Consider the following 71,590-nt stretch of genomic DNA (forward strand, 5'->3'; position numbering starts at 1 on the left):
CCCAGTCTACTCAACCTCTCCTCATAATCCAACCCCTTCAGCTCTGGGATTAACCTAGTGAATCTCCTCTGCACACCCTCCAGCGCCAGTACGTCCTTTCTCAAGTAAGGAGACCAAAACTGAACACAATACTCCAGGTGTGGCCGCACTAACACCTTATACAATTGCAACATAACCTCCCTAGTCTTAAACTCCATCCCTCTAGCAATAAAGGACAAAATTCCATTTGCCTTCTTAATCACCTGTTGCACTTGTAAACCAACCTTCTGTGACTCATGCACTAGCACACCCAAGTCTCTCTGAACAGCGGCATGATTTAATATTTTATCGTTTAAATAATAATCCCGTTTGCTGTTATTCCTACCAAAATGGATAACCTCACATTTGTCAACTGTATTCCATCTGCCAGACCCGAGCCCATTCACTTAACCTATCCAAATCCCTCTGCAGACTTCCAGTATCCTCTGCACATTTCGCTTTACCACTCATTTTAATGTCATCTGCAAACTTGGACACATTGCCCTTGGTCCCCAACTCCAAATCATCTATGTAAATTGTGAACAATTGTGGGCCCAACACGGATCCCTGAGGGACACCACGAGCTACTGATTGCCAACCAGAGAAACACCCATTTATCCCAACTCTTTGCTTTCTATTAATTAACCTATCCTCTATCCATGCTACTACTTTACCCTTAATGCCATGCATCTTTATCTTATGCAGCAACCTTTTGTGTGGCACCTTGTCAAAGGCTTTCTGGAAATCCAGATATACCACATCCATCGGCTCCCCGTTATCTACTGCACTGGTAATGTCCTCAAAAAATTCCACTAAATTAGTTAGGCATGACCTGCCTTTAACGAACCCATGCTGCGTCTGCCCAATGGGACAATTTCTATCCAGATGCCTCGCAATTTCTTCCTTGATGATAGATTCCAGCATCTTCCCTATTACCGAAGTTAAACTCACTGGCCTATAATTTCCTGCTTTCTGCCTACCTCCTTTTTTAAACAGTGGCGTCACGTTTGCTAATTTCCAATCCACCGGGACCACCCCAGAGTCTAGTGAATTTCGGTAAATTATCACTAGTGCATCTGCAATTTCCCTAGCCATCTCTTTTAGCACGCTGGGATGCATTCCATCAGGGCCAGGAGACTTGTCTACCTTTAGCCCCATTAGCTTGCCCATCACTCCCTCCTTAGTGATAATAATCTTCTCAAGGTCCTCACCTGTCATAGCCTCATTTCTATCAGTCGCTGGCATGTTATTTGTGTCTTCCACTGTGAAGACCGACCCAAAAAACCTGTTCAGTTCCTCAGCCATTTCCTCATTTCCCATTATTAAAACTCCCTTCTCATCCTCTAAAGGACCAATATTTACCTTAGCCACTCTTTTTTGTCTTATATATTTGTAAAAACTTTTACTGTCTGTTTTTATATTCTGAGCAAGTTTACTCTCATACTCTATCTTACTCTTCTTTATAGCTTTTTTAGTAGCTTTCTGTTGCCCCCTAAAGATTTCCCAGTCCTCTAATCTCCCAGCAATCTTCACCACTTTATATGCTTTTTCCTTCAATTTGATACTCTCCCTTATTTCCTTAGATATCCACGGTCGATTTTCCCTCTTTCTTCCGTCCTTCCTTTTTGTTGGTATAAACCTTTGCTGAGCACTGTGAAAAATCGCTTGGAAGGTTCTCCACTGTTCCTCAACTGTTCCACCATAAAGTCTCAGCTCCCAGTCTACCTTAGCTAGTTCTTCTCTCATCCCCTTGTAATCTCCTTTGTTTAAACACAAAACACTAGTATTTGATTTTACTTTCTCACCCTCCATCTGTATTTTAAATTCCACCATATTGTGATCGCTCCTTCCGAGAGGATCCCTAACTAAGAGATCATGAATCAATCCTGTCTCATTACACAGGACAAGATCTAGGACCGCTTGTTCCCTCGTAGGTTCCATTACATACTGTTCTAGGAAACTATCGCGGATACATTCTATAAACTCCTCCTCACGGTTGCCTTGACCGACCTGGTTAAACCAATCGACATGTAGATTAAAATCCCCCATGATAACTGCTGTACCATTTCTACATGCATCAGTTATTTCTTTGTTTATTGCCTGCCCCACCATATCGTTACTATTTGGTGGCCGATAGACTACTCTATATTTACACCCTGTTTAAGTAATTATAGAATCCCTCCAGGGCAGAAGGAGACCATTCGGCCCATCCAGTCTGCACTGACCCTCGGAAAGCGCCCCCCCCCCCAACTCGGCGCAATCCCCTCCGAACCGTTTGGATTCATCATGTCGCAGTCTCCTCTGGAGAGCAGGGTTCGAATCCCACTCCTGACATTGACATTGATTCTCAGCTGCGATAAAACGCCAGGGTCCCGGGTTCAAATCCCGGACGAGCCCGGATGGTGTCATTGACTGAAATCGGGAAATTCAGGGAAGTTATTGCTGCGAATAAATCACTGCAGAACACGTGAAGAAACGGTCACGGTATTTAAAGGTCGTTTGATCATGGTGTGGGATTCTGAATGTATCCTCAAGTAAAAACAGACGCACGCTTGTGCATCCACGCCGCTGGCTGAATACAATGGTTACTTGGATCCGATAAACCTTTGATTTGAGTAACGCGCTTGCGGGATGAGGTGGCCGAGTGTTCAGGCGACGGACTGCTCATCCATTGTGCTGTGGGAGCGCATCCCATCATCATCGAATTTTCATCCTGTTTTCTGGTCTGGCAGCAGCTGTGGAGAGGGAAACAGAGAATGGGAAGCCGGGTCATACTGGACTGGAAACTGTCACTCTGTTTCTCTCTACACAGATGCTGCCAGACCAGCCGAGTTATCCAACGTTGTCTATTTCTGTTTCAGGATTTTGTGACGAATCTCCAGAGCGGCTTTGCCTTTGTGCTCGGCGTTTCTATTTACATATTTCTGTATAAATTTAGAGTACCCTACTTTTCCAATTAATGAAATGAAAATTGCTTATTATCACGAGTAGGCTTCAATGAAGTTACTGTAAAAAGCCCCTAGTCGCCACATTCCGGCGCCTGTCCAGGGAGGCTGATACGGGAATCGAACCGTGCTGCTGGCCTGCTTGGTCTGCTTTAAAAGCCAGCGATTTAGCCTGGTGAGCTAAATCAGCCCCTGGCTAAATTAAGGGCCAATTTAGCGTGGCTAATCCACATACCTTGCACATCTTTGGGTTGTGGGGGTGAAACCCACGCAGACATGGGAAGAATATGCAAACTTCACACGGGCAATGACCCAGGGCCGCAGTGAGGTTTCTATTTATAAAGACTGGTCCCGTATGGTAACTAAGGGCAATTTAGCATGGCCAATCCACCTAATCCACGTCTTCGCACTGTGGGGAGAAAACCGGAGCACCCGGAGGAAACCCACGCAGACACGGGCAGAAGGTGCAGACTCCGCACAGACAGTGAATCGAACCTGGAACCCTGGCGCTGTGAACCACTTGTGCTGCCGTGATTTGTGCCCAGAGATTTTATTGCAGCGAATATATTAGTGGAGAACACGTGAAGAAATGAGAACGACATTTTAAGACGGTTTCACCATTGTGTGGAACTGATAGATCAAATACAAAACTGCACGCTTGTGCACCCAGGTAACTGGCTGAATGCAATGTTTGCACGGAACCCCGATAAACCTTTGATTTATTTGCTGAACAAGAATTTCCCCATCTCTGCCTTGAAGGTCATCAATGATCCGCCTCCGCCGATTCCTGAGGCAGAGTTCCAAAGTCGCACAGCTCACTGAGAGTGAGAAATTTCCTCATCACCGTCCGAAAAGGGCGACATCCTTGTTTTTAACTGCCCACCACTTCTGGTCTCGCCCACGAGCAGTGAGATCTTTTTAACGTGACGCAAGCCGGTAATCGAAACTGGGGCCTTGGAGACGTGAAGAGGCTGTGCTAACCACTGTGCTACCGTGCTGCCCAAACAGTTGGTTCAATACTCTCAGATAGTAATTTGGAAACGCCCAACTTGGTGCTCGAACGCACGGCCCTGGGATGTAGAGTTTTACACTCCACCAACTAAGCTGGCCGAGTTTCCTAATGGATTGGATTGGAATGGATTTGCTTATTGTCACGTGTACCGAGGTACAGTGAAAAGTATTTTTCTGCAAGCAGCTCAACAGATCATTCAGTACATGGAAGAAAAGGGAATGAAACAAAATTCAAGAAAATTACAAGAAATCACATGAGAAGACAGAGAGTGGTAGTTGATGGGAAAAGTTCAGAATGGAGTTCAGTTACGAGTGGCGTACCACAAGGATCTGTTCTGGGGCCGTTGCTGTTTGTCATTTTTATAAATGACCTAGAGGAGGGCGCAGAAGGATGGGTGAGTAAATTTGCAGACGACACTAAAGTCGGTGGAGTTGTAGACAGTGCGGAAGGATGTTGCAGGTTACAGAGGGACATAGATAAGCTGCAGAGCTGGGCTGAGAGGTGGCAAATGGAGTTTTTGGTGGAGAAGTGTGAGGTGATTCACTTTGGAAAGAATAACAGGAATGCGGAATATTTGGCTAATGGTAAAATTCTTGGTAGTGTGGATGAGCAGAGGGATCTCGGTGTCCATGTACATAGATCCCTGAAAGTTGCCACCCAGGTTGATAGGGTTGTGAAGAAGGCCTATGGTGTGTTGGCCTTTATTGGTAGAGGGATTGAGTTCCGGAGCCATGAGGTCATGATGCAGCTGTACCAAACTCTGGTACGGCCGCATTTGGAGTATTGCGTACAGTTCTGGTCGCCTCATTATAGGAAGGACGTGGAAGCTTTGGAACGGGTGCAGAGGAGATTTACCAGGATGTTGCCTGGTATGGAGGGAAAATCTTATGAGGAAAGGCTGATGGACTTGAGGTTGTTTTCGTTAGAGAGAAGAAGGTTAAGAGGTGACTTAATAGAGGCATACAAAATGATCAGAGGGTTAGATAGGGTGGACAGCGAGAGCCTTCTCCCGCGGATGGAGGTGGCTAGCACGAGGGGACATAGCCTTAAATTGAGGGGTAATAGATATAGGACAGAGGTCAGAGGTGGGTTTTTTACGCAAAGAGTGGTGAGGCCGTGGAATGCCCTACCTGCAACAGTAGTGAACTCGCCAACATTGAGGGCATTTAAAAATTTATTGGATAAGCATATGGATGATAAGGGCATAGTGTAGGTTAGATGGCCTTTAGTTTTTTTTTTTTCCATGTCGGTGCAACATCGAGGGCCGAAGGGCCTGTACTGCGCTGTATCGTTCTATGGTGTACATGGATTTTAGTAAGGCATTTGATAAGGTTCCCCATGATAGGCTTATGCAGAAAGTAAGGAAGCATGGGATAGTGGGAAATTTGGCCATGTTGGATAACGAACTGGCTAACCAATAGAAGTCAGAGAGTGGTGGTGGATGGCAAATATTCAGCCTGGAGCCCAGTTACCAGTGGCGTACTGCAGGGATCAGTCCTGGGTCCTCTGCTGTTTGTGATTTTCATTAATGACTTGGATGAGGGAGTTGAAGGGTGGGCCAGTAAATTTGCAGATGATACGAAGATTAGTGGAGTTGTGGATAGTGAGGAGGGCTGCTGTCGGCTGCAAAGAGACATAGATAGGATGCAGAGCTGGGCTGAGAATTGACAGATGGAGTTTAACCCTGAAAAGTGTGAGGTTATCCATTTTGGAAGGACAAATATGAATGCGGAATACAGGGTTAACGGTAGGGTTCTTGGCAATGTGGAGGAGCAGAGAGATCTTGGGGTCTATGTTCATAGATCTTTGAAAGTTGCCACTCAAGTGGATAGAGCTGTGAAGAAGGCCCATAGTGTACTATCATTCATTAGCAGAGGGATTGATTTTAAGAGCCGTGAGGCTATGATGCAGCTGTCCAAAACCTTGGCAAGGCCACATTTGGAGTACTGTGTGCAGTTCTGGTTGCCTCATTTCGGGAAGGATGTGCAAGCTTTGGAAAAGGTGCAAAGGAGATTTACCAGGATGTTGCCTGGAATGGAGAGTAGGTCTTACGAGGAAAGGTTGAGGGTGCTCGGCCTTTTCTTATTAGAACGGAGAAGGATGAGGGGCGACTTGATAGAGGTTTATAAGATGATCAGGGGAATAGATAGAGTAGACAGTCAGAGACTTTTTCCCCGGGTGGAACAAACCATTACAGGGGGACATCAATTTAGGGTGAATGGTGGAAGATATTGTGGGGATGTCAGAGGTAGGTTCTTTACCCAGAGAGTAGTGGGGGCATGGAATGCACTGCCTGTGGAAGTAGTTGAGTCGGAAAACATTAGGGACCTTCAAGCGGCTGTTGGATACGTACATGGATTACGGTAGAATGATGGAGTGTAGATTAATTTGTTCTTAATCGAGGACAAATGTTCGGCACAACATCGTGGGCCGAAGGGCCTGTTCTGTGCTGTATTTTTCTATGTTCTATGTTCTATGTTCTAGAATACATAATTGGGCTACACAAGATATGCAATGTAATTACATAAGCATTGGCATCGGTTGAAGCATACAGGTGTAGTGTTAATGAGGTCAGTCAATAAGAGGATCATTTAGGAGTTTGGTGACAGTGGGGAAGAAGCTGTTTTTGAGTCTGTTCGTGCGTGTTCTCAGACTTCTGTATCTCCTGCCCGATGGAAGAAGTTGGAAAAGTGAGTAAGCCGGGTGGGAGGGATCCTTGATTATGCTGCCCACTTTCCCCCCAGCAGCGAGAGGTGTAGATGGAGTCCATGGATGGGAGGCAGGTTTATGTGATGGACTGGGTGGTATTTACGACTCTCTGAAGTTCCTTGCGGTCCTGGGCCAAGCAGTTGCCATACCAGGCTGTGATGCAGCCCGATAGGATGCTTTCTATAGTGCATCTGTAAAGGTTGGTAAGGGTTAATGTGGACATGCCGAATTTCCTTAGTTTCCTGAGGAAGTATAGGCGCTGTTGTGCTTTCTTGGTGATAGCATCGACGTGAGCGGACCAGGACAGATTTCTGGTGATGTGCACCGCTAGGAATTTGAAACTGCTATCCATCTCCATCTGGGCCCCGTTGATGCTGACAGGGGTGTGTACAGTACTTTGCTTTCTGAAGTCGATGACCAGCTCTTGAGTTTTGCTGGCATTGAGGGAGAGATTGTTGCCGCTACACCACTTCACTAGGTTCTCTATCTCCCTCCTGTATTTGAACTCGTCGTTATTCGAAATCCGGCCCACTATGGTCGTATCATCAGCAAACTTGTAGATAGATTTGGAACCAAGTTTTGCCACGCAGTCGTCTGTGTACAGGGAGTAGAGTAGGGGGCTAAGTACGCAGCCTAGCGGGGCAGCGGTATTGAGGACTATTGTGGAGGAGGTGTTGGTGTTCATTCTTACTGATGTTTGATGTTTGATAATGTTTGATGGAACTGCTCAAAAAATAAACTGAGCGGGTAAATCTGAAATATCCGGAAAAAATTACCGGCATTGTGATTTTGAACGGAGTCACTTGGGGAACATTCCCACACAGAGATAAATTCTTGAAACCAGCTGCAGAAAAGCGGTCGTGATTTGAACACGCAACCTTCTGATCTGGAGTCAGACGCGCTACTGTTGCGCCACAAGACCAACTGATAAGCAATTAGTGTTTCCCCTCATAGATTCAAGTTTTATTTACACCCAACGGCGAAAAAAACTCAAAGAAGTCAGATATTAAAGGGCCATGAAGGAAAGCAGCTGTACCCCGTGGTTAAGGTGATGCAAAATAACCCATTGTGCTCTGTACACGTGGCTTCAAATCCCATCCTCGTCTGTAACGTGCCTGTTGTGTTTCTGTTTGGTCCACTTCGTGAGCGCGAAGTAAAAATGCTGCGATTTTTAACTTTTGTTTGACGGTGGGTGGGTGGGTGGGGGTGGGGGTGGGGGTGGGGGTGGGGGTGGGGGCGGTCAATAGTCGAACACTGTCCATACTGAAACCCCGTTAAAAAATTGGGAAATTCTTATTTCATTCCCCGCCGGACTTGCGCTAAAATTCTGAGCGAAAAGTTGTTTATCTTACTCAGGAAGTGGGGCAGAAATTTCCAACTTGTTTTTGCGATGGCCGGGAATCGAACCCGGGTCAACTGCTTGGAAGGCAGCTATGCTCACCACTATACCACCATCGCTCACTGGTTGGGTGCTTGTCCTTTTGGTTTTTTAGATTAACTTGATAAATTTTTTCGTAACAAATACTTACTTTGCGTAAGTTATTTCACTCCAATTTAAAATGCTCCTGAATGAAAGTGTCCGTGTCGTCCGGCTCCCGTTCAGCCAGCAGATGGCACCAGTCCACAATAAATGTATTTATCTAATTATTTCTCATGTTCTATGTGTCATTACATAGGCCACTTACTCTGGTCTGCGACCTTAACTTGTCCTTCTGTCCTGATGCTGCCATTTTCATCCTGTTCAAATAATAATAGAAAGCCTCCAGTGCAGAAGGTGGCCAATCGGCCCATCGAGTCGGTACCGACCCTCGGAAAGAGCACCCGATTTCGTCCTAATCGCACCTAACCTTTCGAATATGTCAGGACAGCCGAGATCAGGGCGCAATTTCCTCTGGAGGTCAGGGTTCGAATTCCACTCCTGACATTGACTTTTCCTCCGCGAGGCACCATCCAAACCTGGAACCCCTCCCTAACAGCACTGAGTGTTTACATAAACCATATGGACTTGCAGCCGTTCCAGAATCACCCCACTGCCCCCCTCATTCTCAAGGACAATTAATGTTAGATTTTAAATGTTTGGCCGAATCAGCGACAGCCACAGCCAGAGAGATCTGCAATAACCCTGAGGGCAGGAAAGACAACTCATTGTCCTTTGACCCAAAAACAAAATACTGCGGATGCTGCAAATCTGAAACAAAGACAGAAAATGCTGGAAATATTCAGCTGATCCGGCAGCTTCTGTGGGGAGAGAAACAGGTCATTGCAATGAAAGGTCAGGGTGTGAAATGTTAACTATTTCTCTTTTCACAGATACCGAAAGCATTACCAGTGTTCATAGAATTATTCACTGGAATTTACAGCGCAGAAGGATGTCATTCGGCCCATCAAGTCTGCACCGGCTCTTGGAAAGAGGTCCGGCTCCTGGAAAGATCCACCCCAACCCCAAAAATTGGGCTCGTCTGGGATTTGAACAGGGGACCTCTTTCATTTTACCGCAAGTCTCTAAGCGAGAATCATACCCGTAGACCAACGAGCCGACCTGCTACTCCTTCTGATTAAGTGAACATCGTCACACTCTGTAACTTAGTGCGTGAAAGTGTCTGTTCCCCAAATAAAAATATGGATTAAAAACCCAGCCCAGCCATATTCCGTTTGACCATCTGTGCGATTGACAACTTCCATAACAGTGGGAAATGTGTTGGTTTCTAGTCGAAAAGTATGCCTTTTGCAGGTTTCAATTCACTGGAATATCTGTAGAGATTGTAACGCGAGGACTGATTTCAGCTGTCATCATCCAGTTGTTAAATCTTTCCACTAGAAATCCATTGGATTTTCCCCTTTGACTTGAGTGCTGCTCCCAGAGGATCTGTTCAGTGTTTTCAAAAATGTTTTATTTTGAATCCACTATGTCCAGAGAATTGTGACGCTGAAATTGCTCACACTTCTCTCCATTGTTATCTGTTCTGCAGGTATTGACCGAACCGTCAAATGGAGCCACGCTCACAGGGCTGTGAGAGAGGCTTTCTTTCAGGTTGTTGGCCTCCTTTGGTCCATCACCAGCAACCGGATGTCTGCAGTGAACCTCGGAATGTCGAGCCCCTCTTCCCAAGATGGAATTAATCAGGGACAAGGTGTTGGTTGAAGAGCAAATCAACGGTCTGAAGATTTGGTCTGAAATTCCTGGAGTTTTGTGAAGAGAACAAAATTGTGGAGCAATGAGACAATAGCAGGATAGGAGTTTGGGGATATTATCCAGTCTGTGCTGGGAGGGCTGCGGGAAGGAAGTTGTCATGTCTGCCTACCAAAGCTGAATGTTAGGATAGAGGTGGTGATCAGATTCCGAGAGGAGAGTGAAATTCTTTCACTGAGTATCAAGTTTACAGTGAGGTTGAGGGTCTTGAGTTACAGGAAGGGTAACTTCGTGAGGTGCAACAAATTATATCTTCATTGTCATTTCATTTGAAACTAAATGTGCCTTTCCTATTTTTGAACCCCAGCCAGAGTCCTGTATCAGAGTGCTAAACTTCTCCAAGCCGATGGGGGGTCAAGGAGCTTCTCATTGCTGCATTGATAAGTTTTCTGCGATCAAGAAAGACCGAACTGCCGCCTACCTGTTCCTCACACGAAGGTATTGAGAGACTAAGACCTGAGCGGCGTGATGGATCCAATTAGACAGTTGTATCGTGGCGACTGGAATCTCTTTCCACGCCTGCTTGTGGTGCTGCTTTCACAGAAAAGTAGCCGAATAACCCCTCTAGTGTGCAAACAGGAGGACTTTCCTCCAGGAAAGGAGGCAGAAAAGGATTCTGGGAGAGGTCAACTGAGTCACCTCGACAATCCAACCAGGCAGGCTATTTACGAGAAGGGAAGAGGCATTTTGCTCGGCGCCCTGGTATGAATATTAATTCATTAACCAGAGGAAGTGAGCAGATTAACCAGTCATGGACATGCCTTCTGCCTGTGGGGTCCTGGGTTGCGAATTTAACCAGGAATCTCATGTCCTGAGACCACCGCTTCGCCATTGAATGGGAGGTCTGGATCATCCTGGAGTTGAACATTATGCTGGAGAAACGTAACCACCTGGAGGAAAAGTTAATGTCAGGAGTGGGATTCGAACCCACGCTTCCAGAGGAGACTGCGACCTGAACACAGCGCCCGCGACCGCTCGGCCATCCTGACGCGGTATGGCAAAAGATATGCTCCGTGCACAAATCGATTTAATTTGTATCTTCATTGTCATTTCATTTCAAACTAGATGTACTTTTCCTATTTTTCAACCCCAGCCAGAGTCCTGTATCTGAGTGCCATCCTTTTCCAAGCCGCTGGGGGGTCCAGGAGCTTCTCATTGCTGCATTGATCAGTTTGCTCCAATCAACAAAAACCGAACTGCCGCCGACCTGTTCCTCACACGAAGATATTGAGAATCTGAGATCTGAGCGGCGGGAAGGATCCAATGAGACAGTTGCATCCTGGCGACTGGAATCTCTCTCCACAGCTGCTTCTGTGGCTGCTTTCACAGACAAGTAGCCAAAGAACCCGTTCAGTGTGCAAACTGGAGGAAGTTCATCCAGAAAAGGCGGCACAAGAGGATTCTGGGAGAGGTCTTCTGAGTCACCTCGACAATCCAATCAGCCAGACTATTTACAACAAAAGAAGATGAGTTTTACCCGGTGTCCTGGGATCAATACTAATTCCTCAACCAGAGTCACTGAACAGGACATTCAGTCTTGAACTGGGCTTCTGCCTGTGGGATCTTCCTGTGCGGATTCCAGCAGCAATCTCATGTCCTGAAGCCTCTGCTTCCCCATTCAATGAGAGGTGTTGGATCTCCCTGGAGTTGAGCGTTTTGCTGGAGAAACTTAACCTCGTTGAGGTATTGACCGAACCGTCTAATGGAGCCACGCTACAGGGCTGTGAGAGAGGCTTTCTTTCAGGTTGTTGGCCTCCTTTGGTCCATCACCAGCAACCGGATGTCTGCAGAGTACCTCGGAATGTCGAGCCCCTCTTCCCAAGATGGAATTAATCAGGGACAAGGTGTTGGTTGAAGAGCAAATCAACGGTCTGAAGATTTGGTCTGAAATTCCTGGAGTTTTGTGAAGAGAACAAAATTGTGGAGCAATGAGACAATAGCAGGATAGGAGTTTGGGGATATTATCCAGTCTGTGCTGGGGGGGCTGCGGGAAGGAAGTTGTCTTGTCTGCCCACCAAAGCTGAATGTTCGGATTGTGGTGGTGATCAGATTCCGAGAGGAGAGCGAAATCCTTTCACTGAGTTTCAAGTTTACAGTGAGGTTGAGGGTCTTGAGTTACAGGAAGATATAGACGGGATGGTCAAATGGGCAGAAAAATGGCTGATGGATTTTAACTCTGAATAATAAGGTCTGATGCCTTTGGTCGGGGATTTCGGCAGTAACTTCATTGCAGTGTTAAGATAAACCTATTTGTGACAATAAAGTATATTATTTTATTATAGGATTAATGTGAATGGCCTGACAGTGGGAAGCCCATAGGAACAAAGGGACCTTGGAGTGTTTGTCCATAAATCTCTGAAGGCAGAAGGGCTGGTTAATAGGCTGCTGGCAAAGGCATCTGAGATATTTGTCTTTATCAATCGGGGCATGGATTACAAAATCAGACAGGTCATGTTGGAGTTGTGTAGAATGTTGGTGAGGCCATAGTTGGAGTACCGTGTGCAATTCTGGTCACCATATGACAGGAAATATGTGACTGCACTGAATGGGGTGCAGATATGATTCAGCCGGATTTTACTGGGGATGGAAACTTTGAGATTTGAAGAGAGGTTGGATAGGCATGTTTTTTTCTCTCTTGCTTGAACAGAGATGACTGAGGGGTGATCTGTTCGAGGGGTGCTAGATTATGATAGGTATAGACAGGGCGGATAGGGAGCACCTGTTCCCCTCAGGAGAAGGGTCAGTCACGAGGGGACATTGCATTATTCTGTGATTTTGTTACAGATGAAATCTTGGAGGTATTGCTGCCGTATTCCCAGACGGCGGAGGTCCAATTCTTAGAGAAAAAGCTTCAATCGAGGCCGGGGTTCTCAATAGGAACAAACTGGATGTCTGGGACGTTAGAAATTGCTGAAAACTGATTCAATTTTATTCATTGTTGAGCCTAGAATATACACGTGGATTGTAGCTGTCCATTAAAACAAAAATAGAGTTCGGAAGTTTCTGGCCAGTAAGTTCACAATGTCCACCGTACATCACTCATGATCATCAGGTGCAACAAATTTTATCTTCATTGTCATTTCATTTGAAACTAAATGTGCCTTTCCTATTTTTGAACACCAGCCAGAGTCATGTATCAGAGTGCCAACCTTCTCCAAGCCGCTTGGGTGAAGGAGCTTCTCATTGCTGCATTGATCAGTGTTGTGCGATCAACAAAGGCCGAACTGCCGCATATCTGTTCCTCACACGAAGGTATTGAGAGACTAAGACCTGAGCGGCGTGATGGATCCAATTAGACAGTTGCATCGTGGTGACTGTCATCTCTCTCCACAGCTGCTTCTGGTGCTGCTTTCACAGACCAGTTGCCGAATAACCCCTCCAGTGTGCAAACAGGAGGACGTTCCTCCAGGAAAGGCGGCAGAAAAGGATTCTGGGAGAGGTCAACTGAGTCACCTCGACAATGCAACCAGACAGGCTATTTACGAGAAGAGAAGAGGAATATTGCTCGGCGCCCTGGTATGAATATTAATACCTTAACCGGAGACAGTGAGCAATCTGCAATCTGCAGTGAGCAACCAGTCATGGACAGGCCTTCTGCCTGTGGGGTCCTGGGTTGCGAATTTAACCAGGAATCTCATGTCCTGAGACCACCGCTTCCCCATTGAATGGGAGGTCTGTTTCATCCTGGAGTTGAACATTATGCTGGAGAAACGTAGCCACCTAGAGGAAAAGTAAATGTCAGGAGTGGGATTCGAAACCACGCCTCCAGAGGAGACTACGACCTTAACGCAGCGCCTTAGACCGCTCGGCCATCCTGACCCGCTACGGCAAAAGATATGCTCCGTGCACAAATCGATTTAAGTTGTATCTTCATCGTCATTTCATTTCAAACTAGATGTACTTTTCCTGTTTTTCAACCCCAGCCAGATTCCTGTATCTGAGTGCCATCCTTGTCCAAGCCGCTGGGGGGTCAAGGAGCTTCTCATTGGTGCATTGATCAGTTTTTTGCGATCAACAAAGACCGAACTGCCGCCGACCTGTTCCTCACACGAAGATATTGAGAGTCTGAGATCTGAGCATTGGCAAGGATCCAATGAGACATTTGCATCCTGGCGACTGGAATCTCTCTCCACAGCTGCTTCTGGGGCTGCTTTCACAGACAAGTAGCCAAAGAACCCGTTCAGTGTGCAAACTGGAGGAAGTTCATCCAGAAAAGGCGGCACAAGATGATTCTGGGAGAGGTCTTCTGAGTCACCTCGACAATCCAATCAGCCAGACTCTTTACATCAAAAGAAGAGAGTTTTACCCGGTGTCCTGGGATCAATATTAATTCCTCAACCATAGTCACTAAACAGGCCATTCAGTCTTGAACTGGGCTTCTGTTTGTGGGATCGTGGTGTGCGGATTCCAGCTGGAATCTCAGGGCCTGAAACCTCTGCTTCCACGTTGAATGAGAGGTGTTGGATCTCCTTGGAGTTGAGCATTTTGCAGGAGAAACTTAACCTCGTTGAGGAAAAGTGAATGACAGAATTGGGATTCGAACCCACGCCTCCAGAGAAAGCTGCGACCATAACGCTGCGCTTTCGACCGCTCGGCCATCCTGACGCGCTATGGCAAAGGATATGCTACGTGCACAAATCGATTCAAATTCCTTCTTCATCGCCATTTCATTTCAAACGAGATGTGCTTTTCCTGTTTGCTCCATTTAACAAAGACAGAACTGACGCCGACCTGTTCCTCATACGAAGGTATTGAGAGTCTGAGATCTGAGCGGCGTGATGGATCCAATTAGACAGTTGCATCCTGGCGACTGGAAACTCTCTCCACAGCTGCTTCTGGTGCTGCTTTCACAGACAAGTAGACAAATAACTCCTCCCGTGTCCAAACAGGAGGAAATTCATCCAGGACAGGAGACGGAAAATGATTCTGGGTGAATTCAACTTCGTCACCTCGCCAATCCAACCAGCCAGACTATTTCCAAGAAGAGAAGAGGAAATTTATCCGGAGTCCTTGGTGATTATTAATTCCTCATTGCAACTTCTTCATGCACACGTTTGAACAAGACTTCCTCGCCACACAGGACCTGCAACCGTTGTTGTACACCAGATACATCGATGACATTTTGTTCCCATGGACCCACAGCGATGAATCACTGAAACAACTACACGATGAGATCAATAAATTCCATCCCACCATCAGACTCACCATGGACTATTCTCCAAATTCTGTTGCATTCTTGGACACACTCATCTCCATCAAGGACCGTCACCTCAGCACTTTACTTTACCGCAAGCCCACAGACAACCTCACGATGCTCCACATCTCCAGCTTTCAAACGAAACACATTAAAGAAGCCATCCCCTATGGACAAGCCCTCCGTATACACAGGATCTGCTCAGACGAGGAGGAGCATAACAGACACCTACAGATGCTGAAAGATGCTCTCGTACGAACGGGAATTGGCGCTCGACTCATCGATCGACAGTTCCAACGCGCCACAGCAAAAAACCGCATCGACCTCCTCAGAAGACAAACACGGGACTCCACTGTCAGAGTACCCTTCGTCGTCCAGTACGTTCCTGGGGCAGAGAAACAATGACACATCATCAATGAAGATGAACATCTTGCCAAGGTCATCCCCACACCCCCACTACTGGCCTTCAAGCAACCGGCATCCTCAAACAAACCAATGTTTGCAGCAAATTACCCAGCCTTCAGAACAGCGACCACGACACCACACAGCCCTGCCAGGGCAATATCTGCAAGACATGCCAGATCATCGACTTGGATACCACCATTACACGTGGTAACACCACCCACCAGGTACACGGCACATACTCGTGCGACTCGACCAATGTAGTCTACCTCTTGCACTGCAGGAAAGGATGTCCTGAAGTGTGGTACATTGGCGAGACCATGCAGACACTGCGACAACGAATGAACGCGCATCGTGCGACAATCACCAGGCAGGAATGTTCCCTTCCAGTCGGGGAACACTTCAGCAGTCAAGGGCAGACAGCCTCTGATCTCTGGGTAAGCATTCTCCAAGGCGATCTTCAGGACACGCGACAACGCAGAATTGCCGTGCTAGAACCTATAGCTAAGTTCCGCACGCATGAGCGCGGCCTCAACAGGGATCTTGGATTCATGTCGCATTACATCCACCCCCCACCATCTGGCCTGGACTTGCAAAATCCCACCAACCGTTCTGGCTTGAGACAATTCACACCTCTTTAACCTGTGATTATCCCTCTCCCTGGATCTGTAATGATTCGATTACCTGCAAATGCTCACATTCCAAGCATTGTCCAGCATCTCTGACTTTGTCTATATAAATGTTTTTGGAACATACCTCGCCATTCACCTGAGGAAGGAGCTGTGCTCCGAAAATTCGAGTTTGAAACAAACCTGTTGGACTTTAACCTGGTGTTGTAAGACTTCTTACTGTGCTCACCCCAGTCCAACGCCGTCATCTCCACATCTAAATTCATCGTCATTTCTATTCAAACAAGATATGCTTTTCCTTCTTTTGAACCCCAGCCAGAGTCCTGTATCTGAGTGCCATCCTTGTCCAAGCCGCTGGGGGTTAAGGAGCTTTTCATTGCTGCATTGATCAGTTTCCCTCAATCAACAAGGACCGAATTCCCGCTCCACCTGTTCATCACCAGAAGATATTGAGAGTTTGAGATCTGAGCGACGTGAAGTATGCAATTGGAGAGTTGCATTCTGGCGACTGGAATCTCTCTCCATAGCTGCTTGCGGTGCTGCTTTCACAGACAAGTAGCCAAAGAACCCCTCCAGTGTCCAAACAGGAGAACGTTTTACCAGTAGAGGCGGCAAAAGAGAGTTCTGCGAGAAGTCAACTTCGTCACATCGACTGTACTGTGGGTAGCTGAAGAAGAGGTGTCAAAGAGCGGATCAGACAGAAAGCAAAAGTTTGATTATAATAAAGAAAAAGGCTGATGTGTTCTGGGTGATAGCGACGTGTTTGCTTTTGGTGTGAATGAGAAAATTAATAGCAGAGGATGGTTTCGATCCACCGACTTCTGGGTTAGGGGCCCAGCACGCTTCCGCGGCGCCACTCTGTTCGCGTTTGATTGTCCCCGGGTCGGACTTGAGGCAAAGTTTGAAGAAATCAGTAATAGGTTGATCAATGGTGCCAGAGAGGTGAAACTGCCGCCCCGAACTTCCTTCTCCGAAGGTGATTCCAGTCACTCCCCACTTTCCCATCAGAGCAACGTCACAAAAGAAATCACAGCACCTTCACAGAACAACCATTCAGCACGGAAGTAAAATATCTGAACTATGCTGACCAGAATCAGTCTGCTCAAACGTGTGTTCTTGCTGAAAGAACAAATGAGAAAGTGAATAGTTGTCTAACTACGGAAGGGCAGTAATGTCGTAGCTCCTGGTTAAGGCAGCAGAGTGCCGCAGCGGAAGCGTGCTGGGCCGTTACACCGAGGTCGAGGAAACGGGGCTAATCTCGGCTATTTACATACTCCCTCTCATCAAAAGTAATCAGAACGCCCGTTCCTGTTTGCTTTGCAGCAAATACCTATCAGAATCTTTCTTGCAGGCTCAGCCCGACATTAGTCCCGGGAATGAAGGAGACAGCATGACACATAACAACATTGTAAAGCTCACAAATAGGGAACCAGAGGGAAAATGCTTTAAAGTCTCAGAAGGTCTGACAACATGTGTCGGGAGAGAAAACAACTAACGTTTCGAGTCCAGGTGACCCTTTGTCAAATCTGGATTGTAAACGTTATCCAGTTGTACCCCACAAAGGAGCAATATTTATACATACTTATGTATGTGTTCTGGTGGTCAGGGGGGTTGTTGGGTTATGGGTATAGGGTGGATACGTGGGTTTGAGTAGGGTGATCATGGCTCGGCACAACATTGAGGGCCGAAGGGCCTGTTCTGTGCTGTACTGTTCTATGTTCTATGTTATGTCCCTGAATGTCTCACAATAAGGAAATAAAGCATTAACGAACAATAAATCACAATAGAAACCGAGTTTTCAACTTCCCCTCTCGGACGGATGTGAACAATCCAACCAGCCAGACTATTTACAACAAGAGAAGTCGAATTTCACCCGGAATCCTGGGATGAATATTAATTCCTCAACCAGAGTCCCTGAAGGAGAATATCGAGTCATTAACTGGGCTTTCGCCTGCCGGACTTGCTGTGCGTATTTAAGCAGTAATCTCCTGAGAACAAAGCTTTGCCTTTGAAAGCGATATTTTTTATCTTTCTGAGGTTGAAAATCTTGCCGGAGAAATCTAACCTCGTGGAAGAAAACTCAATATCAGGAGTGGGATTCGAACCCACGTCTCCAGAAGAGACTGCGACCTGAACGCAGCGCCTTAGACCGCTCGGCCATCCTGATGCGCTGCCATTTAAATTAAGATCCGTGCACAAATCGACTTAAATTCTATCCTCATCGTCAGTTCTATTCCAGCAACATCTGCTTTTCCTACTTTTGAACCCCAGCCAGAGTCCTGTATCTGAGTCCCATCCCTGTCCAAGCCGCTGGGGGTAAGGAGCTTCTCATTGCTGCATTGATCACGTTGCTCCAATCAACAAGGACCAAATTCCCGGTCTTTCTGATCCTCACAGGAAGATAATGAGAGTCGAAGATCTGAGCGACGTGAAGTATGCAATTGGAGAGTTGCATTCTGGCGACTGGAATCTCTCTCCACAGCTGCTTCCTGTGCTGCTTTCACAGACAAGCAGCCGAAGAACCCCACCAATACCCAAACAGGAGAACATTCATCCAGTGGAGGCGGCAAAAGAGTATTTGAGAGAAGTCACCTTAGTCACCTCCATTGTACTGTGGGGAGCTGAAGAACAGGTGTCAAAGAGCGGATCAGACTGAAAGCAAAAGTTTGATGCTAATAAAGAAGAAGGCGGATGTTCTGCTGGGTGCTCGTGACTTGTTTGCTTTTGGTGTGAGTGAGAAAATAAATAGCAGAGGATGGTTTTGATCCAGCGACTTCTAGGTTATGGGCTCACCAGGCTTGCGCAGCGCCACTCTGGTCGTGGTTGATGCCCTCCGTAGTCGTACTTGAGGCAAAGTTTGAAGAAATCAGTAACAGGTTGATCAATGTTCCCAGAGAGGTGAAGCTGCCGCCCCGACCTTCCTTCTGTGAAGGTGATTCCAGTCACTCCCCACTTTCCCATCAGAGCAACGTCACAGAAGAAATAACATCGCCTTCACAGAACAATCATTCAGCACGAAAGTAAAATATCTGAAATATGCTGACCAGAATCAGTCTGCTCAAACGTCTGTTCTTGTTGGAAGAACAAATGAGAAGGTGAATAGTTGTCTGGCTACCGAAGGGCAGTAATGTCGCAGCTCCTGGTTAAGGGAGCAGAGTGCCGCAGCGGAAGCATGCTGGGCCGTTACACCGAGGTCGAGGAAACGGGGCTAATCTCGGCTATTTACATTCTCCCTCTCATCAAAAGTGATCATTACGCACGTTCCTGTTTGCTTTGCAGCAAATACCTATCAGAATCTTTCTTGCAGGCTCATCCTGACATTAGTCCCAGGAATGAAGGAGACAGCATGACACGTTACATCATTGTAAAGGTCACAAATAGGGAACCACAGTGAAAATGCTTTAAAGTCTCAGCAGCTCTCACAGCATGTGTAGGGAGAGAAAACAACTAACGTTTCGAGTCCAGGTGACCCTTTGAGAAATCTGGATTGGAAACGTTACCCAGTAGTACCCCACAGAGGAGCAATATAGATACATACTGATGTCCGTGAATAGCTCACAATAAGGAAATAAAGCATTATCGAACAATAAATCACAACAGAAACCGAGTTCCCAACTTCCCCTCTCGGACGGATGTGAACAATCCAACCAGCCAGACTATTTACAACAAGAGAAGGCGAATTTTACCCGAAGTCCTGGGCTCAATATTAATTCCTCAACCAGAGTCACTGAAGGAGATTATCGAGTCATTAACTGGGCTGCCGCCTGTCGGGTCTTGCTGTGCGTATTTTAGCAGGAATCTCATGCCCTGAGACCAACGCTTTTCCATTGAATTGGAGGAATTGGATCTTCCTGAGGTTGAAAATCTTGCTGGAGAAATTTAACCTCTTGGAGGCAAATAAAACAATAGGAGTGGGATTCGAACCCTCGCTTCCAGAAACGACTGCGATCTGAACGCGGCACCTTTGACCGCGCGGCCATCCTGATGCATTGAATTCCGTACACAAAGATCCGCACACAAATCGACTTAAATTCTATCTTCATCGTCATTTCATTTCAAACAAGATATGCTTTTCCTACTTTTGACCGCGAGCTAGAGTCCTGTATCTGAGTGCCATCCCTGTCCGTGCACCTCGGGGTTAAGAAGCTTCGCATTGCTGCATTGATCAGTTTGCTCCAATCAACAAGGACCGAACTACCGCCGACCTGTTCCTCACCCGAAGATATTGAGAGTCCAAGATCTGAGCGACGTGCTGTATCTAATCGGAGTCGAGGAATCGAGGCTATTGACTGCTATTTACATTCTTCCTTTCCTTCCAAACATGGCCGGGATTTTCTCAGACCTTACTTTCTTGCTATTCTGTTCGTTCAATTATCTCTCATCTTGGTGCTTTGTTTAGATGCTTAGCTGTCCACAATATCTTTTTGATCTGGACAAATAATCGATGCTCCAATTAGAACAAAATGTTTTGTGTCAATCGGTTCAATCCAATCCTGAGGAGGGAATTCTAATCTCCTCAGGATGATGTTTAATGATTTGCTGAATGATCTGTTTTTTGTTGACGCCTTGAAAGGTTATGTCACTGGATTGGGAATCCAGGGGACAGCAATAATCTTTGGGACAGAGAATAACTCCCAGGACGGCAGCTGGTGAAATTTAAATTCACTGATTTCGTGAATCTGGAATTTAAAGGCATCGGAGCTGGTTACATTTGGTCAGGAGTAAGCTGGCACATTTTCTGATTGGTTGTTTAATTCTCCGCAGTAAATACACAACTTCTTCACCGACTATTCACAATGTTTTCAAAAACAGTTGAATTTCCAACATATTTCCAATGTAACTGATATTGTTGCACAAATAATGTAATCAGAGGAACAGTGCGTTTCGGAAGCTGAGATTTTCCAATAGTTCAAGTGTTGGTCTCCAAATCCAATGGCCTTTTTCGAAGGAGATTCTATCCCTTCTCACAGACAGATTGGGACTCCGGACATCGCATGAAAGCACTAACTTCCTGGAGTGATTTCAGGCTGGGTTTATAATGCTTTATATCTAACAAATTGTCAATGACTGTCCTGTTAAAAGCAGTTCAGTTAGCAGAGTGGCTGTGGCTTTGTACTTGCAATCAAATGTGGCAGCACAGTAGCACAGTGGTTAGCACAGTTGCTTCACAGGTCCAGCGAGCTGTCTGTGCGGAGCCTGCGCGTTCACCTTGTGTCCAAGAAGAGAGCCAAGAAAGTCATTAAGAAACCGGCAGTAAAGGGCGGCAAGAAGCGGCGAAGTTCGAGGAAGGAGACTTACTCCATCTACATCTACAAAGTGATGAAGCAGGTTCACCCCGACACCGACGTCTCCTCCAAGGCCATGAGCATCATGAACTCGTTTGTCAACGATATTTTCGAGCGTATCGCGGGTGAGGCTTCCCGCCTGGCCCATTACAACAAGCGCCACACCATCAGCTCCCGGGAGATCCAGACCGCCGTGCGCCTGCTGCTGCCCGGGGAACTGGCCAAGCACGCCGTGTCGGAAGGGACAAAGGCGGTCACCAAGTACACCAGCTCCAAGTAAAACTGCACAATGGACTGAAAACCACCCCAAACCCAACGGCTCTTTTAAGAGCCACCCACAATATCTGTGAAAAAGCTGCACCGTCTTTTCCCGCATTGACTTCATGAGAAATCTCTTTGTGGAGGATAGAGATTTGTTCCGTTCCAGAATGTTGTGAATGTGGCTTCATACCCGCCCGTCACAGACAGTTTCACACAGAAGAGACACTCAAACTGAAGTGAGAGCGGATTTTAAACCCAGTCTAGTATTTGTGACGGACAATGAGGAGAAACACAATTTCAGGAGGGAATTATTTAAATTTAATGATAAATATATTCATAGTTTAACAACAGGTGAGTTAATGGAAATTATTATTTTGTTTCTCTCGGGTGACCTGGTTCCCGCTCCCAGAACAGAGTAAAGGCGGGAATGAAGAGGGTATTTTTGGGCTGATGTGTTTATTCCGCAGTTTTCCCAGGGGGCGGAATCAGCGAGATTTGAGCACACACAGGACCTGTGTCCATTGCAGCGCTTTAAGATCTGCCTCTCCCCGGCCCTCCCTATTCTCCGGACACAAAGCTGCCTGTTCCACCGGCGGGATAGACTCGGGGATTCTCTCCACAGTTCCCAGTGTAACATTCCCGGCCGCTTTCAGGAGAGAGGCTCAGAAATCAGCCCTTTCTCTCTGTCCCTGTGTAGACTGTGTGAAGGAGTTGGTTGGTAATCTCTATGTTTCTGCTTTTGCAGTGAGCTGAGATTTGCTCCGTTTTAAATTGCTGAACGGGGTCTTATTACCGCCGGTTACAGATAAGAGACTGACAAATTCAAACTGTTCCTAAAATAGAGCCAGGATTCTGGGAGGGAAAACCCAATAAACAGATCACAAAGTGTGAGATTCAAATGGTTTCCTGAACATTGAGCCGTTCCGTTATTTGGGATTTTCTTGAACCGATATTGGCGGGAGTTTCGAATTTGAAAATGTCAGCCAATCAAAACCTCCAGATTCTTCTCTCTGGCCTGTGATTGGTTAATTGATGACTGCCCTAAAGTTTTTAAATATAATTTGTTTCCACAGACAAATACCAGAATATTCTGAACATGAATAAATGTAACGTCTGCTCCACACAGGTTACAGGGAAGAGTGTCGCCAGCTCCTCACACACAGTCCGGACATTGTCACTGACAGAGCACAGGGACACAGACAGGCCATCAGTTCCACAGTCTCAGGCAGCATAAATAGTTCCAGAGACACATTTTCAACTCATTAATCAAACAGCAGGAGAGACAGACGCTGTGTCCATGTCACCCTAACTCAGTACCACTGACAGGAGGCCCCATAAATCCCAGTGCAAATTCTCACCCTCTCTCGGTGCTATGTCTTTTCGTCCACGGCTTTTCGTCCAACGTCTTTTTGTCCGCCCGTCTTTTGGTCCAACGTCATTTTGTCCGGTGATTTATTTCGTCAAAGATTTTTTGTGACTTTTTACGTGTTTTTGCTGGATGGTTTTTTTTGTCAAAGACTTTTTGTAACTTGACTTTTAGTAACTTGCTTAGTAGCACTCCACTCCACTTTAACTTTTGTACATGGAAATCTTCTCTAATGCACATAATATACAATAAAGGATCTTTATTACCGGCCTCTTTCCTTTAACGAGCCTCGTTAAAGGATAGTTATTATCGTTCTCTCCCCTTTAACGAGCCTCGTTAAAGGATAGATATTATCTGTCTCTTTCCTAATCCCGAATTCGCCCATCCCGAAATGGCAAAGTTCATTGTGTCAACGAAGAGTAAACGGAAGGTGGCTGATGGAAATAACTATATCTACGATTTTCATTCGAGCAGTGCAAACCAAGGAAAAGAATACTGGAGATGTGAGAAAAGAAGGCTATGTTCTGTGCGGATTCACACGGTCACGGAAAACAATGAGCCTAAAATTATTTATTTCTCTAATGAGCACCTTCATCCAGCTGATGTCGATTCGTTAAATGCTAGAAAAGCAGTTGCAGAAATAAAGCATGAAGCAGTGGAAAACATAGCAGCAAGTTCGCGTAGCATACTAGCGGCCAAGTTTACGCAGCTATCAGAAAATACCTGCTCTCAACTCCCAAGGCTGCCCGTCGTCTCAAGGACTATTCAAAGGTGCCGACAAAAAAATTCTGGATTTCCCGCTAATCCAGCGGCTAGACACGGTTTTGAAATACCTGACAAATATTGCAAGCTTGACAATGGCGAGCAGTTTCTGAGATACGATTCGGGCGTCGAGGATCAACAGCGCTTACTAGTATTCGCATCAGAAAGTGCTCTTTAGGATTTAGCATCATATCGTCATTGGGCATGTGATGGAACATTCAAGATTGAACCACAACAGTGGTTTCAACTGTTCTGCATTCATGTACAAGTTAAAGGTAGCAGTCTACCACGGGTCTTTGCATTACTGCCGAATAAAAGGAAGCAGACATACGAATTATTCTTTGACCAATTGAAAATTATGCAACCTGATGCAGATCCGATTGATATCATGGCAGATTTCGAAGCTGCAGTTCACAAGGCAATTAATTCATCATTCCTTAATGCATCTGTCGTGGTATGTTTGTTTCATTTGAGCCAATCTGTGTTTCGAAAAATTACCGATTTAGGCCTCAAAGAAAAATACAACACAGACTCTGCATTCTGTCTTAAAATTCGATGTTTTTCAGCATTAGCTTTCCTCCCCGTTGAAGATGTCGAAGAGGCTTATGAAGATTTGATAGACGATGAAGAAATACCTGCTGAATTCATCGTTTACTTCGACTTGACTTACATAGGCATTGTGAGAGGACGTGGTGCCAGACGAAGGAGAGAAACACCTACGTTCCCGACAGCTGTATGGAATGTTAATCAGCGTGTTCTACAAGATCTACCGAGAACAAATAATGCTGCCGAGGGGTTTCATTCTGCGATTAAGCGTTCGGCGGGTGGAGCTCATTTGAATATCTGGAGGTTAATCAAAACTCTGAAGGAAGAGGAAGGGTTAATAATAGGCAAAAAGGCTCAAATTCTTCGGGGGATCAGGCGACTTCATGTACGCAATATAAGAAAATAACTGAACGCCTCAAAAGATTGGTCGTTGAATATGATCCTACAGCGAAAATTGATTTCTTGAGGAATGTTGCTCACAATTTACATCAATTTTAAGTAATTTGGGAATTCATCAGTAGTAAACTTTTAGATCTTTTTAACTGCATTTTTAGATTTTTTAACTTTTTAACTGCATTTTTAAGCTTGCATTTTACTTGAATTTCATCAATTACTTGCATTTTAGCAATTAAATTCACTTGCTGTATTATAGAATATAGAGAAATACAGCACAGAACAGGCCCTTCGGCCCACGATGTTGCGCCGAACTTTTGTCCTAGGTTAATCATAGAATTTTGGACAATTTGTCATGGCCAATCCACCCATTGTGCCTGCTTTCTATCAATTAAATGCTTTTATACGGAGTTGATTTGCAATTGGTTAATTGGACGAAGTGACGTTGGACAAAAAGACGGGTGGACAAAAAGACGTTGGACCAAAAGACGTGGACGAAGTGTCGTTGGACGAAAAGACGCGACACGCCTCTCTCATCCTCACTCTATCAGTTCCACGATGGAGCAGGCTTAGTGAAATAATCAATATCAGAGAAAACTGGTTTCCGGTTAAGAATTACACAATTAACCTTAATAATGTACTCTGAGATTCGAGTTAAATACGAGTCACATCACTCACATCAGGGATGGCTGTACTAATCCCCAGAGTGTGTCCTCACAAATACATTAGATGCAAACCCAAATATCAGCTCCATTCTCAGATTGAGATATGCTGAATGTGACAAAGATACAAATTCCGATTCTCATTTAAAACTCACCTAATTTATGAAAATAAAAGATACAATATAATTTCGATGACTAAGAACTGAGCTGTAACTTGCAAACTATTGCAAAATCCTCACTCACTCAGTTCCAGATGGAAGACACTGCAGCAATTCCAGACTGTGGTCCATTTTACATTCATGTCAGAATTCTGACTCAGAATCAGTCTGAGTATCACAGATCAAATCAATGTGAGCATCTTGAGTTAAACTTCCAGAACAATCCAGTATCAGATTGAAGGTTACATTATCTTTCACAATTGTGTTTGATATTAAATGCTGGTCCAAAGCTATCACACATTTTTTGCTTAAAACCTCCCACAGCAATGGTCTCTTTCTGTGCTGGAAATTTACGTGAAATGAATGCAAACTTATAAACTGTCCCTGAGATTGAAAGGTCACATCCTGAATCGCATCCGCACATTGAGCCACAGAGCCTGACAAGTACAGGATAATCCTCAAACAGTTGTTGAGAGTAAGATCCATCCTCACACTAGAAATGGTTAAAATACTCTCAGAGTGGAAACAATAATGACATGCAAATGAAATGAAAATCGCTTATTGTCACGAGTCGGCTTCAATGAAGTTACTGTGAAAAGCACCTCGTCGCCACATTCCTGCGCCTGTTTGGGGAGGCTGGTACGGGAACCGTGCTGCTGGCCTGCCTTGGTCTGCTTTAAAAGCCAGCGTTTTAACCCAGTGTGCTAAACCAGCCATTAAATGGAAAGATTGGAAGACTGATGGCAGACTGCTCGCACACACACAGGTATACACACACACAGATATACACACGTATACACTCAGATACACACAGTATACAGGCCCTCACACATTATACACACAGAGTTACACACTCACGTACACTCAAACATACACACACAGGTATACACACACACAGGTATATATATATACACGTGTACACACGGTATACAGAGCCACACACATTATACTCACACAGTTGTACACACCCGCACACAGGTATATACACACAGGCACATAAACATTCACACATATTCTCAAATACACATACATATATAGAAGCACATATGTGCACACACACAGATATACACAGAGACACTTACATTGCATCAGATTAATAATTTATCCAGCTACAGTGAAGTAACAGCGATATATTTCCAAAACAGGATGGTGACTGACTGGAGGAGAGCCTACAGGTCGTGGTGTCGCTATGTATCAGCCGCCCTTGTCCCTCTCTAGATGGTGGTGGATGTGGGTTTGGAAGGTGTTGCCAAAGGAGCCTTGGTGACTTCCTGCAGTGAATCCTGTAGCTGGTATACACGCTGCCAATCTGCATCAGTGGTGGAGCGAGTGAGGGTTTACAGATGGGATGCCGATCAAGCGGGATACCTTGTCCTAGATGGTGTCAAACTTATTCAGTGTTGTTGAAATTGCAACTATTAAGGAAATGGAAATTATTCCATTACATTCCTGATTTATGCCGTGTCGACAGGGTTTGGGCAGCCAGGGAGTGAGTGACTGGCCACAGGAGTCGGAGTCTTTGACCTGCCTTGCAGCTACAGTATTTATATGAACAGTTCAGTTCCTGGCCAATGGCAATCAGTAAAATGTTGGGAGTAGGGTTTCAGTGATGGTAATTGTGGTGAATGTCAAGGGGTGATGGTTCGATTCTCACTTATTATGAAATATGAAAATATGAAAATCGCTTATTGTCGCAAGTAGGCTCCAAAATAAGTTACTGTGAAAAGCCCCTAGTCGCCACATTCCGGCGCCTGTTCGGGGAGGCTGGTACGGGAATGCTCTTTTCTTGGAAATTTCAGGCCAAGCCTGGATAATGTCCAGGATTGCTGCATTTGTACATGGACTGTTTCATTAACAGACGAGTTGTGAATGGTGCTGAACATTGTGCAATCACGGAAAGCCTGAGATTGTGGGTGTTTGCAATATTTACAGAGTGTCCCTGTGTGAGTACATACCATTTCAGACATTGATTGCACATATTAAGTGTTTGCTGGAAGGGGGAAGCCGAGTTTAAAAAGAAACGTGTCCTGTAAAGAAATGTCAGATCAGACAGACTTGTGGCGAGCAGCTGAATATTTCTTTTTACTTTAACGGAAAGTGTTTCGTTTTACTGTACCGGATATTAAGAAAAGTAACTAGCAGAGAATGGTTTCGATCCATCGACCTCTGGGTTATGGGCCCAGCACGCTTCCGCTGCGCCACTCTGCTCCTTATTATTGTGCTGTAGCGACACAATTCTTCACTTTCGCAGTGTTGTTCATCGGGAGCACATGTGCTCGACAGCGCACCCTGGCGGCACAATTCCACTCTGTCACTTACCAACAATGGAACACACACAGCAGCAGGACACTGTCACCTTACACAAGATAACACACACGCAAAAGAGAATCGACTGTCTGATCATATATGGAAAGTGATCCTTCCTAAAATCTAGCCTCTTTCCTCTTGTGTAACTGTGTTCTCTGCATCTTCGCTCTGTTATTGAAAGGTTTTCCCTGATGTTAATTAAACTGCTTTCCGATATTTAAGTATATTCTCTCGCGCTGAACTGTGATTTCTACCGTGGAACCGAGATCTCTACTGTGTAACTGCTCTCTGTTGTGGAATATGATCTCTGCTGTGAACTGGGCACTCCGCTGGGAAACTGCGATCTCTCCTGTGGAAATGTGCTCTCTGCTGTGGGACTGTGTTCTCTGCTGTCAAACTGTGCTCTCTGCTGAGGAAATGTGGACCACATGTGATGCAGCTGAGGATGATGAGTGATCATTGTGGACATTGTGAACTTACTGGCCAGAAACGTCAGAATTCTATTTTTGTTTTTAATGGACAGCTACAATCCACGTATTTATTCTGAGACACAACAATGAAGAAAAGTGAATCAGTGCTCAGCAGATTCGAACATCCCACACCTCCGGTTTGTTCTTATTGAGAACCCCGTCCTCAATTGAAATTTTTGCTCTAAGGATTGGACCACCGCCTCCTGTGAATACGGCAGCAATACCTCCAAGATCTGATCTGTAACAGACTCACAGAATAATGCAATGTCCCCTCGTGACAGACCCTTCTAGTGAGGGGACCAGGTGATCCCTATCCGCCCTGTCTATACCTATCATAATCTTGTGCACCTCGATCAGATCACCCCTCAGTCATCTCTGTTCCTGGGAGAGAAGAAAAACGAAACTCTCTTCATATCTTAAAAGCAAGCAAGCAACATCCTGCTGATTCACCTCCGCACCCCATTCAGTGCAGTAACATATTTCATGTGACGCGTTGACCAGAATTGCACACGGTACTCCAGCTGTGGCCTCACCAACATTCTATACAACTCCAACATGACCTGTCTGCTTTTGTAATCCATGCCCCGATTGATAAAGACAAATATCTCAGATGCCTTTTCCAGCAGCCTATTAACCTGCCCTTCTGCCTGCAGAGATCTATGGACAAACACTCCAAGGTCCCCTTTTTCCTCAGGACTTCCCAGTGTCAGGCCATTCACATTAATCCTATAATAATATAATAGCCTTTATTGCCACAAATAGGCTTATATTAGCACTGGAATGAAGTTACTGCGAAAATGCCCTAACAAATGGATCACATCTCATTTTCAGCGTTAAATTCCATCAGCCACTTTTCTGCCCATTTGACCATCCCGTCTACATCTTCCTGCAACTCAAGACACTCAACCTCACTGTAAGCTTGAAACTCAGTGAAAGGATTTCACTCTCCTCTCGGAATCTGATCACCACCTCAATCCTAACATTCAGCTTTGGTGGGCAGACAAGACAACTTCCTTCCCGCAGCCCCCCAGCGCAGACTTGATAATATCCCAAACTCCGATCCTGCTATTGTCACATTGCTCCCCCACCTTGTTCTCTTCACAAAACACCAGGAATCTCAGACCAAATCTTCAGACCTTTGATTCTCTCTTCAAACGACATCTTGTCCCTGATTATGTCCATCCTGGGAAGAGGGGCTTGACATTACGAGTTTCTCTGCAGACATCCAGTTGCTGTTGATGGACCAAAAGAGGCCTCAAACCTGAAAGTGTTTCAGGCCTGTGAGCACGTCTCCATTAGACAGTGCATTCAGTACCTGCAGAGTAGACAACAATGGAGAGAAGGTTGAGCAATTTCAGCGTCACAATTCTCTGGACATAGAGGATTCAAAATAAAACTTATTGAAAATACTGAACAGATCCTCTGAGAGCAGGACTTAAGTCAAAGGGGAAAATCCAATGGATTTCTAGTGGAAAGATTTAACAACTGGATGATGGCAGCTGAAATTTGTCCTTGCGTTACAATCTCTGTAGATATTATACTGAATTGAAACCTGCAAAAGGCATACTTTTCGACTAGAAATCCAACACATTTCCCTCTGTTATGGAAGTTGTCAATCGCACAGATGGTCAAACGGAATAAGGCTCGGCTGGGATTTTAATCCATATTTTTCTTTAGGGAACAGACACTATAACGCACTAAGATACAGAGTGTGAGGATGTTCAGCTAATCACAACGGAATGCTGGAAATACTTTACTGATCTGTAGTATCTGTGAAAAGAGAAATAGTTAACATTTCACATCCTGACCTTTCATTGCAATGACCTGTTTCTCTCTCCACAGAAGCTGCCGGATCAGCTGAATATTTCCAGCATTTTCTGTCTTTGTTTCAGATTTGCAGCATCCGCAGTATTTTGTTTTTTGGGCCAAAGGACAATGAGTTGCCTTTCCTGCCCTCAGGGTTATTGCAGGTCTCTCTGTCTGTGGCTGTCGCTGATTCGGCCAAACATTTACATTCTATCATTAATTGTCCGTGAGAATGTGCGGTGGGGTGATTCTGGAACCGCTGCAAGTCCATCTGGTGTATGTACACACACAGTGCTGTTAGGGAGGGTTCCAGGTTTGGATGGTGCCTCGCGGAGGAAAAGTCAATGTCAGGAGTGGGATTCGAACTCTGACCTCCAGAGGAGACTGCGACCTTCACTCGGCTATCCTGAAGTATTCGAAAGGTTCGGTGCGATTGGGCCGAAATCGGGTGCTCTTTCCGAGGTTCGGTACCGACTCGATGGGCCGAATGGCCACCTTCTGCACTGGAGCCATTCTATGATTATTTAAACAGGGTGAAAATGGCAGCATCAGGGCACAAGGACAAGTTAAGGTCGCAGACCAGAGTAAGTGGCCTATGTAATGACACATAGAACATGAGAAATAATTAGATAAATAGATTTATTGTGGACTGATGCCATCTGCTGGCTGAACGGGAGCCGTTCGACACGGACACTTTCATTCAGAAGCGTTTTAAGTTGGAGTGAAATAACGTACGCAATGTAAGTATTTATTACGAAACAGTTTATAAAACTAATCTAAAGAACCAAATGGACACAGACCGGTTCAGTGAGCGATGGTGGTATAGTGGTGAGCATAGCTGCCTTCCAAGCAGTTGACCCGGGTTATTTCGATTCCCGGCCATCGCATTAACAAATTAGAAACTTTTGCGCCCCATCGTTAGTTTCAAACTGAGGAAGAGAAACAGTTTCTCACTCAGAATTTATGCCCAATTAGGGAGGGGAGTCAAATAAGTAACTTTCTCATCATTTTTAACGTGGTTTCAATATGGCCAGTGTTCCACTATTCACCCACAAGCCGTCAAACAACAGCTAAAAGTCACAGCTTTTTCACCAGCCTCATGATGTGGACGAAAGACACAACAGACACGTTACAGACGAGGATGGGATTTGAAGCCACGTGTACAGAGCACAATGGATTATTGTGCATCACCTTTACTGCATGGCCCTTTAATATCCCTCAATCTAACGACTTTGCGTTTCTTTCGCACGGTTGGGTGTAAATAAAACATGAATCTATGAGGAGAAACACTTACTGCTCAGCAGTTGGGCTTGTGGCGCAACGGTAGCGTGTCTGACTCCAGATCAGAAGGTTGCGTGTTCAAATCACGTCAGGCTCACGGTGTTCCCGAAATTTCTCTCTCTGTGGTGTTGTTCTGGAAATGACTCCGTTCAAAACTGCAATGCTGGCAATTTTTCCCGGCTATTTCAGATTTACCCGCTCAGTTTATATTTTTCAGCAGTTTCATTAAATATCAGGGGATTCGGCTAGTTCAGTTGGTACCCAGGGCCGAGGGTTCGAGCCGCACGTTGGGCGTTTCCATATTATTATCTGAGAATATTGAACCAACTGTTTGGGCAGCATGGTAACACAGTGGTTAGCACAGTTGCTTCACGGCCCCAGGTTCGATTCCCGCCTTGCTGCCCATGGGTGAGACCAGAACTACTGGTTAGAGAAAAACAAGGATGTTGCCCTTTTCGGACGGAGATGAGGAAATTTCTCACTGTCAGAGAGTTGTGCGTCTTTGGAACTCTGCCTCAGAAGGCGGCGGAAACGAGACATTGATTATTTTTAAGTGGGAGATGGGGAAATTCTTGTTCAGCAAATAAATCAAAGGTTTATCGGACTTACATACAACCATTCCATTCAGCCAGTTACCTGGGTGCACAAGCACTGGGTGCGGTTTTTTATTTGATATATCAGTTCCACACCATGGTGAAACGGTCTTAAAATATCGCTTTCATTTCTTCACGTGTTCTGCACTGAAATATTCGCTGCAATACCTTCACTGGAGCGCCACCTTCCTCCCGATTTCAGTCAATGACACCATCCGGGCTCCTCCGGATTTTTGAACCCGGGACCTCTCACATTTTATCACATTGAATCAATGTCAATGTCAATAGTGGGATTCTAACCCTCGACTCCAGAGGAGACTGCGACCTGATGTATCCAAACGGATCGGACGGGATCGCCGAGTTGGGGTGCGCTTACCGAGGGTCAGTGCAGACTGGATGGGCCGAATGGTCTCCTGCACTGGAGGGATTCTATGATTACTTAAACAGGGTGTAAACGGCAGCATCAGGACACAAGGACAAGGTGAGGTCTCAGGCCAGAGCAAGAGTCCTATAAAATGACACACAGAACATCAGAAATAAATACATTTATTGTGGACTGGTGCCATCTCCTGGCTGAACCGGAGCCGTCCGACACGGACACTTTCATTCAGGAACATTTTTAATTGGAGTGAAATAACATAAACATAGAAAGAAGTTTTTAACGAAACAATTTATCAAACTAATGCAAAGCATCAAAAGGACGTAACATTTGACAGTAAGTGATGGGGGAATACTTGTGAGCATCGCTGACTTCCAAGCAGTTGATGCGGGTTCGATACCCGGCCATCGCAATAATAATTTGATCCGAAGCGTTTGCGTGATTCCGTGGGTTTCGAACTGAGGAAGAAAGCCTGGAGAAAGTGAGGTGGCTGGAGGCAGGAATCTTCCCTTGTTGTAAATACAGTAGTCAGGTTGGATTGTTCACATCCGTCCGAGAGGGGAAACTGTGATATCGGCTTCTATTGTGGTTTATTATTGGATATTGTTATATATCCTTATTACCCCTCTGTGGGGCATTCCTGGAAGTTATTACATAAACATTTCCCCTTCTGGCTGTTAAATAATTTGAAAACACTGAAAAACTCCTGGTTCTATCTTTACCAAATGACATGACTGTGTTAATAAAACAGAACACATTCCAATCAGTGGAGATGTGATATTGGCATGAATAATACTCACACACCACAGCAGATGTTGTCTGTTTCCCTCAGAGATAGTCAATTGAAGAGATTCCCTATTTTGCTATTTTGAGCTTCACAACGTTGTAAAGCTGTCTGCTTCATTCCTGGGATAAATGCCCGGATCACACTGGAAGTCAGACTTTGATACTAATTTACTGAAAGGAAAAAGCGGATGTGCTGCAGGGTGATAGCGACATGTTTACTTTTGGTGTGAGTGAGAATATAAATAGCAGAAGATGGTTTCGATCCATCGACCTCTGGGTTATGGGCCCAGCACGCTTCCGCTGCGCCACTCTGCTCCTTAAAGCCGCTGTGTTCACAATTACTGCTCTGCGGTAGCCAGATAACTATTCACCTGCTCCATTGTTTTCTTAAACGAGAACCCACGTGTTATGAAGCTCACCTTTGCTGGGGAATAACACGAAACATCAGCACGGCTGTCACAGACAGAGAAAGAAACACAGAAAAGCAGGAAGAGACTATCAGGGCACACACACAATGACACACACTAAAAGGTGCCGAGCAAACCAGCAAGATTCTGAGATGGACAAACTGTTTATTTCGGAAAAAGGGACTGAAAGGGATTTCCTGCTGTGCAACTGTTCTGTCTGTTGTGGAAATATTATCCGTCTGAAGCAGATGCTTTCTCCGCCATTACTGAGACGCAGTTCCAGATTTACCATATCTTGACAGGAAAGATTAGTTCAGGCCTCTGGATTTCCAGTCCAGTTCGTTCACCTGAACATTCACAGATAAGAACATGGAAGCGCCCAACGTGGGGCTCGAACCCACGACCCTGTGATTAAGAGTCCCATGCTCTACCGACTGAGCTAGCCGGGCTGGTGCCAAAAACCCTCTTCCTGAGGAGTTAGAATTTGCTAAGCAGCGAAATTTGTATCAAACCGTTTACTAAAATTCCGATTCATTCTTCAGTCACAGTCGAAGGGAGCAGGGCTCGAACCTGCTGGGGAAAGTCCATAACCACTCGGTCATCGCAGCTATGTTCAGTAGGTCATTCATTAATAATATAGTGGATATTAAACATTATAAAACAAACCTGGAATCACTCCAGGAAGTTCTTGCATTCCTGCGATGAACGGTGCCCCGGTGTTTATGTGGGAAGCGGTTGAATCGGCCTTAAAATGACCATTGGATTTGGTGAGAAGCCTTGGGAGACTCGAAATTCCCGGCTCCCCAAACGCACAATTCCACTGATTCAATTGTTTGCGGAAGAAAATCAGTTACATTGGAAATATCCTAGAAGTTCATTTTTGCTTCACATGGAACAGCACCGAACTTCCCAGTCTAGATCCAAATTAAAGCAATTCAATCAGAGAAACTGACAGCACAGAAGGAGACATGTGCAGACGGAATGGTCACGTGATTACGTGATGACGCATCCACAATGATCAGCTGTTCTCCCCGGATCGCGCTCAGAGGACAAGCCTGGAGCAGCTGCTCAAACAGGAAATACATTATTTTTTGTTACAAGTCTTTGGTCGCCAGTCTTTGAGAGATCAGAATTTCTCCATGGTGTCAGGAGTGGGCAGTATGGCACAAGGGCTTCACCCCCTCAGCCCGCGACTGTCATAGAATCATAGAATCCATACAGTGCAAAACAAGACCATTCGGCACAACGAACATGTACTGACCCTCCGAAGGCTCACCCACCTGCCCTCCACTGGCATATTGGGTCCGATGGAGCAACTCTGCCCTCCAATTCCAACCCCTGATTTCCGCTCTCCCTCTCATGAGTGGGGTGCAGGATTGGAGGGTCAGCGGAGACTCGGTGGGCCGAATGGCCACCTTCTGCATTGCACTGGTGTCTATGGAAACAGATATAATCACAGTATTTATTCAATTGGGATAAATATTGTCTCGCAGCTCACAGGCTTGCAGGCCGCGTGGCCTAATGGACAAGCCGTCTGACTTCGGTGAATTGGATGATGATATCAGAAGATTGCAGGTTCGAGTCCTGCCGCGGTCATTTTATACAGAAATCCGGTGGAACTTGCTGACAGCCGAGTTTTTCCTCCTCAGCTGAAAGTTCCACCTTTCCATCCAAACACTGCAGGGCTTTTATTGGAATATAATTTCTTGTAACATTGTTCATTCAAGTCGCTTTCATCCTAGTATTTTGTTTAGCCCCTGATGAATCCACAGCATATGTTTGACTTGGATAAAGTGTAGAATAAAATATTGTGTATCAATCGGTTCAATAAAATTCTGTGGAGGAAATTCTAATATAGTCAGGAAGACAGACAGCCATAGAGCCATAGATGTTTGCAGCATGGAAACAGCCCTTCGGCCCAGCTTGTTAATGCCGCCCAGTTTCTATCACTAAGCTCGTCCCACTTTCCCGCATTTGGCCCATATCCATCTATACCCAATCTTCCCATGTAACTGTCTAACTGATTTTTAAAAGACAAAATGATACCCGCCCCTCCCACTGCCTCTGGCAGCCCTTTCCAGATGTTCCTCTCTACCTTATTTATGCTCCTCAGTATTTCATAGACCTCTATGACAACAGCCGAAACCTCCTACGCTCCAGGAAAAAAGTCCCAGCCTATCCAGCCTCCACTTTTCACTCAGACCATCAAGTCCTGGTAGCATCCTTGTAAATCATTTCCGCACTCTTTCTAGTTTAACAATATCCTTCCGGAAATAGGCTGACCAGAACTGAACACAATATTTCATGTGTGGTCTTACCAATGCCTTGTACCACTTGAACAAGACGTCCCAAATCTTGTATTCAATATTGTGACCTTAAAACCGAGCATGCTGAATGCCTTCTTCACCACCCTGTCCACCTGCGACACCACCTTCAAGGAGCTGTGCACCTGTACCACTAGATCTGTTTGTTCTGTAATTCTCCCCAACTCCCTTCCATTAACTGAGTAGGTCAATCCCTGATTTGATCGACCACAATGCATCACCTCACATTGATCCAAATTAAACTCCATCTGCCATTCATCGGCCCACTGGCCTAAGATGTTTAATAATCAGCTGAATCAACTGTTTTTTGTTCAGAGGGATGAAAGATTATATCACTGGATTGGGAATCCAGAGGCCTTAAATAATCTTTGGGACAGGGAATAAATCCCACCATTCACCTCCCCCACCCTCTGACATCAGCTCAGTAATATAAGCTGCTCCATTTCTTAAAGGTACATTGCTTAAACATTCGCTTCTTAAAGGTACTCTCACATGACACGTCTAACAGTGTAATTAGATCATGTGATGACCTTGTTTTCACGGCTGAGCGGCCGTTTCTGGAAAGACAAAATCTGCCAGCAGTGCCCCAGATGAAGCTGGCTGCTGTTTTGGAGCTTCTGAAGCCGCATGTTTTCATGGTGCCAAACTCATACCTAAAGCTGGTGTCGTGATTTAAATCAATTATCAGACAGAGGTTTAGTAATATCAGTATAGATATTTGTGCAAGACAATTCACTCCTCAGGCCAGTTGAACTCGGAATCTAAACTCCATCCTAGTTCCGGATACACTACACCAATCATCAGGTGACCCTCAATAAGTGGGCCAACACAGAGAGCAGGAAATGGATCAACAACGTGGATGGATTCAGACCCGCAGATGCAAAGCACAATGGATTAGCACCGCATCACCTTCACCTCTCGGCCAACTCGCCATGTAACCTGACTTCACCAAACCACCTCATGGACTTTTAGCATCCACAATAACTAACGGAAGAAGGTTGTCCTTATACATTGGTCCTGATGTGCAGCCAGATGTGAAATGTTGGAAATATCGTTTCTGCCACCAAATTACATTTCCATCATATCAGCTGAAGGATTGTTGTGAATGGACTGATGGGAAACACTTCAACACCATGTCCAACATGTTTCTACACATTGTAAACAAAACATTGCGGAAAGACTGAAAGATACAAACATTTGATCGCATCATAATGGACATCACTCAGACGCCTTCAACATCCGGTCAATGTCGGAGTTATTACGATTCTAATTTGTTATCCAGAGAATCCCTGCAGGGCATTCGGCCTCTTGAGTCTGCACCGAACTTCCGAAAGAGCACTCGCCCTGGGCCCACTCCTCCGTTTCTCCCCGGAACCCCGCACTTGCTCATGACGAAGCCACCGAACCTATACATCGTTAGACTGTGGGAGGAGACAGGAGGACTCAGAAAAAAACCCACGTAGACACGGGAACAACGTGCAAACTCCACACGGATAGTCACGGAAGCTGGAATCCAACTATTATGAAAGGCCAACTGACAGGATGAATTGTTCAATCTCCGAATGAGTTTGGTGAGTGGGAAAATCAATGACCGATGAATGTATAATTTATAGAAATGTGAGGTTATCCACTTTGGGAGCAAAACCAGGAAGGCAGATTATCATCTTAATATCCATGAATAGGAGAGGGGAATGTGCAACGAGACCTGAGTGTCCTCGTACACCTGTGGCTGAGGGTGAGCTTGAAGATGCAGCTGGTGGGAAAGGAGGCCAACAGTATGATTGCCTTCATCGCGGGAGAATTTCAGTGCAGGAGCAGAATGTCGTGGTGCAATTATACAGCGCCTTGGCGAGACCACGCCAGGAATATCGTGTGTACATTTGGTCTCCTTCTCTGAGAAAGGGTGTTCTTGCTGTGGAGAGAGTGCGGAGAAGGTAAAAAAAAAAATCGCTTATTGTCACGAGTAGGCTTCAAATGAAGTTACTGTGAAAAGCCCCTCGTCGCCACATTCCGGCGCCTGTTCGGGGAGGCTGTTACAGGAATTGAACCGTGCTTGACTTGGTCTGCCTTCAAAGCCAGCGATTAGCCCAGTGAGCTAAACAGCCCCAGGTACAGCAGAGGGATTCCTGGGATGAATGATTTGACGTATGAGGATAGATTGTGCGGTTGCGATCGCTTTCCCTGGCGTTCAGAAGAACTAGGGGGATCTCATGGAAAGCTATCGAATTCCAAAAGGACAGGATAGAGTAGATGCAGGAAGAATGTCCCTGATGGTGGGGTGCTCATAACCAGGGCTCACAGTCTGAGGATATGGGGTTGACCTTGTTGAACGGAGAAGTGTATAAATGTCTTTACCCAGACAGTGTCCAGCCTCTGGAATTTGCTCCCACAGGAAGTGGTTGAGGCAAAACCCTTGTATGTTTACAGGAAACGGTTCGATAAAGCACGTGGGGCGAAGGGGATCAGACGATATGGGAGGGTGAGGGTGGGGGATCAGCCTATTGAGTTGGATGATCAGCCATGATCATAATGAATGACAGAGCAGGTTTAGGGCCGAATAGCCTCCTCCTGCTCCTATTGTCGAAGTTTCTATATTTCTATGATTGGCAAATTCAAGGCTGCCGATGATCTTCACCAGAACAGACAGTAAGACGGGTCATTGGTCAGAAACAGACAGTGAGAGAATACAACAAAATAAACACAGGGAGCAACAATGGGAAATAACAAATCCATTCGCTTCGAATGTTCAATGTCGTTTGGAATTGAAAACACCCCGAATTAAAAGGAGATTAAATTGGAATTCCCGCCATTTTAGCACCTGGGAGAGAAAGGAGAAACGGAGAGAACGATGTAGGAGTGAAGAAAAGAAAGGATGGAACTGCTCCCTTGTACTTGGGTCACTGCTGGTCCACAGTTTGTAGCATCTCACCGATTAAAATCAAAAGGAAATAAAACTCTATCATTCGTGGATTCAATCAGATTCGGATTCATTTTGAACTCCAAAGGCAAAAGTGTTTCTCACTCACTCAATATATTGAGACATTTGAGAATAATTTGACCCCACAGGATAATGTTGTGTTTCTGCTCTCTAGTTATTTGTTTTTCCTGTTACTCTTCCATTCGATGTAAATCCACAGAAAGTAAAGAAGGAAAGGAGAGAGGGAGCGAATATTCTGTTTCCTTTCATGATTCTCTTCTGATCTTTACTTTAGAACATAATCAAGGTGTAAATGTGGAAATCTGTCAGTATTAAGAGTTAATCTTCGACAGGATGTCTTCTGGCGCACGATAGCGCGTCTGAATGCCGATCCGAAGGCTGCGTCAGGCTCACAGAGTTTCTCTGCTTGTTCCAGGATTTTATATCTGGATAAGTTCATTCTGTGGGGAAGTTCTGAAAATCACAGCAAAGATAGGGAGTGAAGTATGTTGTGAGGAGGACAGAAGCAGCTTACAGGCGGATACAGAGAGGTTGAGTGAGTGACAGAAACCTGGCAGCTCCAAAGCAATGTTTAAAAAGCGCAGGGTTTCGCTTTGGCAGGTAGAGTAAAAATAAACAGAGCTTTACTTCCATGTCCAACGGCTGCAGAATTACCAGGGATCCCGGTTTCCTCGTGCATCAGGCACGTAAACTGAGTGTGTCAGTACAACAAGTAATTAAGAAGGTGAGTAGAATTCTAACATTTATTACGAGAGGAATTGAAAATAAAAGTAATGGCGTTATTCTTGAGCTATGCAGTGAATTGTTGAAACCGCATGACAGGATCAGAGAATTGTTACGGCGCAGAAAGAGGTCATTTGGACAATCGTGTTTGCACCTTTTCGGCAAACAAGCATTACGAGTTAGTGCCATTCCCCTGCACTTTCCCCGCATCTCTACACATTGTATCTATTCAAGTAATCACCTGATGCTCTCTTGAAAGCTTCAGTTGAACCTGCCTGCACCACACTTCCAGTCAGTGCTTTCCAGACCCGAGACACTCGTTGTGCAAAAATGCTTATTTTTCAAACATCACATTTGCTTCCTTTGCAAATCAACTGAAATCTGTGCCCTCTCGTTCTTGCTCTTTTTACTCGGGGGAAATGTGTCTCTCTATTTACTCCGCCTGGCCGCCTCATGATTTTGAACATCTCGATCAAATCTCCTCTCAGCCTTATCCTCTCCAAGGAGAACATTCCCAATATCTCTAATCTAACATTATGAATGGAACCATTCCTGTAAACATTTGAGAAAGGGTCATGTGGACTCGAAACGTTAGCTACTTTCTCTCCCAACAGATGCTGTCAGACCTGCTGAGATTTTCCAGCATTTTCTTTTTGATTCCTGTAAAACCTCGTCTGCACGCTCCCCAATGCGTTCACAGCTTTCCTATATTGTGGTTCTCGGAACTGTGGAAAATATTCCAGCTGATGTCTAACTGGTGTCTTGTACCAATTCAGCATAACCTCCTTGCTCTTATTCTCGTTTCTAGCAATAAAGCCCAGAATAAGAGTTGCTTTATTCACTGCTATATCCACCTGTCTTGCAACCTTCAATGACCTGAACACATATACACCCCATTCCCTCTGCTCCTTCATCCCTTTAGTATTTTACATTTCCCCACAAAAATGCATCATCTCACACGTCTCCACATTGAAAATCATCTTATATCGTTTGGAGTTCTCGACTGACCTTGTCTCAGTTGACAAAAGTTCCAGGTTTTTTACCATTCCCAAACTTTGAAACTGTTCCGTATACAACATAATCTAGCACATTGGTATATATCAGGGAAAGCAAATGTTCCAATAGGAACCCACGTGGAACACTACGAACCTTCCTCCAGTCCGAAAAGTCTCTATTGACCATTTCATTCTGTTTCAGATTATTCAACCACATTTATATCCATATTGCTGCTGTGCCTTTGATTCCAGGAGCTATAACATTTCGCTGATTCTGTGCAGTTTTAGTTTCCTTATTTAGGGAAAGATGTCAATTCCTTGGAGACGGTCAGAGGAGATTTCCTAGATTGGTCCCAGGAATGAGCGGGTTTTCTATTGAGGAAAGGTTAGACAGACTGCACTTGTTTCCAATGGAGATGTGAAGAGTAACAGTTGATCTGATTGACGTACATCAGATTTTGAATGGTCTTGACAAGGTGGACGTGGAAAGGATGTCTCTGCTTGGGGGTGAGAGCAGAAATACTGGGCAGTGAAAAACAAGGATGTCTCCCTTTCCGGACGGAGATGTGGAAATTTCTCACTCTCAGAGAGTTGTGCGGCTTTGGAACTCTGCCTCAGGAGGCAGCGGAAGCGGGACATTGATGACTTTTAAGGCGGAGATTGAAAGATTATTGTTCAGCAAATAAATCAAATGTTTATCGGGGTTACATACGAACATTGCATTCAGCCAACTATATGGATCCACAAGAATGCGTTTGTTTGACTTGATATATGAGGATAAATTCAGACTCCAACACCATGGTGAAACGGTCTTTAAATGTCGTGTTCGTTTCTTCACATGTTCTGCACTGATATATTCTCTGGAGCTCAAACCTGCGACCAGAATAAGAGATTTACGGGCCCAGTGTTCGCCGTTGCTGAGTAATCACTGTGCAATGGTCACTCCGAACGATTCTGTCATGAATCTGCTCCTCAAGTGTTCTCTTTCTGAACCTGCTGAAGGCTGAGCTGACACATTGGAGGTGAGGGCGAATCCTATCTGCTGGACCTGCCTTTCCATTGGCGGCTTCCGGTCATGGAAAACGGTCCACGTTTTGCACGATCTCGCCATTTTATTCTGTGTGTCATTCTATGTGAGTGTTGACAACGCAATTCAGCTCTTGGACTGAATCATATTTCAGTCAGTGGTGTGTGGAAAGTAGGATTCAGTCTGTGGAGCTCTGTCTCCCATACTCTATATGTTCAGAGTGACTGTGCAGTCACACTTGTGGAGACAAGGCCCCATCTTCACATTGAGGAAATGAAATGAAAATTGCTTATTGTCACGAGTAGGCTTCAATGAAGTTACTGTGAAAAGCCCCTAGTCGCCACATTACGGCGCCTGTCCGGGGAGGCTGATACGGGAATCGAACCGTGCTGCTGGCCTGCCTTGGTCTGCTTTCAAAGCCAGCGATTTAGCTTGGTGAGCTAAACCAGCCCATATTCGCTCCATCGGGTGATTTGACATTACCTCCTTCCTAAATGTGATCAAATTTGAAACATAATTCCTGTATATTTGAGTCTCTGACGCTGTATGGCAGAGTCAGATTCATTCCATATTTGTAATATGTACGTCAGAGGATTGTTTCAAATCTTCTGTCTGGTATTCGATTAAATCGCTTAGCGAGGGTCTCTGGAATTGTATGAGAGTGTGTCATTCGCAGCAACATAGAATATACAGCGCAGAATGAGGCCATTCGGCCCACCGAGTCTGCAAGGACTCACTGAAGCCCTCACTTTCATCCTATCCCCTCCTAACCTTTTTTGGTGACTAAGGGCAATTTATCATGGCTAATTCACCTAACCTGCAGGTCTTTGGACTGTGGGAGGAAACCGGGGCACTCGGAGGAAACCTACACAGACACGGGGAGAATGTGCAGACTCCGCACAGACAGTGACCCAGTGGGGAATCGAACCTGGGACCCTGGTGCTGTGAAGCCACAGTGCTATCCGCTTGTGCTACCGCGCTGCCCACTCAGTATTCTACATTCTTTGAAAATCTGTGTGAAGGCCGAACTAAATCTGTAATGATCAATCTCTGATATTGTTACTGAGTGGTAAAATGATTATGTTGTTTGACAGTCTCCGTTACAACGTCTGCGTATCCGAATCATGACAAAACTTTCATTGGCATTGCGCACGCGCGTGTGTGTTTGGGTGGGGGCTGTATATTGGCATTTAGGGTGGTGAATAAATCTTTAACTGTCCGTCTCTGGTGTGACATGTGAATATTGGATTAATTCTCCATCTGGAGTATCTGTTGCTGTGTGTGGCTGTGTTGTATCATTCTGTGAATCTGAGCCGGATGCTGTGTCTGAATTTAAGGTTGTTTTATTTGGTGTACGAGGATTAGTTCAGATTCAGGTAACACGGTGAAACAATATTCAAATCTCATGCTTATTTCTTCACGTGTGCTGCAGGGATATGTTCTCTTTGATAATTTCCCTAGAGCTCAAAACTGCTCCCAATTTCAGTCACCACCGCGATTGCACAGATTTTTAAAAAGGTGCTTTGCGGGGCTCGTCCATATTTAAACCCGCGATTTCTCGCATTTACATCAATGAAAACCCTGAGCAAGAATCATACCCCTGGACCAACGAGCCGCCAGCTCATGTTTTGTCACTCGGGGAAACTTTTAATTACGACCCAAAGCCCATCAGTTTCCGCACACAATTGGAAATCAGGAATGTGAATGAACAATGTGACATTTATCTCTCTGTTCTGGAGATGGTCAGAAGCAGTGATGTCAGTTTCACCACTCGCCAAGTCGGCCTGTGGATGCGCCTCGCCAATCACGTGGGTGATGTAGTTCTGCCAGTCAGTGGGTTCAGTTGGCACTTTAGGAGAAATTCGAAGTCATCATGACTTCATCAGTGGCCTCATGGTTAAGGTGACGTTAATCATGATGTCATCAAATGAGTGTCAGTTTCAGTCTTTCCGCGAGGGGTTTTCATGCTGAGGAGAAACATGTTGGACATGGTCTGGGAATGTTTCATTCCGGTCCATTCCCAACATTCCTGTCCTGATGGGATGGGCCTTTCCTTCCATCGTTGCGGGATATTTTATGAATATTGATTAATTGTCATTTATTAAGAGTTGTTTTATATGTTTAGTGTAGTTTGGTTTAAAAATGTTAAACCTCAACTCGATAAATTTTTAATTTCATTCCCCAAACAGCCATATTGGGTGAAACCCTTCAATGAGAGGCAAAGGGAGCCCCGATCATTTGTGTGGTCAGTGGTTTGTTTATGAAGCTGAGTAAATATTCGGGATCAGAGCCGCTGCGAGCGGGGTGCGAACCTGCGCGGCGATACAATAATGTGGGTTTGCCGTTTGTGTCCACACATCTGGATAGGAATGGAGCTGCTGCTGCCCGGGGAGCTGGACAAGCAAAAGTCACAGATATTGAGCAACTCCACCCGCTCCAAATAGATTCCCCAAATTACTGAAGAAAGCAAGCGCAAATCATATTTTAAGGAACTATGGCAGTCTCTCTGAAAACAATATACCAACACCTCTCAAAGAGTCGATTTGTTATAACTAATTCAACATGAATCGTTTCAATATCAGCCGTAATTCATTACCAGATCTCAGACAAGCGCTGACTGGTTCGAATTCTCCTTCACTTTCAAGGTCCGGCTCAATAAACTCAATCAGAGACCCATGATCTGCTTTCCTCCTGTTCTCAGACACATCCACTTTCCACAAGGGTTTTCTAACTGGTTTTCAGAGTAAGAGTCAGACTTCAGTCACCTCGTTCTCTCTCGATCCCTTTATCTCAGAACCACCTCACAACCAGGAATGGAACTTCTGACAGAGCCAAGAATTGAATAGTTTGTCGATCCTTCCACTGATTCAGGACCGTTCGTCACCAGGACGTATTTGTGGGGCTGTTTCACTCTGTATCCAATCGGAGAAGCACACAAACTGAGTGAGGGAGAGAGAAAGAAACAAAGAAACAGATGGAGAGACAAAGGAAAGAGAAAAGGATTTTTAAAAACATGTTCCATTTCTGCAACGATCTTTGTACCCAGAAATACATTCAGCTGAATGAAACCAAACCACGTCTCCATTCGCTGCCGTTGCTGCTTCTCCTTCCAAACGTTGTAGGAAACGTTATTATTTATTGATTGTAGCTTTGAGTGTGAGCTGCTTATTCATCTTTATATTTCGTTTAGTTTCCAAAAAAAACGGTTAATACGTTACTGTTAAACAGACAACCAATCGAAAACCTGATTGATTCTCGAGTCAGCGGTTTGTGTGAGGAGTTGAACAAACATCTTGAATCACATTCGCTGCGAGCAGGGCTCGAAGCTGCGCGTGAAAACACATTGGATTTCAAGTCCAACGCCTTAACCACTCGGCCATCGCAGCTGCGCTCCACGTTAGTCATTTGGTCAATACAAAACATTCTAAAACCAGCCTGGAATCACTCCATTGTTGCATTCAAACGATCAGCGGAGCCGCGGGGATTATTTGAGGAGGGGTTGAACCTTCGTGCAAAATGACCATTGGATTTGGAGAGAATCCTTGAGAGACTCGAAAACCTCAGCTCCCTAAACGCACAATTTCACTGATTAAATAGTTTGTGGAACAACATCAGTGACACGGGAAATATATTAGAAATTCATGTTTCTTTTCAAATCGAACGGACCACACTTCCCAGTCTGGAAGAAAATTAAAATAATGAAATCTAGAAATTACAGTACAGAAGGAGACCTATGCAGGCCGAATGGCCACGTGATGACGCAACTAAAATGATGACGTGTCGTCATTCCAGAAGTTCTCCCCGGATCGCGATTGAAGAACAAGCCAGGAGGAGAGTGGCAGTATGGAACAAGGATCACCCTCCTTGTATTATGGATTCTTAGGATCCAGAGTGCAGAAGGAGGCCATTCGGCCCACCGAGTCAGCACTGACCCTCCGAATGAGCGTCTCACCTAATCTCCCCAAGAAGAGGTTTAATAATTAGCTTAGCAACAGCCCGGCTAGCTCAGTCGGTAGAGTATGGGGCTCTTAATCTCAAGGTACTGGGTATCACCCCCATGTTGGACGCTTGCATATTATTACCTGAGAACATAGAGCTGAATGAAACGTATTGATAGCAGGAACGCAAGTTTATGTTGCTGGACTGGGAAACCAGAAATCTGAACGAACCTGACGTGACAACATTTAATAAATCTGGAATTGACATTTCGTCTCAGTAATGGGACAGAAAGGTTCTACTTCAGACGGATCATATTTCCACAGCTAGGAATACATTTACACAACAGGGAATGATTTGACACAACCACAGTGAAGATTTGTCACCGGCAGACTCATGGTTCCGACAGAGAGAACAGTTGCACAGCAGAGAGCACAGTTACACAGGAGAGAGAACAGTTACACAGCAGAGAGCACAGTTACACAGCAGAGAGCACAGTTACACAGCAGAGAGCACAGTTGCTCAGCAGAGAGAACAGTTACTTGGCAGGGAAAACAGTCACACAGCAGAGAGTACAGTTACACAGCAGAGAGAACAGTTACTTGGCAGAGAAAACAGTCACACAGCAGAGAGTACAGTTACACAGCAGAGAGAACAGTTACGCAGCAGAGAGTACAGTTAAACAACAGGAAATACATTTACAAACATGGCCTCTCTGTGTGCAACAGAAAATACATTTTCCTAAATAACCAGTTTTTCCATCTCAATATCTTGCTGGTTTGCTCGGCACCTTTTCTGTGTCATTGTGTCTGCGTCCTGACAGTCTCTTCCTGCTTTTCTGTGTGTCTTTATCTGCCTGTTCCAGACGTGCTGATGTTACGTATTAATCCCACTTTTCCCAAACAGTAATTGTGATTGATAGATACAGAAAGATATCCACACTGACATTCAGTACCAATGCCTGATAGAGATTGAATCCCACCCTCACTTACAGTACCAGCCATTGACTCATAATGAAGGAATCCTGCTCTCACAAACTGTTCCAGAGACTGACGTGCAGTGTTCCCTCCACTCGGGAACACTACCTGTGATTTACAGATACAGAACAAATCTCAGTCAGGTGAGTGGCAGAGTTTGATGGGTTCGACATGTATTCCACAATCACCTTCTCTGCGCCACATAACAAGATGCAGTCGACACTCGGTGTCTGTGGTCCAGATGTTGTTTTACCAAGAGTTTTACAGAAGAACCGGAACACAATTACACAAGATCAGGGTATACGACGTTGGAGCAGATTAGGCCATTCAGCCCATCGAATATGCTCCGTATTTCAATGAGATCATGAATGATCTGACATAATATGACGTGTTATCATCTCAGTAGGTGAAACATTGTCACAGTGGCTACCTCACAGCGTCAGCGATCTGTGTGGTTTGCACTTTCTCTCCAAGTCTGTGTGGGTTTCCTCCGGGTGCTCCGGTTTCCTCACACAGTCCAAATGTGTGCGGGTCAGGTGGAGTGGCCATGCTAAATTGCTCCTTCGGTGTCCGGAGAGTTGGGTGGTGTTACAGAGATATGGTGGGGGCATGGGGGCTTTTTCAGAGGGTCGGTGCAGTGTCGATGGGCCGAATGCCCTCCTTTTGCACTTATCATGTTTTCATGATAATCCTCAAGTCCACTTTTCTGGCTTCTTAGCCCTGGATTTTATGATGAACCTTTAAAACCAATATCCCAAACGAGCCTCAGCTACCAGGGACAGGAATGGTTGTTAGATGTCCCGGGGTTTAGATGTTTTAAGAACAATAGGGAGGGAGGTAAAAGAGGAGGGATAGTGACACTGTTAATTAGGAAATGCACCACAGCTGCAGAAAAGGAGTTTATTGAGGAGGGTTTGTCTACTGAGTCAGTATGGGTGGAAGCCAGAAACAAGAAAGGAGCAATCACTTTATTGGGACTTTTCTATAGACCCCCCCCCCCCCCCCCCCACCACCACCACCACCACCACCACTACCAATAGCAGCAGAGACATGGAGGTACATCGTAGGTGTCAGATCTTGGAAACGTGTAGAAGTAACAGTGTTGTTGTCATGGGTGACTTCGACTTCCCTAATATTTACTGAAACCTCCTGAGTTAAAATAGTTTGGATGGAGCAGATTTTGTCAGGTGTGTTCAGGAAGGATTCCTGACTCAACGTGTGCATATGCCGACTAGGGGGGAGGCCATATTGGTTCTGGTGCTCGGCAGCGAACCAGGCCAGGTGTCAGATGTCTCTGTGGGAGAGCATTTCGGTGACAGTGATCACAACTCCTTGATCTTTACCATAGTCATGGAGAGGGACAGGAACACACAGTAATAATTTAATTTGGGGAGGGGAAATTATACTGCTGTTATAAAGTGGGAACAATTGTTCTTGGGGAAATGCACAACAGTAATGTGGGGATTGTTCAAGGAGCACATGCTGCGAGTGTTGAATTGTTTTGTCCCATTGAGACGAGGAAGGGATGGTAAGTTGATGGATCCTTGGATGACAAGACAGGAGGAGCTTCTAGTCAAGGGGAAGAAGGAAGCTTTCGTAAGGTTGAGGAAGCAAGGATCTGACTCGGCTCTGGAGGGTTACAAGGCAGCCAGGAAGGAGAGATAGAAGGGGCATGAAAATACCTGGCGGGAAGGATCAGTGAAAACCCCAAGGCGTTCTACACTTATTTGAGAAATATGAGGATGATCAGAGTGAGAGTAGGGCTGATCAGTGATAGTGGAGGGAACTTGTGCCTAGAGTCTGAGGTGATGGAGGAGGCCCTAAATGAATATTTTGCTTCAGTATTCACGAGAGAGAGGAACCATGTTGCCCACGAGAACAATGTGAACCAGGTTAATAGACTCGAACAGCTTGATATTATGAAGGAGGATGTGTTGGAACTTTTGAAAAGCATCAGGACAGATAAGTCCCCTGGTCCTGACGGGATATAACCAAGGTTACTATGGGAAGCGAGGGAGGAGATTGCTGCTCCATTGGCGATGATCTTTGCGCCCTCACTCTCCACTGGAGTAGTACCGGATCATTGGATGGAGGCGAATGTTGTTCCCCTATTCAAGAAAGGGAAAAGGAAAATCCCTGGGAATTTCAGACCCATCAGTTCTACGTCTGTGGTGAGCAAAATATTGGAACGGATTTTGAGAGGTAGGATTGATGATTATTTAGAAAAACATAGTTTGATGAAAGATATTCAGCATGGCTTTGTGAGGGGCAGGTCATGCCTCACAAGTCTCATTGAATTTTTTGAGGATGTGAAAAGACACATTGATGAAGGTCGGGCAGTGGATGTGGTGTATATGGATTTCAGTAAGGCATTTGATAAGGTTCCCCATGGTAGGCTCATCCAGAAAGTCAGGGGGCATGGGATACGGGGAAATTTGGCTGTCTGGATACAGAATTGGCTGGCCGAAAGATGACAGCGAGTAGAAATGGATGGAAAGTATTCTGCCTGGAGGTCGGTGACCAGTGGTGTCCCGCAGGGATCTGTTCTGGGACCTCTGCTCTTTGTGTTTTTTTATAAATGACTTGGATGAGGAAGTGGAAGGGTGGGTTAGTATGTTTGCGGATGACACAAAGGTTGGTGGAGTTGTAGGTAGTGTTGAGGGTTGTTGCAGGTTACAACAGGACATTGACTGGATGCAGCGCTGGGCTGAGAAGTGGAAGATGGAGTTCCACCTTGATAAATGTGAAGCGATTCATTTTGGAATGTCGAATTTGAATGCTGAACACAGGGTTAAAGGCAGGATTCTTGGAAGTGTGGAGTAACAGAGGGATCTTAGGGTCCACGTACACAGATCGCTCAGAGTTGCCACCCAGGTTGATAGGGTTGTTAAGAAGGCGTATGGTGTGTTGGCTTTCATTAACAGGGGACATGAGTTTATGAACCGCGAGGTTTTGCTGCAGCTTTATAAAACTATCGAAGGACAACACTTGGAATATCGTGTCCAGTTCTGGTCTCCTCATTATAGGAAGGATGTGGATGCGTTGGAGGGGTACAGAGGAGATTTACCAGGATGCTGCCTGGACTCGCGGGCCTGTCATATGAAGCAAAGTTGAGAGAGGTATGGCTTTTCTCACTGGAGCGAAGAAGGCAGAGAGGTGACTTGATCGAGGTGTCCAAGGTGATGAGAGGCATGGATAGAGTGGATAGCCAGAGATTTTCCCCAGGGTGCAAATGGCTGTCATAAGAACATAAGAACTAGGAGGAGGAGTAGGCCATCTGGCCCCTTGAGCCTGCTCCGCCATTCAATGAGATCATGGCTGATCTTTTGTGGACTCAGCTCCACTTTCCGGCCTGAACACCAGAACCCTTAATCCCTTTATTCTTCAAAAAACTATCTATCATTACCTTAAAAACATTTAATGAAGGAGCCTCAACTGCTTCACTGGGCAAGGAATTCCATAGATTAACAACCCTTTCGGTGAAGAAGTTCCTCCTAAACTCAGTCCTAAATCTACTTCCCCTTATTTTGAAGCTATGTCCCCTAGTTCTGCTTTCACCCACCAGTGGAAACAACCTGCCTACGTCTATCCTATCTATTCCCTTCATAATTTTAAATGTTGCTTTAAGATCCTCCTCATCCTCCTAAATTCCAACGAGTACAGTCCCAGTCTACTCAACCTCTCCTCATAATCCAACCCCTTCAACTCTGGGATTAACCTAGTGAATCTCCTCTGCACACCCTCCAGTGCCAGTACGTCCTTTCTCAAGTAAGGGGACCAAAACTGAACACAATACTCAAGGTGTGACCTCACTAACACCTTATACAATTGCAACATAACCTCCCTAGTCTTAAACTCCATCCCTCTAGCAATGAAGACAAAATTCCGTTTGCCTTCTTAATCATCTGTTGCACCTGTAAACCAACTTTCTGTGACTCATGCACCAGCACACCCAGGTCTCTCTGCACAGCGGCATGCTTTAATATTTTATCGTTTAAATAATAATCCCGCTTGCTGTTATTCCTATCAAAATGGATAACCTCACATTTGTCAACATTGTATTCCATCTGCCAAACTCTAGCCCATTCACTTTACCTATCCAAATCCTTCTGCAGACTTCCAGTATCATCTGCACTTTTCGCTTTACCACTCATCTTAGTGTCATCTGCAAACCTGGACACATTGCCCTTGGTCCCCAACTCCAAATCATCCATGTAAATTGTAATAATTTGTGGGCCCAACACGGATCCCTGAGGGACACCACTATCTACTGATTGCCAACCAGAGAAACACACATTAATCCCCACTCTTTGCTTTCTATTAATTAACCAATCCTCTATCCATGCTACTATTTTACCCTTAATGCCATGCATCTTTATCTGATTCAGCAACCTTTTGTGTGGCACCTTGTCAAAGGCTTTCTGGAAATCCAAATATACCACATCCATTGACTCCCCGTTATCTACTGCACTGGTAATGTCCTCAGAAAATTCCACTAATTTAGTTAGGCACGACCTGCCCTTGATGAACCCATGCTGCGTCTGCCCAATGGGACAATTTCTATCCAGATGCCTCGCTATTTCTTCCTTGGTGATAGATTCCAGCATCTTCCCTACTACCGAAGTTAAGCTCACTGGCCTAAAATTTCCTGCTCTCTGCCTACCTCCTTTTTTAAACAGTGGTGTCACGTTTGCTAATTTCCAATCCACCGGGACCACCCCAGAGTATCGTGAATTTTGGTAAGTCATCATTAGTGCATCTGCAATTTCCCTAGCCATCTCTTTTAGCACTCTGGGATGCATTCCATCAGGGCCAGGAGACTTGTCTACCTTTAGCCCCATTAGCTTGCCCATCACTACCTCCTTAGTGATAACAATCCTCTCAAGGTCCTCACCTGTCATAGCCTCATTTCTATCAATAGCTGGCATGTTATTTGTGTCTTCCACTGTGAAGACCGACCCAAACAACCTGTTCAGTTCCTCAGCCATTTCCTCATTTCCCATTATTAAAACTCCCTTCTCATCCTCTAAAGGACCAATATTTACCTTAGCCACTCTTTTTTGTTTTATATATTTGTAAAAACTTTTACTGTCTGTTTGTATATTCTGTGCAAGTTTATTCTCATACTCTATCTTACTCATCTTTATAGCTTTTTAGTAGCTTTCTGTTGCCCCCTAAAGATTTCCCAGTCCTCTGGTCTCCCACCAATCTTTGTCACTTTGTATGCCTTTTCCTTCAATTTGATACTCTCCCTTATTTCCATAGATATCCACGGTCAATTTTCCCTCTTTCTACCTTCTTTCCTTTTTGATGGTATGAACCTTTGCTGAGCCACTGTGAAAATCGCTTGTAATATTCTCCACTGTTCCTCAACTGTTGTACCATAAAGTCTTTGCTCCCAGTCTACCTTAGCTAGTTCTTCTCTCATCCCATTATAATCTCCTTTGTTTAAACACAAAACACTAGTATTTGGTTTTACTTTCTCACCCTCCATCTGTATTTTAAATTTCACCATATAGTGATCGCTCCTTCCGAGAGGATCCCTAACTATGAGATCATGTACCAATCCAGTCTCATTACACAGGACAAGATCTAGGACCGATTCTTCCCTCGTAGGTTCCATTACATACTGTTCTATGAAACTATCGTGGATACATTCTATAAACTCCTCCTCAAGGCTGCCTTGACCTGACCTGGTTAAACCAATCGACATGTAGATTAAAATCCCCCATGATAACAGCTGTACCATTTCTACATGCATCAGTTATTTCTTTGTTTATTTCCTGCCCCACCATAACGTTACTATTTGGTGGCCGATAGACTACTCCTATCAGTGACTTTTTCGCCTTACTATTCCTGATTTCCACCCAAATGGATTCAACCTTATCCTCCATAGCACCGATGTCACCCCTTACTATTGCCCGGATGTCATCCTTAAATAACAGAGCAACACCACCTCCCTTACCATCCACTCTGTCCTTCCGAATAGTTTGATACCCTCGGATATTTAACTCCCAGTCGTGACCATCCTTTAACCATGTTTCAGTAATGGCCACTAAATCATAGTCATTCACGATGATTTGCGCCATCAACTCCTTTACTTTATTCCGAATACTACGTGTATTCAGGTAAAGTACAGTTATGTTGGTTTTGTACCTCTGTTTTGAATCTTAACATCTCCAGTTTATTCCTTTTAGTATTACTGGGCCTATTCACTGAGCTCCCCTCAGTCACTGTACCTTGTACTGTCGCCCTTTTTGATTGTTGACTATGTCTTGTCTGCCTTGCACTTTCCCCCTTACTTCCTTTTGCTTCTGTCCCTGTTTTACTACCTTCCAACTTCCTGCATTGGTTCCCATCCCACTGCCACATTAGTTTAAACCCTCCCCAACAGCTCTAGCAAACACCCGCCCTAGGACATCTGTTCCAGTCCTGCCCAGGTTTGTAGTGGTCCCACCTCCCCCAGAACCGGTCCCAATGCCCCAGGAATTTGAATCCCTCCCTCTTGCACCATCTCCAGAGCCAAGCATTCATGCTATCTATCCTGACATTCCTACTCTGACTAGCTCGTGGCACTGGTAGCAATCCTGAGATTACTACCTTTGAGGTCCTATTTCTTAGTTTAACTCCTAACTCCCTGAATTCAGCTTGTCGGACCTCGTTCCGTTTTTTTACCTATATCGTTGTCACTTTGTATGCCTTTTCCACGACAGCTGGCTGTTCACCACCCCCCACCCCCTCCTCAGAATGTCCTGCAGCCGTTCCGAGACATCCTTGACCCTTGCACCAGGGAGGCAACCTACCATCCTGGAGTCTCGATTGCATCCACAGAACCGCCTGTCTATTCCCCTTACGATCGAGTCCCCTATCACTATAGCCCTGCCATTTTGCTTCCTGCCCTGCTGCGCAGCAGAGCCAGCCACGGTGCCATGAACCTTGCCTTTGCCTTCCCGTGAGCCATCTCCCCCAACAGTATCGAAAGCAGTATATCTGTTTTGCAGGGAGATGACCACAGGGGACACCTGCACTGCCTTCCTACTCTTGCTCTGTCTTTTAGTCACCCATTTGCTATCTTCCTCAGTAACTTTCACCTGCGGTGTGACCAACTCGCTAAACGTTCTATTCACGACCTCATCAGCATCGCGGATGCTCCAAAGTGAGTCCATCCGCAGCCCCAGAGCTGTCAAGCGGTCTAACAGGAGCTGCAACTGAACACACTTCTTGCACGTGAAAGAGCCAGAGACAGTGGACGTGGCCCTGAGCTCCCACATCGCACACGAGGAACATGACACGGGTCTGTCACGAGGGGACATAATGTTAAGGTGTTTGGAGGACGTTCTAGGGGAGATCTCAGCAGTAGGTACTCTACACACAGTGGTGGGTGTGTGGAATGCACTGTCAGCAGAAGTAGTGGATTCAGTCATTTGGGGCACGTGAGCGACTCCTAGACAGGAAAATGGACAGCAGTAAATTGAAGGGGTGTGAGTGAGGTTGATCCTGGATTCGGATAAATGGTCGGCACAACATCGTGGGCTGAAGGGCCTGTACTGTGCTGTACTTTTCCATATTCTATGTCCTATATAACTCCTCAATGGTCATTGATTTCCCGGATGTCAATCATTTGATCAGTCTGAGGGACGTCACACGCTGAAAATATCATACTTCGATCCAGTTGTAAAGTAAATTAAGTCGCTTTAGTCCCTGACGACCATCGGCTGCTTTCGCCTTTGAGGGTGAGATCTGACGGATGGTGATTTAACCTGAGGATCACCATACCTCAGGCGAGGGGCAAGGTTGTGAAGGTGGGGTTTTCATGATTCAGTTCTTCTATAACCGTGTGATCTGACTCTAATGAACCTGGTTTTATCTCTGTTAATATCGTCTCAGGGTGATGCAAACCTCACCGATTGGATAGACGAGTGATCGCTCTTCAGTCTTGTTATGGATGGACCCGCTGAATATTGAGGAACTTTCTGAAAACTTTACGTTGCAACCAGGAATGGTCGAATGGTAGCACAATAATTTATTTTTAATCTGCTCAAAGTATACTTTCACGACTCGCTGAAAGAATATAATCTATATTTCCTGGGGACTGAAGCCAGGCAGGAGTAGATACCTCTAACTCAATGATCAGACGATGTCCATTGTGAAATGTGTGTTTGATCGATGGATTCCTCTGTGAAGCCGGGAGGGTTGATTTTGCTGTCAAGTGATGGCTGATTCCAGTCTTTCGGTGGGGGATTTTCACACTGTGTGGAAACATCTTGGATACGATATTGAAGTGTTTCACATCAGTCCATTCACAAACGTCCCTGAATGTGATGGCAATTCATTTTACTGATATGAACTGCAATTCCAACATTGAACACCGGATTGAAGAGAAAGAGGCGGAGACAGGCCATCAGTTCTTGAATGCAGCACGAATTAAGATGTTTTGACGGACGCAAATGTGGGACGAGGTGGCCGAGTGGTTAAGGCGATGGACTGCTAATCCATTGTGCTATGCATGCGTGGGTTCGAATCCCATCCTCGTCGATTTTCTTCATAGAACATAGAACATAGAACGATACAGCGCAGTACAGGCCCTTCGGCCCTCGATGTTGCACCGACATGGAAAAAAAAAACTAAAGGCCATCTAACATACACTATGCCCTTATCATCCATATGCTTATCCAATAAATTTTTAAATGCCCTCAATGTTGGCGAGTTCACTACTGTTGCAGGTAGGGCATTCACCACTCTTTGCGTAAAAAACCCACCTCTGACCTCTGTCCTATATCTATTACCCCTCAATTTAAGGCTATGTCCCCTCGTGCTAGCCACCTCCATCCGCGAGAGAAGGCTCTCGCTGTCCACCCTATCTAACCCTCTGATCATTTTGTATGCCTCTATTAAGTCACCTCTTAACCTTCTTCTCTCGAACGAAAACAACCTCAAGTCCATCAGCCTTTCCTCATAAGATTTTCCCTCCATACCAGGCAACATCCTGGTAAATCTCCTCTGCACCCGTTCCAAAGCTTCCACGTCCTTCCTATAATGAGGCGACCAGAACTGTACGCAATACTCCAAATGCGGCCGTACCAGAGTTTGGTACAGCTGCATCATGACCTCATGGCTCCGGAACTCAATCCCTCTACCAATAAAGGCCAACACACCATAGGCCTTCTTCACAACCCTATCAACCTGGGTGGCAACTTTCAGGGATCTATGTACATGGACACCGAGATCCCTCTGCTCATCCACACTACCAAGAATTTTACCATTAGCTAAATATTCCGCATTCCTGTTATTCTTTCCAAAGTGAATCACCTCACACTTCTCCACATTAAACTCCATTTGCCACCTCTCAGCCCAGCTCTGCAGCTTATCTATGTCCCTCTGTAACCTGCAACATCCTTCCGCACTCTCTACAACTCCACCGACTTTAGTGTCGTCTGCAAATTTACTCACCCATCCTTCTGCGCCCTCCTCTAGGTCATTTATAAAAATGACAAACAGCAACGGCCCCAGAACAGATCCTTGTGGTACGCCACTCGTAACTGAACTCCATTCTGAACATTTCCCATCAACTACCACTCTCTGTCTTCTTTCAACTAGCCAATTTCTGATCCACATCTCTAAATCACCCTCAATCCCCAGCCTCCGTATTTTCTGCAATAGCCGACCGTGGGGAACCTTATCAAACGCTTTACTGAAATCCATATACACCACATCAACTGCTCTACCCTCGTCTACCTGTTCAGTCACCTTCTCAAAGAACTCGATAAGGTTTGTGAGGCATGACCTACCCTTCACAAAACCATGCTGACTATCCCTAATCATATTATTCCTATCTAGATGATTATAAATCGTATCTTTTATAATCCTCTCCAAGACTTTACCCACCACAGACGTTAGGCTCACCGGCCTATAGTTACCGGGGTTATCTCTACTCCCCTTCTTGAACAAAGGGACCACATTTGCTATCCTCCAGTCCTCTGGCACTATTCCTGTAGCCAATGATGACCTAAAAATCAAAGCCAAAGGCTCAGCAATCTCTTCCCTGGCTTCCCAGAGAATCCTAGGATAAATCCCATCCGGCCCCGGGGACTTATCTATTTTCACCTTGTCCAGAATTGCCAACACTTCTTCCCTATGCACCTCAATGCCATCTATTCTAATAGCCTGGGTCTCAGCATTCTCCTCCACAATATTATCTTTTTCTTGAGTGAATACTGACGAAAAGTATTCATTTAGTATCTCGCTTATCTCCTCAGCCTCCACACACAACTTCCCACCACTGTCCTTGACTGGCCCTACTCTTACCCTAGTCATTCTTTTATTCCTGACATACCTATAGAAAGCTTTTGGGTTTTCCTTGATCCTACCTGCCAAAGACTTCTCATGTCCCCTCCTTGCTCGTCTCAGCTCTCTCTTTAGATCCTTCCTCGCTTCCTTGTAACTATCAAGCGCCCCAACTGAAACTTCACGCCTCATCTTCACATAGGCCTCCTTCTTCCTCTTAACAAGAGATTCCACTTCTTTGGTAAACCACGGTTCCCTCGCTCGACCCCTTCCTCCCTGCCTGACTGGTACGTACTTATCAAGAACATGCAATAGCTGTTCCTTGAACAAGCTCCACATATCCAGTGTGCCCAACCCTTGCAGCCTACTTCTCCAACCAACACATCCTAAGTCATGTCTAATGGCATCATAATTGCCCTTCCCCCAGCTATAACTCTTGCTCTGCGGGGTATACTTATCCCTTTCCATCACTAACGTAAAGGTCACCGAATTGTGGTCACTGTCTCCAAAGTGTTCACCTACCTCCAGATCTAACACCTGGCCTGGTTCATTACCCAAAACCAAATCCAAAGTGGCCTCACCTCTTGTTGGCCTGTCAACATATTGTGTCAGAAAACCCTCCTGCACACATTGTACAAAGAACGACCCATCCAATGTACTCGAACTATATCTTTTCCAGTCAATATTAGGAAAGTTAAAGTCTCCCATAACAACTACCCTGTTACTTTCGCTCTTTTCCAGAATCATCTTCGCCATCCTTTCCTCTACATCTCTAGAACTATTAGGTGGCCTATAGAAAACTCCCAACAGGGTGACCTCTCCTTTCCTGTTTCTAACCTCAGCCCATACTACCTCGGAAGAAGAGTCCCCATCCTGCATCCTTTCTACCACCGTAATACTGTCCTTGACTAGCAGCGCCACACCTCCCCCTCTTTTGCCCCCTTCTCTGACCTTACTAAAGCACCTAAACCCGGAACCTGCAACAACCATTCCTGTCCCTGCTCTATCCATGTCTCTGAAATGGCCACAACATCGAGGTCCCAGGTACCTACCCATGCTGCCAGTTCCCCTACCTTATTTCGTATACTCCTGGCATTGAAATAGACACACTTCAAACCACAGACCTGAACACTGCCGCCCTCCTGCGAAGTCAAAACTGTGCTCCTGACCTCTCTACTCTCAATCTCTCGCACCCCAAAACTACAATCCAGGTTCCCATGCCCCTGCTGAATTAGTTTAAACCCCCCCAAAGAGTACTAACAAATCTCCCCCCCAGGATATTGGTGCCCCTCAGGTTCAGATGTAGACCATCCTGTCTATAGAGGTCACACCTTCCCCAGAAAGAGCCCCAGTTATCCAGAAATCTGAATCCCTCCCGCCTGCACCATCCCTGTAGCCACGTGTTTAATTGCTCTCTCTCCCTATTCCTCATCTCACTATCACGTGGCACGGGCAACAACCCAGAGATAACAACTCTGTTTGTTCTCGCTCTGAGCTTCCATCCTAGCTCCCTAAAGGCCTGCCTGACATCCTTGTCCCCTTTCCTACCTATGTCGTTAGTGCCAATGTGGACTACGACTTGGGGCTGCTCCCCCTCCCCCTTAAGGACCCGGAAAACACGATCCGAGACATCATGTACCCTTGCACCTGGGAGGCAACATACCAAACGTGAGTCTCTCTCGCTCCCACAAAATCTCCTATCTGTGCCCCTGACTATTGAGTCCCCAATTACTAATGTTCTACTCCTTTCCCCCCTTCCCTTCTGAGCAACAGGGACAGACTCCGTGCCAGAGGCCCGTACCCCATGGCTTACCCCTGGTAAGTCGTCCCCCCCACAAGTATCCAAAACGGTATACTTGTTACTCAGGGGAACGACCGCAGGGGGTCCCTGCACTGACTGCTTCTTCCCAGTCCCTCTTACAGTTACCCATCTATCTCCAGTCTTTGGTGTAACTACTTCCCTGAAGCTCCTATCTATGACCCCCTCTGCCTCCCGAATGATCCGAAGTTCATCCAGCTCAAGCTCCAGGTCCCTAACACGGTTTTTGAGGAGCTGGAGTTGGGTGCACTTCCCACAGATGAAATCAGCAGGGACACTGACGGCGTCCCTCACCTCAAACATTCTGCAGGAGGAGCATTGTACTGCCTTCCCTGACATCCCCTCTAGATTAAAAAAAACAAGAAAAAGAAAAAGAAAGGAAGAGCTTACCTGATATTACCATGGTTTCCTCGGAAGTGGGACTTTCTTGTTCAAAATGTATCTGCAATCACTGATGGGACAATCCAGTCCAAGTTGTGAGTCCGCATTGCATCGATTTTTATTGGATGACCGAGAATTCAAAATTCAAACTTGTTCCGATTGAGATGAATTGATCGGGCAGTGAGAGAGGAACCATTTTGATCTGATTTATTGTCACATGTACTGAAATATAGTGAAACGTATATTTCTGCGACCAAGGGAACATACACATTACATACATAGTAAACAAAAAAAGAATAATCGACAGAGTACATTGACAAATGGTACATCGACAAACAGTTATTGGTTACACTGTGCAACAAGTGGCGAAACAAAGCAAATCCATGAATAAGAGCAGCATATGGGTCTGGAAAAGTGTTCTGATAGGGAACAGATCAGTCTGAGGGAGAGTCGTTGAGGAGTCTAGTAGCTGGGGAGAAGAAGCTGTTCCTTTGTCTGGATATGCGGGTCTTCAAACTTCTGTACCTTCTGCCTGATGGAAGGGTCTGGACAAAGGCAAAACCTGGGTGGGAGGCATCTCTGATAATGTTGTCTGCCGTCCTGAGGCAGCGGGAGGTGCATACAGACTCAATGTGCGGCTGGAAAGCTTGTGTGATGCGTTGGGCTGAGTTCATCACACTCTGCAGTTTCTTGCGATCTTGGACTGAGCAGTTGCCATACCAGGCTGTGATGCAGCCGGATAGGATGCTTTCTGTGGCACATCTGTAGAGGTTTGGGAGAGTCGGTACAGACATAACGAATTTCTTCATCTTCGGTAGGAGGTAGAGACGTTGGTGGGCTTTCTTGACTGTTGCATCAACGTGAGTGGACCAGGACAGGTTGTTGGTGATGGCGACCCTCAGGAACCGCAAGCTTAAAACCATCTCCACTTCGGAGCCATTGATGCAGGCGGGAGTGTGTATTGTGCCAGGCTTTCTGAAGTAGATGATCAGTTCCTTGGTCCTTCCGACATTTAGAGGCAGGTTGTTTTCGATACAAATGCAACCAAGTGATTTATCTCCCTCCTGTAGTTTGATTAGTCATTGTTTGAAATACGGCCCACCACAGTCGTATCATCCGCAAACTTATAGATTGAGTTGGAGTTAAATCTTGCCACACAGTTGTATTTGTATAGGAGTACAGTAGAGGACTGAGCGGACATCCTTGCGGTAACCTGCTGTTGAGGATTATTATGGTGGAGGAGATGCTGTTGCCGATCATGACAGATTGTGGTCTGTTGGTGAGGATGTCACGGATCCAGTTGCACAGGGAGGGGTCAACTCCAAGATTGTAGAGTTTGGTTCTAAGTTTTGTCAATGTTGTATAATGGTGTTGGGCTTTAAGGGCAATTTATCATGGCCAATCCACCTAACCTGCACATCTTTGGACTGTGGGAGGAAACATGAGCACCCAGAGGAAACCCACGCAGACACGGGGAGAATGTGCAAATTCCACACAGACAGTGACCCAAGCCGAGAATCATACCTGGGTCCCTGGAACTGTGAAACAACTGTGATAACGACTGTGCTGCCCATCAATGGATCAAGACTGTCTGAGAGGCTGGTGTTGATCCTTCTCATGATGAACCGCTCGAAGCATTTCATGATAACAGACATCAGGGCCATAAGTCGGCAGTCATTGAGGCAGGTTACCTTGTTCTTCTTTGGTAGTGGTGTTATTGTGGTCTTCTTGAATGAGGTGGGGGCCTCTTTGCGGATGAGTGAGGTGTTGAAAATGTCTACGAATACACTCTCCACCTGGTCTGCGCAGGCTCTCACTCTCACTGCCCAGGGACTCCGTCAGGGTCCGTCGCTTTCTGCAATTTCACTGTCAAGAAGGCAGCTCTTACCTCTGAGGCTGTAATAGTGGGTATGGGTGTGTCCAGGCCTGTTGCGGCGGATGGCACTGATTCATTGGATGTCGGTTAAAACGGGCATGGAATTTGTTCTGTTCATCGGGTAGGGTTGCTGCAGCCCCATATATTCCCCATGGCCTTGCTTTGTTGCCCGTGATCTCGTGTAAGACCTGCTTTAGTCATCGTGTGTTAGTGTGGTGGGTCTGGGACTCTAGTTTGATGCGGTATTGCCTTTTCACATCCCTAATGGCTTTACGCACGTCACACCAGGATTTCTTATATAAATCAGGGTCGTCAGACTTGAACACCTCTGTCCGGAACTTCAGCAGGGAGTTATCCCTTTGGTTGATGCATGGTTTTCGATTGGGGAACAGCCGTATTATCTTCCTTCGTACACAGTCCTCGACACACTTACAGATGAAGTCTCTGACGGTGGTTGAGTACTCGTCCAGGTTAGTTGCTGTGGTCTTGAATAGCGACCAGTGCACAGACTCCAAGCAGTCACAGAGGATATCCTCGGGTGCCTCGGATCAGCACTTCCCGGTTTTCTTGACTGGCTCAGAACGCTTAAGTTGCTATGTGTAAGTGGAACGTAGTATGACCGACATGTGGTCGGATGTGCAAATGTGTGGTCTGGGAATGGAGCGGTTGATGCATTTCATGCTCGAGTAGCAGTGGTCCAGGGTGTTTGCACCCCTGGTGGAGCAGGAGATATGTTGATGAAGTTTGGGTTGAACCTTTCTGAGGTTTGGCTGTTTGAAGTCTCCAGCCCCGATTGTGATTTGTTTCTTGGTTGTTGATGGTGGGAGTACAGTTCGTCAAGTGTCTCCATTTCCACCGCCCACGTGGATTCACCTCTGTCCACATCACAGCAGTCTACATCGCACCGCAGGCGGAAGTGAATTCCGCGATGTAGACTGCTGTGATGTGGACAGAGGTGAATCCACGTGGGCGGTAGAAATGGAGACACTTCGTCTATTTGGTCGTGCCGACGCCAAGCAACATTTCATTGTTCGGGGGACTGTTGAGTTTAGGGAATCAGGATATTTATCCGACAAAAATCTGCTGAGGGTGGGGAAGGTTCGGTGGATTGGCTAGCTAAATTGACCTGAGTGTCCAAAACGTTAGGAGGTGTAATTGGGTTTCGGGGATAGGGTGGAAGTGAGAGCTTAAGTGGGTCGGTGCAGACTCGATGGGCCGGATGGCCTCCTTCTGCACTGTCTGTTCCATGTTCCATGAAGGGATTCCAAAAATGTATTCAGAACTTCAATGTGGGGGCGGCAATGCAGCTTTACCAGAATGATACAGGCATAGAAGGGCTCAATTACGAGGACATATTAGAATTATAGAATCATCTAACGATTACAGCACAGGGTGAGGCCACTCCGCCCACCGTGTCCATGACAGTCGCCTGGAGTTGGCGTTTATTCCCGTGATAAACACAGAAAATGCTGGAAAATCTCAGCAGGTCTGGCAGCAGCTGTGGAGAGGGAAACAGAGAATGGGAAGCCGGGTCATACTGGCCTGGAAACTGTAACTCTGTTTCTCTCTCCACAGATACTGTCAGATCAGCCGAGTTATCCAATATTGTCTATTTCTGTTTCAGGATTTTATGAAGAATCTCCATAGCAGCCTTGCCTTTGTACTTAACGCTTCTATTGATAAAGACTGGCCCCGTATGTCTTTTGTTCTGTTCGCAGTGGAGGCCAAAAAAACAAAAATAACCCAATTGACCTAATGATCCCAAAAGAAAAGCAAAGGACAAAAAATTGTTTCTTCTGATTTTACTTTAACAACCAACCCCAATTGAAGAGGAATTGCGAAGCGCATTGAATGATGCAATCAGCTTTGGGAGGCAATGATAAGATGGTTTCAGTGGGATGCTGCCCACCGGTTGGCTCGGTGGTCTGGGGGCATGATTCTTGCATCGGGCTCTCGTTGAAAATCCCCTAGTCGCCACATTCTGGCGCCCGTTCGGGGAGCTGGTTCGGGAACTCGCGCTGCTGGCCTTGCTCTGCATTGCAAGCCAGCTGTTTAACCCACTGTGCTAAACCAGCCCCTACTGCAATGCAATGTTAGCCCGATAAACCTTTGATTTATTTGCTAAACTAGAATCTCTCCATCGCCACATCTTACAAAAATCATCGACCCACTTCCGCCTCCTCCTGAGGCAGAGATCCAAAGTTACCCAAATCTCTGAGAGTGAGAAATTTCCACATCTCCGTCCGTAAAGGGCGACATCCTTGTTTTTCACTGCCCAGTAGTTCTGTTCTCACCCACAAGCAGAGGCATCCTTTCCTCGTCCACCTTATCAAGACCATTCAAAATCTGATGGACTTCAATCAGATCAACTGTCGCTCTACACATCTCCACTGGAAACAAGTGCAGTCTGTCTAACCTTTCCTCAATAGAAAACCCGCTCATTCCTGTGACCAATCCGGAACGTCCTTGAACCGTCTCCAATGGATTTACATCTTTCCCTCAATAAGGAGACAAAAACTGCACCGAATTAGCGAAATGTTATTACTCCTGGAATAAAAGGGACAGTAGCAATATGGATATAAATGTGGTTGCAGAAGAAGAAACAGAATGAAATGGTCAGTAGAGACTTTTCGGATTGGAAGATGGTTTTTCGTGTTCCACCTGGGTTCCTATTGGAACATTTGCTATCCCTGATATATAACAATGTGCTGGATCATGGTGTACAGGGAACAGGTTCAAAGTTTGGGGATGTTACAAAACTTGGAAATATTGTGAACTGAGACGAGGACAGTCGAGAACTTCAAACGACAAAAGCTGATTTTCAATGTGGAGATGTGTGAGATGATGCATTTTGGTAGGGAAATGTAAAATACTTAAGGGATAAAGGAGCAGAGGGAACGGGGTGTATATGTGTATAGATCATTGAAGGTAGCAGGACAGGTGGAGAGAGCAGGAAATAAAGCAAATCTTATTCTGGGCTTTATTACCAGTGGAAAAGAGAACAAGAGCAAGGAGGCTATGCTGAATTGGTACAAGGCAGAAGTTAGACATCAGATGGAATATTCTGCACTGTTCTAGGAGCCATAATATAGGAAGGCTGTGAACGCATTGGGGGCGTGCAGAAGAGGTTTACAGGAATGGTTCAATTTCTGACGATAGATTGGAGATTTTGGGAATGTTCCCCATGGACAGAATAAGGCTGAGGGTAGATTCGATCGAGATGTTCAAAATGATGAGGGGGCTAGGCGGAGTAAATAGAGAGAATCAGTTCCCCAAGGTAAATAGAGCAAGAACGAGAGGGCACAGATTTCAGGGGATTTGCAAAGGAAGCAGATGTGATGTTTGATAAGGAAACACTTTTGCACATCGAGTGGTTGGGGTTTGGAATGCACTGACTGGTTGATGTGAAGCATTCAAGAGGGCATTAGGTGATTACATAAATAGAAGCAATGTAGAGGTACGGGGAAAAGGCAGGGAATGGCACTAAGTCATATTGCTTGTTTGGATGGACGGTGCAAACACGATTGTCCAAATGACCTATTTCTGCGTTGTAGCGATTCTCTAATTCTGTGATCGTGTTTCACCAATTCGCCGTATAAATCAAGAATAACATTCTTTCCTTTATGTTCAATTCCTCTCGTAATGTAGGAAGAATTCTACTGAACTTCTTACTTACTTGTTGTACTGACAGACTCAGTTTCCGTGATTCATACAGTAGAAAACCGGGATCCCTGGTAATTCTGCAGCCGTTGGGCATGGAAGTAAAGTTCTGTTTATTTTTACTCTACCTGTCAAAGCGAAACCCTGCGCTTTTTACACATTGCTTTGGAGCTGCCAGGTTTCTGTCACTCACTCAACCTCTCTGTATCCGTCTGTAAGCTGCTTCTGTCCTCTTCACAACATACTTCACTCCCTATCTTTGTGTGATTTTCAGAACTTGCCCACACAATGAACTTATCTAGATATAAAATCCATGAACATGCATGACAACTCTGTGAGGCTGACGTGGTTTAACACGCAGCCTTCGGATCGGCATTCAGAAGCGCTATCGTGCGCCACAAGACATCCTGTCGAAGATTAAATGTTAATGCTGCCATATTTCCACATTTACACATTGATTATATTCGGTGAAGTGAAGATCAAAAGAGAATCATGAAAGGAAACAGAATATTCGCCCCATCCTTTCCTTCTTTACTTTCTGTGGATTTACACCGAATGGAAGAGGAACAAGAAAAACAAATAACCGGAGAGCAGAAACAACATTATCCTGTGGGGTCAATTTATTCTCAAATATCTCACTATATTGAGTGAGTGAGAAATACTTTAGCCTTTAGAGTTCAAAATGAATCCGAATCTGATTAAATACACGAATGATAGAGTTTTATTTCCTTTTGATTTTAATCGGTGAGATGCTACAAACTGTGGACCAGCAGTGACCCAAGTACAAGGGAACAGTTCCATCCTTTCTTTTCTCCCTTCCTACATTGTTGTCTCCGTTTCTCCTTTCTCTCCCAGATGCTAAAATGGCGGGAATTCCAATTTTATCTCCTAATCATTCGGTGTATTGACAATTCCAAACGACTTTGAACATTCCAAGCGAGTGGATTTGTTATTTCCCATTGTTGCTCCCTGTGTTTATTGTGTTGTATTCTCTCACTGTCTGTTTATGATCATTGTTCCGTCTTACTGTCTGTTCTGATGAAGATCAGCGGCATCTCCCGCCTCGCCGGCTTGAGGCTGCTCCTCGCCAATCATAGAAACATACACAATAGGTGCAAAAGGAGGCAGTTCGGACCTTCGAGCCTGCTCTGCCATTCAGTTGGATCATGGCTGATCATCCAACTCAATAGGCTGATCCCGCCTCCCCTCCCCCAATATTATTTGATCACCTGCGCCCCACGTGCTTTATCGAATTGTTTCGTGTAAACATACAATGGTTTTGCCTCAACAACTTGTGGGAGCAAATTCCACAGACTGACCACTGTGTGGGTGAAGAAATTTACACTCTTTCCCGTCCAACACGGTCTATCCCATATCCTCAGACTCTAACCCCCTTGTTCTGAACTTCACACCATCCTCCACTGTCTTATCGAAAGCTGCAAGATTATCTTTTCATTACGACTGTGACAAACGTGGTGGTGTTAGGATTCTGTGGTGCAGATTCACATCATTCTTGTTTGGAGCTGCCTGTCAGAAACAGTCTGGGAAGTTGACTGCACACTTCCCGCTGATGTATATGCCCAGTTTGCAATCTGTCTGAAGAGGGAACAGACTGACTCTGGTCAACAGCTTTCAAAGATTTTATTTGTGTCTGAATGTTTGTTCTGAGAATGTGATGAGTTTTCTTCTGTGACCTTGCTCTGATGGGAAAGTGGAGAGTGATTGGAGCCACCTTTTCGAAGGAAGTTCGGGGCCGCAGTTTCACTTATCTGGGAACATTGATAAACCTACTCCTGATTTCTCGCCTAAAAACCAACTCTGGTGGGATTCGAACCCACAACCTTTGAATGTCTGAACACGACAGCGACTAGAAGTCCAACGCGCTATCCTTTGCGCCACAGAGCCACACCTACAGCCAGCTTCCATCCCCACATGGGGATTTCTGTAGTTGTCCAACAGGCAGTTCAAAAGTTCAGTAATTCGCACAGTGACTACATTTCAAAAGTACTTAATTGTCTGGAAATGTTTTGGGCCGCCCTGTGGTTGTGAAAAGCACTGCAGAAATTCCAGTAGATCTCCGAAAGGACACAGACAGGTTGGTGCAATTGGAGGACATGTAGCAAACAAGTAATGATGTTATTTATTTTTGTACGAAGAACAGAAGTAGACAATATAAAATAAAGTGTCTATTGACAAAAAAAGAGTGCAGGAACAGCGAGAAATGGATGGACATGTGTACAAATCATTGAAGGTGACACGGCAGGTTGGAAGAGTCGTTTATAAGTCAAACAGTGTAATGACTTTATTAATAGCGGCACAGAGTACAAGATGACAGAGGGGTCATCTCTCCCTTTTCAGCTCCTGACTGCAGAGGCGTTTCTTGTGAAACCTTTTATTGGAAAACATCTTTACCTCGAGGGAGGCGGGAGTTTGGAACTCGCTGCCTGAAAGGGTGGTGGAGCAGAGACCCTCATAATATCTAAGACGTGTTTAGATGGGCACTTGCGATCCCAGGGTACACGAGGCTATGTACCAAGTGCTGGGGAATGGGATGAGAATGGTTCGGTTGTTGTTTTTGACCGGCACAGATCCGATTGGCTGAAGGGCCATTTCTGTGCTGTATGATTCGATGACTTTATGATTGAAATGCAACATGTGTTTGCAGCTGTCCCTGTTTATATCCTGTTGTATTCACAGGAACAAACAGACTGGGCTGGTCGTTGTGCACCTTGAGACTGTTCTGCCCGACATTTATATTGAGTAAGGGCTTCGTGTATTTTAACTCCAGCTCCCTGACAGGATTTCAGAAACCCTCCACAAACGGCAGTCTTATTGATTAATAAAGATCCCAAAGATGGATAATCAGCGATAATCACAGCCAGAGAGACCTGCAATAACCCCGAGGGCAGGAAAGGCAACTCATTGTCCTTTGGCCCAAAAGCAAAATACTGCAGATGCTGCAAATCTGAAACAAAGACAGAAAATGCTGCAAATATTCAGCTGATCCGGCAGCTTCTGTGGAGAGAGGAACAGGTCGTTCCACTGAAAGTTCAGGATCTGAAATGTTAACTATTTCTCTTGTCACAGAAACCACAGATCCGTCAAATATTTCAGGCATTCCGTTTTGTTCAGCTGAACATCCTCACACTCTGTAGCTGAGATCAATCCCAGCAGAGTGTTACTGCGTTTAACCTGATCTGTGTGATTGAACACTTCCTCCATAGAGTCAGAGTCATCGATTTTTACAGCAGGAAACACGCCCTTCTGCCCAATTTGTCCATGCCGCCATATTTCTATCACTAAGCTCGTCCCACTTGCCCACGTTTGATCTGTATTCCTCTGTATCCACCCTGCCCAGATAAATAGCTAACTGATTTTTAAAGGAAAACATTATACCGCCTCTACCACTGCCTCTGGCTGCCCGTTCCAGAAGCTCACCACCCAATGTGTGAAAATAAATCCCCTCTGGTCTCTTTGGCATCTCTCCCTCTCACCTTAAATCTATGTCCTCTATTTCTCGGCTCCTCTACCTCTGGGAAAATATGTTGACTATCTGCCTGATCTATGCTCCTCATTATTTTATAGACCTCTATCAGATCCCCTCTATGCCTCCTACGCTCCAGGGCAAAAGTCCAAGCCTATCCAGCCTCTCCTTACACCTCAGAATATCAAGTCCTGGTAGCATCCCCGTAAATCTCTTCTGCACTATTTCTAATTTAGCAATATACTTCTTATAATAGGGTGACGAGAATTCAACATATTATTCCATTTGCGCCCTTACCAATGTCGTGTACAACTTCAACAAGACGTCCCAATTCCTTTACTCAATATTCTGACCAATAAAACCTAGCATGCTGAATGGGTTCTTCAACACCCTGTCCCCCTGCGACTCCATCTTCAAGGAGCTCCGAACCTGTCACCCTCGATCTCTTTGTTCTTTAATTCTCCCCAATAATATAACAGCGTAAAATCGGTATTTGTTCCAGAATTGCAGGTTTAATTTGTTCTTCATTTTCCAGTGGATAATTTACAGACATATCAACAAAAGGACTGAATTCAGTCCAATGGTTAAAACTTTCGACGAGAAATCAACTGGATTTTCCCCTTTGACTTGAGTCCTGCTCCCACAAGATCTGTTCAGTATTTAAAATAATAATTTGTTTTGAAACCTCTTTTTGCACCGAATGTTGGCACTGAATTCCTCACACTTCTCTCCATTGTCACCTACTCTGCAGGTATTGACTACACCGTCTAATGGAGACATGTTCACAGGGCTGTGAGAGGGGCTTTCTTTCAGGTTTTAGGCCTCTTTTGGTCATTGAACAACAACCGGATATCTGCAGAGGAACTCGGAATACCGAACCTCTCTTCCCAGGATGAACTTAATCAGGGGACAAAATGTTGTTTGAATACAGAATAAAAGGTTTGAGGATTTGGGGTGAGATTCCTCGAGTTTTGGGAAGAGAGCGATGTTGCAGAACAATGTGATAATAGTGGGATACGAGTTTGGGATATTATCCAGTCTGTGCTGGGGGGCTACGGGAAGAAAATTGTCTTGTCTGCCCACCGAAGCTGAATGTTGGGGTTGAGGTGGTGATCAGATTCCGTGCGGAGTGTGAAATCCTTTCACTGAATTTCACGTTTACAGCTCAGGTCCTCGAGGAATCGCTCCTGTATTCCCAGGAGGCGGTGGTCTCATTCTTAAAGCAAAAAATCTTCCATCGAGGACGGGTTTCTCAATAAGAATAAACTGGAGGTGGGGGACGTTAGAAACTGCTCAGCACTGATTCACTTTATTCATTGTTGTGCCCTGGAATAAACAAGTCGATTGTAGCTGTCCATTCAAAACACAAATAGAATTCGGAACTTTCTTGCCAGTTATTGACCAACTGCACCCGCTCCAAATAGATTCCCCAAATTACTGAACAAAACAAAATCAAGCACAAATCATATTTTAAGAAACTATGACAGTGTCTCTGAAAACAATATACCAACACCTCATAAAGATTCGATTTGCTGTAACAATTCACTACGAACCGTTTCAATGTCAGCCGTAATTCCTTGCCAGTTCTCAGACAGGCACTGATTGGTTAGAAGTCTCCTTCACTTTTCAAGGTTCGGCTCAATAAAATCAATCACAGTCCCATGATCTGCTTCTCTCCTGGTCTCAGACACACCCACTTTTTACAAATGCGCACTAACTGGTTTTCAGAGGAAGAGTCAGACTGCAGTCATCTCGTTCTCTCTCGATCTCTTTATCTCAGAGCCACCTCACAACCAGGAATGGAACTTCTTACAGAGCCAAGGATGGAATAGTTTGTCGATTCTTCCACTGATTCAGGACCGTCCATCACCAGGAACTATCGGTCCAAAGAGTTGGGGTGAGATGGGGCTGAGTTTCACTGTGTATCCAATCAGTCCCCGGAGAAGCACAAAAACAGTGAGTGAGGGAGAGGGAAAGAAACAAACAAACAGATAGGGAGAGAAAATATGTTCCATTTCTGCCACGATCTTTTTACACAGAAATAAATTCAGCTGAATGAAACCAAACCACGTTTCTATTCGCTGCCGTTGCTGCTTATGCTTCCAAACATTGCAGAAAACGTTACTATTTATAGATTGTTGTTTTGATTATTCATCTTGATAATTCGCTCAGCTTCCAAAAAAAAATTAAATATCTGACTGAACTCGATAAGACTTGAAAACGGAAGCTCTGAGTTCTTATCTGGTGAACGGCTTGTGGGGGGAGTTGACCAAACATTCCAAATCACAGTCGCTGCGAGCAGGGTTCGAACCTGCGCGGGGAAACCCCATTGGATTTCAAGTCCAACGCCTTAACCACTCGGCCATCGCAGCTGTAAAAAATGGGTCATTCATTAGCAATTTGGTCGATAGAACACATTCTAAAACCAGCCTGGAATCACTCCGGGGAGATGTTGCATGGCACTGCAGGGAAGATCAAAGGGGCCCCGGGATTTATGTCAGGAGGGGTTGAATGTTCGTGGAAAATGACCATTTAATTTGTAGAGACGCCTTGAGAGACTCGAAAATATCAGCTCCCTAAACGCACAATTCCACTGATTAAATAGTTTGTGTCACAATATGGACTACATTGGAAATATATTAGAAATTCAAATGGAACAGGACCACACTTTCCAGTCTGGAAGAAAATTAAAATTATGAAATGTAGAAATTACAGCACAGAGGGAAACCTGTGCAGGCCGAACGGTCACAAAACTCAGGAGCTGGTCATTGACTTCAGGAAGCAAAGTACTGTACACACTCCTGTCAGCATCAACGGGGCCGAGGTGGAGATGGTTAGCAGTTTCAAATTCCATGGGGTGCACATCACCAAAAATCTGTCCTGGTCCACTCACGTCGACGCTATCACCAAGAAAGCACAACAGCGCCTATACTTCCTCAGGAAAGTAAGAAAATTCGCCATGTCCGCATTAACCCTTACCAACATTTACAGATGCACCATAGAAAGCATCCTATCGGGCTGCATCACAGCCTGGTATGGCAACTGCTCGGCCAAGGATCGCAAGGGACTTCAGAGAGTCGTGAATACCGCCCAGTACATCACACGAACCTGCCTCCCATCCATTGACACCATCTACACCTCCCGCTGCCGGGAGAAAGCGAGCAGCATAATCAAGGATCCCTCCCACCCGGCTACCTACTTTTCCAACTTCTTCCATCGGGAAGGAGATATAGAAATCTGAGAACACGTACGAACAGACTCAAAAACAGCTTCTTCCCCACTGTCACCAGACTCCTAAATGACCCTCTTATTGACTGCCCTCATTAATACTACACCCTGTATGCTTCATCCGATGCCAATGCTTATGTAGTTGCATTGTATATCTTGTGTTTCCCTATTATGTATTTTCTTGAATTTTGTTTAATTCCCTTTTCTTCCCATGTACGGAATGATCTGTTGAGCTGCTTGTAGAAAAATACTTTTCACTGCACCTCGGTACACGTGACAATAAACAAATCCAATCCAATCCAACATGATGACCTGATGACATGATCACGTGTCTGGATTCCAGCAGTTTTTCCCGGACTGCGGTCAGAGCACAAGCC

At 45.4% G+C, this 71,590-nt stretch overlaps 1 protein-coding gene and 14 non-coding genes across 15 annotated transcripts; 5 read left to right on the forward strand and 10 right to left on the reverse strand.

Annotated features, from left to right (window-relative positions):
* Positions 1 to 8,070: 8,070 nt before the first annotated feature.
* On the reverse strand, positions 8,071 to 8,142 carry trnag-ucc. The gene has a single exon. It is a non-coding gene; the product is annotated as a tRNA-Gly (tRNA).
* A 2,638-nt stretch (positions 8,143 to 10,780) lies between these two features.
* trnal-cag lies at positions 10,781 to 10,863 on the reverse strand. Its single transcript has one exon. It is a non-coding gene; the product is annotated as a tRNA-Leu (tRNA).
* Positions 10,864 to 13,149: 2,286 nt separating this feature from the next.
* On the forward strand, positions 13,150 to 21,719 carry LOC119958882 (late histone H2B.L4-like). The gene is made up of 2 exons (XM_038787396.1): positions 13,150 to 13,313; positions 21,327 to 21,719. The coding sequence occupies exons 1-2, from the start codon at positions 13,157 to 13,159 to the stop codon at positions 21,662 to 21,664; spliced, it is 495 nt and encodes a 164-aa protein (XP_038643324.1). The 5' UTR covers positions 13,150 to 13,156; the 3' UTR covers positions 21,665 to 21,719.
* On the reverse strand, positions 13,611 to 13,693 carry trnal-aag. The gene has a single exon. It is a non-coding gene; the product is annotated as a tRNA-Leu (tRNA).
* Positions 18,184 to 18,266, reverse strand: trnal-cag. Its single transcript has one exon. It is a non-coding gene; the product is annotated as a tRNA-Leu (tRNA).
* Positions 21,720 to 27,668: 5,949 nt separating the features above from the next.
* Positions 27,669 to 27,740, reverse strand: trnam-cau. The gene has a single exon. It is a non-coding gene; the product is annotated as a tRNA-Met (tRNA).
* A 3,186-nt stretch (positions 27,741 to 30,926) lies between these two features.
* Positions 30,927 to 31,002, forward strand: trnag-ucc. The gene has a single exon. It is a non-coding gene; the product is annotated as a tRNA-Gly (tRNA).
* Positions 31,003 to 31,421: 419 nt separating this feature from the next.
* trnaw-cca lies at positions 31,422 to 31,493 on the forward strand. The gene has a single exon. It is a non-coding gene; the product is annotated as a tRNA-Trp (tRNA).
* A 1,904-nt stretch (positions 31,494 to 33,397) lies between these two features.
* On the reverse strand, positions 33,398 to 33,469 carry trnam-cau. Its single transcript has one exon. It is a non-coding gene; the product is annotated as a tRNA-Met (tRNA).
* A 468-nt stretch (positions 33,470 to 33,937) lies between these two features.
* trnak-cuu lies at positions 33,938 to 34,010 on the reverse strand. Its single transcript has one exon. It is a non-coding gene; the product is annotated as a tRNA-Lys (tRNA).
* A 1,058-nt stretch (positions 34,011 to 35,068) lies between these two features.
* Positions 35,069 to 35,157, forward strand: trnar-ucg. Its single transcript is given in 2 exon segments — positions 35,069 to 35,105; positions 35,122 to 35,157. It is a non-coding gene; the product is annotated as a tRNA-Arg (tRNA).
* Positions 35,158 to 44,873: 9,716 nt separating this feature from the next.
* Positions 44,874 to 44,954, reverse strand: trnas-uga. The gene has a single exon. It is a non-coding gene; the product is annotated as a tRNA-Ser (tRNA).
* Positions 44,955 to 54,934: 9,980 nt separating this feature from the next.
* trnas-gcu lies at positions 54,935 to 55,016 on the forward strand. The gene has a single exon. It is a non-coding gene; the product is annotated as a tRNA-Ser (tRNA).
* Positions 55,017 to 66,314: 11,298 nt separating this feature from the next.
* trnar-ucu lies at positions 66,315 to 66,406 on the reverse strand. The gene is given in 2 exon segments: positions 66,315 to 66,350; positions 66,370 to 66,406. It is a non-coding gene; the product is annotated as a tRNA-Arg (tRNA).
* A 3,869-nt stretch (positions 66,407 to 70,275) lies between these two features.
* Positions 70,276 to 70,357, reverse strand: trnas-uga. The gene has a single exon. It is a non-coding gene; the product is annotated as a tRNA-Ser (tRNA).
* Between the last annotated feature and the right edge of the window lie 1,233 nt (positions 70,358 to 71,590).

The sequence above is a fragment of the Scyliorhinus canicula genome, chromosome 31 (assembly GCF_902713615.1).
Source record: "Scyliorhinus canicula chromosome 31, sScyCan1.1, whole genome shotgun sequence".
Lineage (NCBI taxonomy): Eukaryota > Metazoa > Chordata > Chondrichthyes > Carcharhiniformes > Scyliorhinidae > Scyliorhinus > Scyliorhinus canicula.

Coding starts and splice junctions, on each gene's coding strand:
- LOC119958882 (XM_038787396.1), top strand. CDS start 13,157: ATGGATCCAATTAGACAGTTGCATCGTGGTGACTGTCATCTCTCTCCA. Junction 13,314..21,326: donor AGAAAAGGATTCTGGGAGAG/GTCAACTGAGTC, acceptor CCAAGAAGAGAG/CCAAGAAAGTCATTAAGAAA.